The sequence below is a fragment of the Leptonychotes weddellii genome, chromosome 11 (genome assembly GCF_054177405.1).
Source record: "Leptonychotes weddellii isolate Sample4059 chromosome 11, ASM5417740v2, whole genome shotgun sequence".
In the NCBI taxonomy this organism is placed as follows: domain Eukaryota; kingdom Metazoa; phylum Chordata; class Mammalia; order Carnivora; family Phocidae; genus Leptonychotes; species Leptonychotes weddellii.
This window is the reverse complement of record NC_138379.1, coordinates 78,533,114-78,598,095: the sequence shown is the minus strand read 5'-3', so window position 1 is coordinate 78,598,095 and position 64,982 is coordinate 78,533,114. Positions and strand designations below refer to the sequence as shown.

Sequence of the window (64,982 nt, the reverse complement as noted above, 5' to 3'; positions counted from 1 at the left end):
AAAAAAAAAAAAGAATCCTATCTATTGCTTTGTCTTGGGATCAAAATGTTTTCATTGCCTTTGTTCATCTTTTCTCTTACAGACCTCACATTCCAGTCAGCAAATTAGTGGTTTCAGAATCCTATGACACTTACATTAGTAGAAGTTTCCAAGTGACAAAAGAAATAATAAGTGAGTGTAAAGGTAAAGGTAGGTGATATCATTTTGGACTCTATATTTAAATATGTGGTCATTCCTCCATCATGGTCTATAAGCTGTTCAAGATGTTTCAACTTGCTTTAGCAGACTTGCTTAGTAAGAGAGAGAAGTAATTCCCAACTTTCTTGTAGATACTTTCGTGTTAAGTTTGTAATATTCTCTCGAGTACCTAAAACGGTAGATATGCCATGGGGATATAATCCAGACTTAGTTACTACATGAAATCATTTAGAATTCTACATAACAGCTATTTATCTTGCACTCTGTGAAGGAAGTTCCCTGTTACAATTTCCAGAAGTTTTTTAGCATAACACTATTTTTGCCTCTGATTTGATCCAGGAGCGAGGACACCCACACAAAGCACACCTTCACCAACCCACTGTCACTGCTACCATTAACCAAGAGCAGTGTTCTGGAAGACTCAAGTCTGTTACTCAATTTGATAAACACTGAACTCAAATATTTAATGAAACATAAGACTATTCACTATCAATTTTTAGAGAAAAAAGGGATTACAAAAGTATATGCACATTTCTACTGCTTAAGTTATCTTCATAAAGCAAAAACTAGAATTATACACACCCAAACGTTAACAGTGGAGAGCCCTGGTCAGCAGTATTGTAGTTCATTGCCACCTCTCAGTTAACATTGAGAAACCACTCATTTCATTTACTACTCCTGTGCTCCCCACTGTAAAGATACTCATCAGCATAGGCTATCAACCAAAAAGTATCAAGTGCTCCCAGTTCTACAGTGGCAACATTGAAAACTATATTAGAAGAAGTAGCAGAGAGCGCTGTAGACATAGAATAGTTTTGTGTCTTGATTGTGGTGTTTACAAAGAGTCACACAGGTGATAGAGAAACCTGGTGGAATCTAAGTAAACTGTTGATTACACCAGCACCCATTTCCTGATTTTGCTAGGGTACCATAGCTAGGCAAGATATTCCCACTGGAGGAGGCTGGATGCCTGGTATGTGGGACGTCCCTGGTGTGCATATGTGTATATATACTATCTGCTAAACTATATACACACACAATGTGTATCTATATGTTTGTGTATATACGTATTACACAATATGTCATACATATATGATATATAATTTTACACATTGTATATATTTACATATTATATATATAATTATAACCTCCTATGCATCTATAATTATTTTAAGATTAAAAGGGTTTTTTTAATGATATTAGGCTGCCTTAACAATACAAAGCATTTCAAAATATTGTTTGGCCAAATTGTCTCATTCTTGAGAATGTCTGTCCCTCCCTGGAACATTTGACCTCCAGTATTTACAAAGTTTATATAGGTCTTTATAGAAATGGTCTTCCCAGGGGTGCCTGGGTGGCTCAGTCTGTTAAGAGTCCCACGTTGGGCTCCACACTCAGTGGGGAATCTGAAGACTCTCTCCCTCTGCCCCTCTCCACTCTCTCTCTCTCTCTCTCTGAAATAAATAAATAAATCTTAAAAAAGAAAGAAAGAAAGAAAGAAAGAAAAGAAATGGTCTTCCCAGTCCTTGCTTTTCTTCCCTCAGGAAATAACATCCTGATTGTGGCTCATGCATCTTCCCTGGAAGCGTGTACTTGCCAACTTCAGGGTCTGTCCCCTCAGAACTCCAAGGACTTTGTACAAATGGTCCGAAAGGTAATTCATACCTATATCTCAGAGGCCTGTGGTGCCAAACAGTTTTACAACAGTTCCCTGACTGGCTGATGGCTAAGGTGTTTGAAGCCTGTGTTCCCTGTGAGCTGGAAAGATGCATGTATTGATTAACTCAACCAAGATGTACTGAGCGGTGCTCTGTGTAAGGTGCTTTATTAGGCCTTGTGTAAGAGACAAAAGATGCGTTTGAGCGAGTTTTAGCTTCTGAGAGCGCAAATTTAGGAAGTAGCTAAGAAGTCTAAGCAAATTGTCTGGATTTCCCTGAGGGGCCATGGATTGGATGAAGAGGGGTGAGTGGACCCAAACAGAGCATCTGACAGCTCAGCTAGAAGAGAGGGCCTGGGTGGTAGGCCAAAGGAAGCAGTGATTTAAGACGATCGGGCTGCAAGGCAAACCAGGAACAAGGCCATGAGACAAAACCCATGAGAATGACCCACACATCTGGATTCTTCCTTCTCATGCCCGTGAAAGAGGCTTTCCCATCAGCTGCCCTCCCACACACTTCCCTCCAGGCTGACTTACATGCTTCCTGTATCTGCCCCCAGAGAACCTGATTCAAACTCAATTGCAGTGCTTTTCTCTTTTATTTTTTTAAGTTTACTTATGCATCTGTGTCTACCCATTACTCTGTAAGCTGCTTGAGGGCAGAGATTTTTGTCTTGTTTATAACTGCAGCTATGGGCCCATGCACAAAAATACGTTTAGAGATGAGATGCCATGGCTCCTGACATTAGGAAGGGTACAGCTTCAGCTTTGAATATTACAGATACCCATGTCAAGAAGGAAAAAAAAATAAGACAAAACTGGGTGAAATATTTTTAAAAATAGCATAATCTCTGTCATGGTCCAAATATAATTTCTGAAATGTCTGAGCTGCAATTTTAGCTTGATTCACAATTAGGAATTAACTCTGAGCACCTTAGCTTTCTGTGTGATTGTCCTCTTTCCTCCCACACTATTACGCAGCAGTCTAGAAACAATTACTTAATTACACCAGGGGAGCTCACCATTTAATGAATCTTTCTGATGAATCCCCTTGCAATGTAAATACCCTTCCCTCTAGTTTGTCACTTTTATCCATTTCATTTTTCTTTATTGATTTTTGGAAGAGATGCAGGGTCTACAAAGCCCCTATCAATTCCTGTGACTATTCCTGATTCCCAAGGGCCACCTGAAGATCTTTATGTGTAGGTCAAAGCAAAAGCATTAAACCTCTGTTTTCTATTTCCCCTTCCTTTACTACTCTGACTTCAGATTCCATACTTGGGGTTTTGTTCCTGTGAAGAACTAGGAGAAACTGGAATATGGCAGCTGACAGACCCACCTATCCTTCCTCTCACCCATGGACCAACTGGGGGCTTCAACTGGAGAGAGACCTTGCTACAAGAATAAACCATACCACTGAACAAGAAAAAAAGGCTCTAGAAAGCCTTTGGGAGAAGTGTCTTTCTGTGTGTTTAGAAACAGTGGCAAAGTCCGCACCACCTTCTAAGCGGACAGCTCAGAACAATTTAGCAGATTTCCTTTCATGCTTGAAAGCTCTGATGACGAGACTGTGGGAATGAGAAAAAGACTTGATTCCGGGATAAAATTCATTCTCTCTGGATGCTTACCTAGCTAATAAGGCTTTCGAGAATTGTCTTCCTAAATCAAGGCACCTGCTACAGCAGAGGATGTGTTCTTCCTTCCTTCTGTACACGGCTAAGGAGTCAGAATGCTCCTAAAGGGAGCGGTCAGCCTGCTCTGAGGAGGAGTGCAAGGGGAGGGAGTATGTCCAGAATCCAGCTGGAGAGACACACCGAGCTGCCAGTTTGGGGATGGGATTTTCTTTTTAACTCCCATGTTCCAGTTAGGCAAAGCCAAGCTGAGGAATTCTTTTAAGGTCATTAGAAAACGTGCCCCTGCAGAGAGTTGTTCTTATTACACATCAGATTCTACCCTCAATATGACCCACACCCCCGTGCTGCTGGCTCAAGACACCCGCTTGACCCCATCTACCCTGGTACCTACCGCCACATTTTCTCTAGAACAGCTCGCTACAGCTTTCTGCTACGGCCCCTCCCCCTCACTTCTGTCTGTGCAATGGGGAGAGCAAGCACTTTTAGATACTCAGGAGGGAGAAAAAGGTATTCAATTGTGGGAAGCAAAGAATTTGCAAAATATAAAGTGACCTGGAATTATCCGTGTTACAGCACTTCCAAATCACCATGATTTGCTTGTCTTTGCCCCTAGAGTCTAGACTGTGGTAACTGGTTAAGGATGTTGACAATTTGAAGGCATGTGTGTTCAATCCATTATTTGAGTCCACAAGAAGCTCATTCCTGTGCAATATGGATGTCTTTACAAACCATACCAAGGGTCAGGTCATTGTACACTTACAGTACCTGTCACTCATGGCAGATCATCCACCAATGCATCAATTATACCAGGGATGTATAAAGAAGTCAGGGAACTAATTTAAAGGATGACAGTCACGATTGCTGTTTGTGCTGTCATTTTTTTTATTTGTTTTTCTATAACTTAAAATATGTAGGTAGGGCTACTTAAGAAAAGATGGGAGAGCCACGTCCTGTGGTTTCTCATCACACCTGCTTCCTGAATTCAGAGGGAGTTTATTTAAAAGAAAAATAAATGACAATCAAACTAAACATCAGTTATCGACGCGTATTTAATTTTGTGACTAGCTGACTGTCGGCAGCAGACAATGGTCTGGCGCGGTGTAGTTCACTATGTAGACTATGTGTGCAACTGAGATCCCAGACATGTAAAGAAACAGTGTAAAACAAATCAATATATGTTGCAGCACTGAATAATACATATAAAACCCAGTATATCAAAATAGATAGATCTATGCTCCTATTTGAAACTGGAATTTGAGGATTCCTAAAAAGAAGAGGAAGTGAAAGGATGCTGGCTATGTATACTAATCAGCAGGAGGATTACAGTTGGGGGGCTTTTTTAGGCCACTTAGATGTGTCATGAATTTTAGATCTTAAGAAACGAACTTGATTTCTTCTAGCATCGCACAAACATTGATCCAGCTGCTGGGTATAAAAACACTCCGTGCTGATACCACTGAGTAATAGAAATGTTTTAACCTTAAAAATGGGGGAAATATTCCCATTAAAAGAGTCTAAGAGAAAAATCACATTACTGCTGATGCAATGTCACTGCTGTTCGTTCTTCTATCTGTAATGAAATGAATCTACTGTTTAATCAGATCTGTAATGTTTATTAGATTCTCCACAAATTTTCATGGGCTTCCAATGTTCGGAATAATGCGTGAACACCTTACATCTGACTTCCTTGAAAACTACAGCAGTGTGTTCTGGGCGGTGTCTGTACCTGAACAGAACAGAGTTCAGGATAGGTTATCCTCTCCCTCCCTCTCAGCTATCTTGGTCCTATGATGACCGAGAGGCCAGTTTAGCTGGGCAACAATCCATTGTCCTTAGCAAATATGGACAGAGCCTTAGGCTGTCATCTGTGTGAGCAGGAGGCAGAGATCTGAAATCATTTCCTGAATAATTTAGGTGAAAAACCCTGAATTAAGGAGTTTATTCCTCTGCTTTCATTATCCAGATTGTTTATCAAAGTGGCCTGAATGACCTGAATTCACATTAAATTCTCTTTTCACTTATTCTTATTTAAAAAACTAAGACTCCAACGGAGAAATTCTTTGAAAATCGTGTTGAATCTCTGTGTAATAAAAGGAATGCACGTGTATTACATGATTTTGTTTTCATCCAAAAATTCTAGGTTGACATCACAACCTGAACCTCAGCTTGGTTCCTTTTTGGTCTGAGGCTGATGCTTATTAAGAACAAATGTTGGGGGCAGGGAAGAGCGGGCAGGAAGGAAGGAAGGAAGGACGGACATCAAGATAAGAAGAACCAAATGTTTCTTGCAGAGGGAAATTTTTTTTTTTTTAATGTAAAAAGTTGTCTGAACCGGAGATGAAATTAACTAAAGGATTTGGTCTGGGATTGAAACTCTGAAACAGTTTGCTGCTGGTACAAGTGGGCCACATCAATCCGCTAATGCCCCAGTATTATTCATAGGTAGGACTTTGGTTTCGGTGATTTTAACATGCCACATCTATTCCTTGTGGACTGGAATAATTGGCACATTTTAATGCACAAGCTGGGGGTCTCACTTTCCCAGGCTCTCTTCTCCATCACTGCATCGGTAGCTAGGAGCTTATTGCTTTGCCCCAGTGTGGAGTTAGAATACAGTGTTTTCCATTACATTTAGATTCATAGAATCTGAATGGCTGATTAAATGGCCATCTGATGGCTGAAAGAGGGGGGTATTTTTCACCCTTTAGTGAATGGCTTGGAGGAGTTTCTACCTTTTATTTGAATTATACTTTAACCAAAGAATTATTTTAAAATAACCTTATATTTAAAAGATGATTTTGCAGAAAATAAAAAATTTAAAAAAAATAATAATATCTCCTGGAGTGATCTCAGTTTGGTTAATCATTGTGGATAATTTTCTTGCATTTTAGGCTGACGTGGTCATTTTCCTGTCAGTGGTATTTGGATGCATATACATTGTCCTCCAACTGCACTTAGCATTACCATAAATGTATCTTTTCCACTCAACTAGCTGTGTTCATATTAAAGGAAGTCTTCTATTTCCATTACCTAGTGTCACTGGGAACTAACTGAAGAGCTGCAGTAAGAGAAGTTCCTATCTCATTGTAGAAAAGTGTCCCTCTGTAGCAAAAAGGGAGGCATTCCTCCGTAACCTAGGCACTCTGCAACTCCAGTGTTTAATTTGAAAGCAGTGATGAATTGCTCTTTTGAATCTACTCTGAGTAATGCGTGTGTTCGAATACAGATGAACCTCCCTTAATTTTCACAGGCAGAGTCACAACTATACTGTCTGCATGAACTCAGATAATGAGGCATGGGGTTATTTGCATTTAAATTGTAGTCCTGCACATATATGAGAACTAAGAGGCACGAGTCTAGTCGGGCTGCCTTGCAGGGGGGACGAGACTGGCCTTGGAGGGTAGGGAAAAGAGCATTTTAACATCTACTTAGGTTAATAGTCACTTTACAAAGGTGATGGGGGGATATTTTGTTCAGTGATGGCAGATGCTTTTCATGTTTAAACATAGGATTCAAATTGGATTTGCTTCTCTTTAACACTTCAACATAATGAATTTTTCCTAGGAAAGTAACTAGCTATAATGAAAATTCGAGGGAAGGAAAAAAAATGCCGCTAAAGACAGAGGAAATAACTTGATCTTTAAATACGTATAATATTATGTTCGGCGTATGTAAGTTTAAAATTATACTGAGGAGTCGTCAAACTTAATACACAATCAGCTCTTACAAATGTCTTACACAGTACCACTTAGCTGCCATTGCCCACACAAAAATCAGGATTTTGCAGCTGTTTAACTATTCTTGGACTCTGTACAGGGTACATATGTATAACGGGAAACGTGTGCTGGTTCTCTGATGGGAACGCCATCCTGAGGCATTTTGGTTATGCATTGACCATTCTCAACCTGATGTCTTTAGAGGTATATCGGTTTCCTTTTCACTTATAAGGCTATTGTATCTTTTTTATTATTATTCTATGTGATTCAGGTGTATTTATTTGAAGAAAAAGGTATGTCATTATAAGAAGGAAAACCACACGGAACTGTATTACCAGATCCTTTGTAAACTACCTGTGTTATCTGCTCTTTCCTGGCTGTGTGCTCTTCCTCTGGATGCAGCTCCCACACTGTTGTAATTAGATCATTCCATTCCATGAGCATCTCCGTTTAAGTGGTTCACAGACGATTTAATAAAGAGAAACTGTGTCCTCAGTCGGTCCAGAGCAATCTCATGTTAAGTTCTGAGTGGTCTCTATTCCTGTCATGTTTTTAGATGTTACTGTGGTCATTATTATTTCATAAATGTCCATTAGGAGTGCGATTCTTTGAAGCTCAGAGAGCCAGAGGGGTGTTTGCTGCTGACGGAAATGGAAGGATGCTCCGGCAGCATTGTGGGTCTCTGGTCCCCTCTGGGGAGGCTTCTCTCTGAGTCAACCAGGTTGGAGAGGTGACACTCGCCCAGGAGTGAGAAAACATGCTCCAAAATGCTCTCATTGCCCATGTGCGAGCCTTCATCCCTCAACTGTGCTCACCTTGAGGAGGTAGGTGCACCAGGGGCCATCCATAGATTAAGAATTTGGGTAAGAGAGAGGGGAAATCCAGCACAAGCTAGGTTCCACACTACCAAAAGCCATAATAGTCCGCCCCCCACCTTTTTTTGAGAGAGTGAGTGAGCAGGACAGGAGGAGGGGCACAGGGAGAGACTCAAGCAGACTCTCTGCTGACTGCAGAGCCCGACACAGGGCTCGATCTCACAACCCTAAGATCATGACCTGAGCTGAAATCAAGAGTCAGAGGCTCAACCCACTGAGCCACACAGACACCCCAACCCCATTTTTGAAGTAAGGATATGTTAAACTAATAGAAGTTAGAATAAGCCATGTATGCAAATTTATACTCAGGACGCAAATGCAGGTTTTCATTGACAGAGCCAGCCATGAGCCAGAGGAAACATAACAGCTAATGCTCACATCTGACAAAAGACCAAGCTACGTTTAGCCTTGTGGCTGGTTCTCTCGGTTGTTCTCTGCTTGACAGATTCCCAAACTCATTTTGCCCACTTGTGATGTATGTAAAAGCTGCCTGCACATCCAGAGAAAATGAATCCACATGCTTTGGATTTGTTTAAGCTGAAATCAGCAAAATGTCTTTTTTTTTTTTTTAATAAGTTGAGGACCAAAAAACAGTCTTCCTTCTGAAGAAACAGAATACTTCATTTTGCCAGAAATAAATACATAAAACCCAGATGACTTGCTCCTGACCATGAAAAGCTGCAGGTTTAGATAGCTACTGGGTGCCACTGTGTTGGTGGGGCAATCCAGAAGGTCTGCGTTATCACTGGAGAAGAACCTCATGCTGTACCAGGGAAGCAGCTCTAATTCTGGCGTCGGACAGAGCTGGGTTCTTATCCTGGCTTAGCTGCTTACTAGATCCCTTAAATTGTTTTCACCCGTAAAATGGGCACATGAATTTTTACAGCATGGTTGTAGGATATGGGATAATGACTATAAAATGCCTACTGGGGGCACCTGGTTGGCTCAGTTGGTTAAACGTCTGACTCTTGGTTTCGGTTCAGGTCATGATCTCAGGGTCCTGGGATCGAGTCCAGTGTCAGGCTCTGTGCTCAGCATGGGAGTCTCCTTGTCCCTCGCCCTCTGTGCCTCCCCCTACTTGTGAGCACTCTGTCTCTAAAGTGAATAAATAAAATCTTTTAAAAAAAGATTTTCTTTTTCTCCCTCTCTCTGCGTACCACGCCCCCCCCCCCACTCTCTCTCATTCCCTCTCTTAAAAAAATAAAATGCCTAATAGGACATGCTAGTAAGATACTATCTGCTAGTAAATAAACAATTGCTTTTGCTAAGGCCAAAGGAAAATCACACGTAGCCATTTTCTTATCTATGGAAAATATCAGGGACAAGGAACAAAGTAGCCTCGTTCATACTGGTATTACTTTACTACTATCCCCAGAAGTTATCTTCTGCAATAAGAGAATGTGTTGGTTGAATTCTGGGGTTTGCCTAAGAAGCTGCCTTAATGATTTACCACCTTCCTCTTAAAAGCACATTTTCGTTTGATTCTCATAATTTTACCAGGCAAGGAGAGCAGGTGTTGTGAACTTGCTGTATGAAAGAAACAAAGACAGGGCACCTGGGTGGCTCAGATGGTTAAGCGTCTGCCTTCGGCTCAGGTCATGATCCTGGAGTCCCGGGATCGAATCCCACATCGGGCTCCTGGCTCAGCGGGGAGCCTGCTTCTCCCTCTGACCCTCTCCCCTCTCATGCTGTTTCTCGCTTGCTTGCTCTCTAAAAAATAAATAAAATCTTTAAAAAAAAAAAAAAGAAAGAAACAAAGACACGGAGGGCGTGGATTCATTCATCATTCTACAATACTGACTGAACACGATGTTCCTGGCAGGCTGGCAAGCTGGTGCTGCAGTGGTAATTAAAGCAAGGTCCCCCCCGCCACCCCCTTATGGAGAAGAAAGAGAGAGACACTGAATACATAAACAAGATAATTACAGAGGTTGATCAATGTTGTCTAGGAAGAAAACTGGGTTATCCAATCGTAACTCTGGGAGGGATGTGGGGCAGGGCGTACTTTACACAAGGTCGTGTGCAGTGTCCCTGAGCAGCTGACAAGGAAGCCACCAGCCAAGGCTGAACAGAAGCTGGGCATGGTGCAGAGCTAAATGAGGTTTCAGGAAGACAAGGAATGCAGATGTCCCCCAGTGATAAGGAGTTCGCTGGGTTAGAACACCAGGGGTCAGGGAGCTAAAGCTTAGTAAGCACGGCGGAAAGTGGGGAGAAACAAGGTTGGAGAGGTAGGTGGACCTAGACATGGGTCCCTGTACCCCATGGCTTCGTGAAATACCAGCCTAGAAGCAGAATCTGGCCCACAGCCTGTGTTTAAATGGCCCACAAGCTAAGAATGTGTTTACAATTTCAAATGGTTAAAGAACACCAAAAGAGGAACACTATTTCACGGCACATGGTAATTATGTAAAATCCAAATTCCAGGGCCTATCAATAAAGTTTTATTGGTACACAGCCATGCTCATTCACTTACATATTGTGCAAGGCTGCTTCCAGCCTACAAGGGCAGAGGCTAGCAGTGGGCGGTGTATGGCCCACAAAGCCTAAAATATTTACTACTTGGTGCTCGATAGAAAAAGTTCACCAGCCTCTGTTGTAGACCATGGTGAAGCATTTGTATTTTATTCGAAGCCCAAAGAATCCAGCACAGACACTAGTTTACCTGGCATAAAAATTAATAGATTGGTGGGTTCAGAGGCTGGCAAAGTGATAGCCAACATCCGTTGAGTGCTGATGTGTATCAGACTCTAAGTACTTAACAGGTGTAAACTTCTCTATTTTCTTGACAACCCTATTCAGTAGATACTCTTATTATTCCAAGTTTACAGAAGAGGAAGCAGAGCCTTACAAAGATCCAGTAACCCGCCCAAAGTCACATGGCAAGTACATGCTAGGGCGGAGATTTGAGCCGTGTTGGCCTGGCGCCAAAGCCTGGACTAATCGTTTAAGATATTTTTGTAAAGAAATCTTAAGGCAAATATTGCCCAACCCTGAGGCACCTGGGGGGATACTTGGTTTCTTCAGAATGCAGTTTGGAAACCACTGGTCTCATTTAATCCCCTCATTTGCACATGAAGACCCCTTGGGAAGTCATTTGTCCTGGGAGAGATGTGTGAGCTGGGACCTGAAGCTGGCACCTGCCTGTCTGGGGGACATTTCCCCCAAACCACCGTCATCAACTCCTACTTGGGTTCTTTGTTCAGCATGATCTATTTGATTCGATTCTAGGCAGAAGTCTTTAGAATAAAAGCTGAGTGGACTTTCTCCTTTTGCAGGCACATCTAACCTACCGTGGTTCCTGGGGGCATGAGATAGAGCCCCAGCCACCTGCGGTCTTCAGACTGATGGAGGATCTTCTAAGTGCCACCGTGCCGGGCACTTGGGATACCAGGTTTAATTCATACCTCCCAGTCATACCTCCCATGCTGTAATTAGTCTCCCCATTTTACAGATGGGGAAACTGACACCAAGAGGCGAGGGTATTATTGAGGGCTACAAGGTCACTAGTGACAGGGCCCAGGTGACAAGTCCAGGTCGGTCTGCCTCCTACCCCCCACCTTATACTCATCCCACTAGGCTTCACTGCTGCTAAAAAACCTTTTCTCAATAACTACGACGGCTACTGCTCTAGTTTAGAAACCCCGCAGCCCTGCTGTGTGTCTACAACAGAGCTCAAAGACTCCCAGCACCAGCTACGGACTAGCCACCCAAGGCATCTGCTGTGAAATGCAGCCCTTCTTGCCCTGGCCTTGGGAAAGGCCACAGATTCTGCACACCAGCCAAGAAATGTCAAGAAGAAAGTTTAGGCCCCTCTTGTAATTGCAGTAAAAACCCCAGTGGCTTCTACACATGGGGAAATCCCATCTTTTCTGACCCTTAAAACAGTCCAACTTTCACCCTACTTAATAAATGTCTTTTTCAGTTTTTCTTTTTCCCCAAGGTGATGGTGGGAGAGAGAGGATATTTGTTTATTTCTCTAAAATCTGTCCCTACACCACCACTCCATGAAATGTTACTTCCAATTAGTACTGGAACATAGGAGGACGATTCATTCAGTGAAGATCAAAATGACAACCGGCTGTCAGTGGCGAGGCCTCCCACGTACAAGGTGGTCACCCTTCCACTAGAAAACAGGTAGAAGGTCACTCCCTGACCACCGCACTCCAACTTCATCTTTTCCTTCCATGTGACAAGCAGCCACAACAGCTGCCTTCCTCTGCTGAACCCCTTCAGGACCGCAGGCTGGAGTGGGGGCGGTGAGGGGGTAGGAAGAACCGTGCAAACCACAATCGCATGTCATTCACAGTCACAAGCCTGCCTTGCAGCTCTGCCCCCACAGACCATTTTAAACTTTAGTCCAGTGGACGATCATGACGTTTGTCAAGGTCTGTGACCAGTTGACTATCACACCCGTGGGTGAAAAAGATACACTCATCACTGCCCACGGTGCAATCTAAAGTAAGGTCTTCTTTAATGCTCGGGAAGAATTAGAGGTCAAACATCCTTTTAGGCTTCAGAGCAAAAAGAACATCTCATTTGGAGAGCCCATTCTTTCGTTTGCTCACTCATTTGATAATTTATTTCATGTGCTGTTGTGGGTCAGGTGGCCCAGATCAGATGTTGAGAGAGAGACTTGTGTGCACAAGTTTATGGGAGCGTGCTCTTGGGGACGAGACTTGTGAAGGATGCGAGATACTGAAGTGAGACCCAGTGGCCACAAAGGCCTCCCCTGATCCTGATCCCGCAGAGGGCTCTGGAGCTAGAATGTTTCCCTTCAGAGTCGCTCCACCTTAAGATAGAGGACAGAACTGCTATGTCTCCTCCTGGGTGCCCCATGGAGGAGGGAGGATGTTGGGTGAGACGGGTCTCTTCCACTAACAGCAATTCCCAGAGAGGGACCCAGCTGGCATGTCCCAACCTTCCAGCCCCTAGGGGGTCAGGGGAGAATCTGGGTGGCATGTCAGAGTGTACCCCCCAAGTGCCAACTAAGGACCAGCATTTAATTTAACTAACCTGAACTTTTTTCTCTGAATTAGATTATCATGAAAAACAAATGTGGGAACATACCAGGTTCTCTTTAAATTCACCCTACAACTGATTCAATGTAATAAACAATTATTAAAAACTGTCCTATACCTTAGCATTTTTGAAGCTTACTATTGTAAATATATGTACAATTACAGCATTTTTAATTTGTTTTTCCTGGAAAAAAAAATTTTAATTAACAATGTGTCTTAGAATCCAGGAAATTGGTGCTTATTGATTTGTCTCTGGATATTTCTCTCAGTGTAGACATCATAGACTTCAGACTCAGTATCCTCATTATGTTCCTAGTATATGATTGAACTATTTCATAATGACAGGCTTTGGTATAGCAAAACACAAACAAATTACGGAAAATAACAATCATTCTTTTTTTTACTCAGACTAAATATCTTTGTTTTTGAAATGCCTCATTTATAGTACCACCACATAATATTGTGTTAATAGTTTTTCTATTGTAACTAATTGTAATCATTGAATTTTGAATAAAAAATGATATATTTCATTGCAAAAAAAAAAAAACTGTCCTATAACGGGGCGCCTGGGTGGTTCAGTCGGTTAAGCCTCTGCCTTCGGCTCAGGTCATGATCCCGGGGTCCTGGGATCGAGCCCATCATCGGGCTCCCTGCTCAGCGGGAAGCCTGCTTCTCCCACTCCCGCTCCCCCTGCTTGTGTTCCCTCTCTCGCTGTGTCTCTCTCTGTCAAATAAATAAATAAAATCTTTTAAATAAATAAATAAAAAATAAACTAACAAACTATCCTATGGTAAATGACCCGGAAATCCAGCTACAGGTAAACAAACTGCGGTATATTTATAGAATGAGCCACTACTCAGCACTAGAAATGAATGAACCTTGAACACATGCTCCATCACAGAGGAGCCTCAAAATAATTATCCGAGTGAAAGAAGCCAGACAAAAGAAAGTACATACTGTATGATTCCATTTATATAAACTTCTAGGAAATGAAAACCTAATCGATAGAGACAGAAAGCAGATCAGTGGTGGCTTCAAGACGGGAGGTAGAGAGGGACGGGAGGAAACATGTACACTATCTTGATGGTGATGAAGCTGTTCACCGGTGTATGCATGTGTCTAAATGTATCAAACTGTACACTTCTGATAGGCAGAGTTCATTATATCAGTTACCTCAGTAAAGCTATTTGAAAAACAACTACACCGTGGAAGGATGGGTGCCGGGAACACCAAGGTTCCCAATGAAGCAAACTCTGTGTTCAGGAAGCTGGGGGACTAGCAAGGGAGACAGATGCATACTCAATGAAATAGAATGCAGATCAGAATAAAAACCAGTATGAGAAAAAGAAAAACTAATTACGGGGCAAAGAGAAGTAGAGAGGTCATTTTTTTCTAGAAGTACAGAGGACAGTAATGGCTAACTATGCGCATTAACTTCTTTCATTCTTATAACAACCATATGAGTGGGCACTGTCATTATACCCATTTCACAGGTGAGGAAATAGGCTTTGGCTCCAGAATCCATGTTCTGAATCACTAGTCCCTACTCCTGAGAAATGCCACATTATATCTGGGCCTTAAAAGAGGACTAGAATCTCCTGAGAGAGAAGGCCATTTTGGGCAGAGAGAGAGCAGTATGAACTATGACCCAGTAAGACTGTGACTAACAAAATTTACTATATGCTTGAAATATAGCAAGAATTTTCTGTGAGCATATTTTGAGTCGGGGTAGAGAAGGGGGGCTGAAAAGTAGATTGATGTCAGGGTGTGTGAATGGCTTTTGATGATTTGCTGGAGTTTGGACTACAATCTTCAGGCAAAAAGAAACCACTGGAAGTTTTTGAGCAGAAGAATATTTGTGTTTTAGAAAGGGAATGGGAAGAAAACAGAAAATCTACCTGTCTGCAGTTAAATGAACACCTGGAACGTTTCACGGAAACCCATTCACAGGTATTGCACTAAAATCACATTAAATCAATAGATCTGGGCTGGACTACACTATAATTTTAACTTCAATCTCAGGATATTTTATTCTTTCATCCCCTAAGTCCTATATTCATTCTGTTTTCACTTATGTTTCCATACATTTTTACCCAACAGAGAAAATTACAGAAAACCACCACTGGAAAAGAGAGAAGCAAGGGCACCTGGGTGGCTCAGTCAGTTAGGTGTCCAACTCTTGATTTTGGCTAAGGTCATGATCTTAGGGTTCTGGGATGGAGCCCTGCATTGGTCTCCATGCTCAGTGGGGAGTGTGCTTAAGGATTCTCTCTCTCTCTTCCTCTCCCTCTGCCCCTCCCCCGGCACTGACTCACTCATTCACTCTCTCTCTCTCAAATAAATAAATGTTTAAAAAAAAAAAGGAGGGGGGAGAGAGAGAAAAGCAAAGTGATCCTTCTCCAGGCCCCCATCTGAATTTAATTCACAGCTGGACAAAGACTTTTTTCCACTGGCTAAAATGAAGAGTCCCATGATGATATTTTTACTTCTGTTTCCTGTAAAAGTGGTTTTTGACCTCTTCATACATTCGAGTTAGAGGATAAATTCACAAGTTGGAAAATCAGTATTTAGGTCCAGACAAGATGTTGGCTCCACAATGGCCCATGTTATATTACCAGAAGTAAACTCCTTTCCCTCTGTGCCTTGACAGGACACGTTAGGAGATCCTATAAGGAATAGCACTCTTCCAGGTGAAAAATGTGAGAAATTATCAACTACCCATGAGAAATTCACATCTGCCATGGGAGGCCCAAAGAGACACCTTATACCCGGTTCCTTGGACTTTCTTAAGGAGGTAGGAGACAGGGTACAAAAACAATGCATCACCCTAAAGCAAGGACATGGAAGTACCAGGAAAATCAAATGCTTAGACACCATAGAGCCTTACATATGAAAACTGGAGGGAATTTCATGAAAAAAAAAAAAATCAGACCAAAGCCTGAAGTCTTGGCTTGTCTTCTCAGCTCCGCCACACTATGTCACTTCAAGCGAACTCCTTAGTTCTCTATTTAAAAAAAAAAAAAAAAATGATCGGATACAACTTACCCATTCCCTGTTTCCATAAACAAGTCAATATATGTCAATAGAGTCAACAAGCAATTTATGGAGACTCCTCTCTGACCCCAGGCACACCAGCTGGTAGCAGAGTGAGGGCTAGCTCCTACATGTCTTGATTTCTGTTCCAGAATACTGTCCGTGTTGCTCAAACTTGCCTTATGATCCCCCAGAGAGCTTGTTAAATACACAGGTGGACACTCATTCAAATGAGATTCTGGTTTAATCACTCTGGGGCTGACCCTAGCAAACTGCATTTTTTTGGCTGGAAGCCCAAGGCCTTTCTATCATCATACAATTTGGGAAACATTACCTTATATCATGCTACACCCTACAAGAAAATTCTATTTTCTCTCCTCTTTTCATTCTATCTGTTAAAATAGCTAAAATATTTGAGGGGCGCCTGGGTGGTTTGGTTGGTTATGTGTCCAACTCTTGATTTTGGCTCAGGTCATGATCTCAAGGTCATGGGATTGAGCCCCACATCAGGCTCCATGCTCAGCAGAGTCTGCTTGAGGATTCTCTCTCTCCCTCTCCCTTTGCCCCTCCCTCTGCTTATACACTCTCTTGCTTGCTCTCTCTCTCTCTCTCAAATAAAATCCATTAAAAAAAATAAGAAAAAAGGTAAAATATTTGAGAGACATTTTTGATGGATAAAATTTTCTCCACCCAAAGTATCAATACATTTACAGAGTAACAACAGTCATTTTTGCTTTTAAATTTTATTATATTATTTTTTAAAGTAATCTCTACACCCAAGTGAGGCTTGAGCTCACCACCCCAAGATCAAGAGTCACATGCTCTGCCAAATGAGCCAGCCAGGTGCCCCATCATTTTAATTAGAACCAGTGACTATTATTTCCTTTATAATTTTCCTAACATTGCAGTCTAGACTATTTTTTAACCATGCATCTATTAGTATTTTTGCTGTATGGCCTAGAAAAAATGAAATATATCTCAATTTGCCCAATTAATGACAATTAAAAACCAAAATGGTTCATTTGCCTATTGTCACCCCCAACTATGTCATATTCTCCTTAAAAACAAGGAATTTATCTTTTATATAGGATGTCTTAGAACAATCCATACTAGATGGCTGGATAGATGTAGATGGATGGGTAAACGAATGAATGGATAGGTGGGTAGGGTAGATTGATACAGATTTTTTAAATCAAATAACGTGAATGAATGAATTCTGCCCCTGAAAACCATTATAAATAATTGTCAGAAATGAAATATTCACAAAGGTTCAGCCAAAATTGTCCTGTTATCATGGTCTAATACTCTAGAAAAGTGACAACCAGTTTACATCACCACACAGGGAAATTTTAGTCTCTCTCCCACCCCTCCTCCCCACAAAAGCCTCACAACCTAGTTGATTTACCAGTACTACCCACATGTGGCAGAATGATTTGAGCCACCAACACATCACTCACATCTCTCCACCGTCGACATGACACATGCAGTCCCCTAAACGTTCCACCCGGAGGTATTTTGGGGGCAGCGAGCCAAGAGGGGGCTTCCAGAGCCAAGGGAGGCGTTGAGACACATGAGGTCACGGAGCTGCTACCTCTCCCCCTTCAAAAGAAACCACTCTGCTCCCTTCATTTCAGAATCTAGAGGAAGTTGACAAAGTGTGGCAACAGCCCAGCACAGTATGTGGTGGAGACTTTGCAGCTTGCTGGCCTGGTTCCCCTTACAAGGTAAGGACTTGGAGCTCATTTCTGATGATACTCACTTGACCTGGTATTTTACCAAATCTACCTATCAGTCACCTGCATTCACAGAGGACCTACGGCGAGAAGACAACCCAGGTAAGTATGTGATTACTTTCCGAGCTACACCACCATCACACATGCAGGATGTTACTGCTTTATTTAATCTCTTGTTCAATTGCTAATAATTATAGGAAGAGCCACCATAGACTGTGCTCTGTGGCGTATATGTTAGGGCAAAGTGCAACGAGCTCAGTAGGCTCTGTCTCTTAAGTGCATACCAGGTAGAAGAGCATCAGTGTGGGAATTTAAAAGCTTCCTTGCTGTATAAGCCTTAGCCAGATAATTTAAGCTCTCTAAAAACTCAGTGTCTGCATCCTGAAATGAAGAGATGATTAATAATGTTCGACGGCCAAACTCCCTGGATTTTTAAAGGGATCAAATTTCAAAATGTGAAAGCACTTTGAAGATGGCCAAGTGCTCTACAACTCTTCATTAGTTCAGAGATAATAGTGAGCCCCATGGAAGATTCCTGCTTATTTTTTTCAGTCAGTTATACTTTACATTGTATTATAATTTTCAAATTTGATCTTTGATGCTTACTGAATTCTAATGGAGCATGATGAAAATTTAAGACACTGTTACCTTTTTAACACAGGTCAAATTATTCCTGATCAAAAGAGGGGCAGGGTGTAGGGAATCTCTAGATCTCTGATTGCAACTTGTACCGAAGTCTTAAAAAAGAAGCCATGCCTAAATGTATTGCTTGCTTGTTGTGTGTGTTTCCAAATATTGAACTGAATTATAGTTATGTTTCAAGTAATGCACCCATCCTTCTAAATCTGCATTCACCAGAGAACTGTATCTGAATGACACTATTTTAAAAAACTAGATTTCCTATTTTATGTAGTATTTCAATTTCCTATTTTATACAATTATTAAGTGCTTTCTTTTTTCATCCCTATACTCTGAGGCACTTAATATGAATTCAATATTTGGTAATAAATAATACTAGTTTCTTCAATAAGTGGCTTAAAGAAACAGCTCATACATTCAGGAAAAGTACATTTAGACAGCTAAAATTAGAATGTTTTCAATTATTCCAAAGTTTAAAGCCCTTAACTGACTTTCACTTTTTGAGCCAAGTTGGCATCCTATTACACTGTTTATTACTGAATATATAGATGTCCACGTTTTTAGCCATTAATTCAATACTTAAAATCTTTTTTTAAAAGATTTTATTTATTTGGGAGAGAGAGAGAGCATGAGAAAAAAAAGTACAAGCAGGAGGGGAAGGGAGAGGGAGAAGCATACCCCCTGCTGAGCAGGGAGCCTGACACGGGGCTCGATCCCAGGACCCTGAGATCATGACCTGAGTCAAAGGCAGACACCCAGCCAACTGAGCCACCCAGGCGCCCAATACTTAAAATCTTATTTTGAAAAAAATTAAATTAAATCTTACTTTGTGTTAGGTCCTGGGACTGTAAAATGAATGAATGGCAAACAACTTCTCTATGAGAAGTTTGCAATCTCCATGCAGAGAGATACTTGTAACCAGATATAAAGCAAGGTGCTAAGTGCTGTAATCGAAGTCCATTCAAAACCTTTAGGGATCTGGAGGAGACGGCAGGTCATTGTGGGGAAGGAGGAAGCTAAAGACTGGTTAGGCAGGTTTGACAAAAGTGGTATAATATGAGTTGAGTCTTGGAGGAGATAAGAAAGGTATCCAGGCTGGTGGTGCCTGGTTGGCTCAGTCAGTTAAGTATCTGACTCTTGATTTCAGCTCAGGTCATGATCTCAGGGTCATGAGATGGAGCCCTGCATCGAGCCCTGCATTAAGCCCTGCTTCGGGCTCCTCGCTGGACATGGAGCCTGCCTAAGATTCTCTTGCTCTCCTTCTCCCTCTGCCCCCTCCCCCACTCTAAAAAAAAAAAAAAGTATCCAGGTCAATAGAACAGCATGAACAAAGGCAAAGTGTCTTCTTGAGCCCGGACCCGGCCGTGGCTGGTGACCACATTAGATACAAGCAAACAGTGGAACGGAGCAGGTGGTCTATCTGTGCTAGGTGTGGTGGAGCCTAGGGGGACACACTAGAAATGATGAATTCCAATGGAAAATGACAAGTTTGGGGTCCCTGCAGAATAGACTCGTTGTGTTCTGGAGTTTTTAAATTTATTGCATGCAATCATGGGCTACTAAGGTAAGGGGAAAAAAAGAACATTTTACTCTTTCTTCAGTCTACCATGCTAACCTCTAGTAGAGGGGAGATCAGACACTGCAACTCCCAAAATCTTGGGGAAAACCAGAAGGAATCTTAAGAACTGCACAGGTTTCATCTGTGTGTGCTTTGGTAGGTGGTTGTGACTGCTCCTTGGCCTTTTGCTTGAGGGTCAGTCACATGTGCTTTGGGGTGAAGCCACTGCACTGATAAGACCATTAGTTCATAAAGTTGGGGGTGGAGATGATGAAGGGCACAGGTTCTATTTCCATATATAAACCAGTCACAATCTATAACCCCAGAGTCAACCAGCAGCCTCATAACACGTGGCTTTGCATGGATGGATGAATCTGGTCAGAAGTCAATAATCCACTCAGTAAACATGACCCGCCAGCAGTAAAGGGGGACCTCCCAGGAGAAACTCCCTAGCTATTCACTGCCACACTTTGCATGCTTAGTATCTCTGGAGCCACGTAGGGCTAACAAACAGACTGGAACTCTGAAGCCCAGCCGGGGAGCCCAGGAAGTAGGCACACAGCACTCAGGATCTACATGAGAAAGGCTAAGGGTGCATAAGGATATCTGTGTTTTTAGAGCCTACAGTGGAGGAAGTGGTGAGCAAAGAAGGTAACCCACACCCCTCCTTCTGACAAAGAAGGTGAAAGTTTGACTCCAAACTTAGACGAAAAAATATTTATATATAAAAAATGAGTTCCAGTTTAGTTTGCAACGGCAATGAGAGAATCCTGGGGAACTTGCCCTTAGAAGACGTACCATCAAAATGCAGGTACAGGGATCTTCCTCTCCTAAACTTTAGCAGAGCTGGACACACCAAACAATATTTGGAAGCACTCACAGCTGAAGCACTGTGTGTCTGTGGCTTCTCTTTGGGGCTGTTCTTCCTTTCTACAATGATCTCCTGTCTCTAAATCAAACATGGGGCCTACATGATAACACTGAAAGAGAAATCAGCCTGAAAGCTAAAGGCAAGGCTTGGAGCAGAGAAGAGGAAACAGCAATTATTATATGCCTCAAACACAGCCCTTTCCATGTGAAACCCAGGCATTTATAGTTGTGGTCAGTAGACTGATACTAAATTCTCAACAAGAGCAAACACTAATCTTAGGAGATACAATTCTTTAGCATGTGCTAAAAAACCACCCTATATTTCATTACAATTTTTTAAACATTGTAAGAATCAAATAACACATCCCAAGAAAAAGACATCTTTAAAATGGAAGACAATTTATTCATAAACAGGCTACAGATAAATCTCACCACTCCCATTTCCCCAAACGCAGGCTTCCTGTCTAGACAATCGCTTTGCCAAAGGTAAGAACATGGGCAAAACTTTTTAGTATCAACTTCTGGCCTGAAGGATGAAATTAGGGCATGCTTCTTTAACAGTGGTCTTTATTCTATCATGGATTCAACATAGTAACTTCCCTCCTGTCTCTCAGTATTCTTATTAACAACAGGAGACCAAAGATATCTGTCCATCACCTGCTTTATGCTGCCATCATGAAAGCTGGTATTAAACCATTTTTTTCAAGCTCACACTGTGATACTTTCTATAAGGAATGAATTTTAGAGAAATATAAAATAGTCACTGCCCTCTAGAAACTTCAATCTGTGGGAAGCAGGATAACGCACAGGAACTAGAAAGTAAAGCAAGAATCAAGATGGGAATGATTATGGAAGCAATGGAAGGTAGACAGTTCTAGATTTAATTTCTTGGCTCAGAAGCTCCTTAACCTTAGAAGAAATTCCACTGTCATTTCAAAGCATCTCTACTAATATTATCTTTATTACTCGGTTATGGATTGATTTTATAGACGAAAATATTTCCAAATGACCCAACCTAAGCAGAATTCTGGGCTTATGCTTCAATGCTCTTATGAAAACACAGTATCTTTTTATGGGCTCTTCATTGTTCATTACAGTATTGGCTGATGATATGGGTATTTTTCCATTAGAACTCAAGCAAACTTTTTTCCCATGAAAGTCAATACGAATACAATACAACAATTCTGGGTTATTACTGCCAGAGGCTAGATTGAAATTAATGACCTAAAAATGGAACAAACTAAAAAGTCTACACCAATTAATTCCCAGGGCTCTCCAAAGCACTTTTCCTAATACTTGAAATTTATCACAAGGAAATAAACTCCTTGTTTCTTTCTCTTTTTTTTAAGGTTTAAGATGATGCAGTAAAACTCATTACATTTGCAATTCATAATTTATAACCCCACAACATTCTTCTGTTTATGGAAATGTTTTGTACTTTCATTGATAAGACTTGTCTAGTCCTCAGAAAAAAAAGATTTTTTTTAATTTAAAACTTGAAGAAATAACATGGCAATAAATGTGCCAAATCAGCAGTAAAGCCAATTTATTTTATTTTTTATCAATTTCCTTTTTGGGAGATTGCATTTGCAGCTGCTTACAACCGATTGTTTATCATTCTCTGGGGGTTGTGATTTGGGGAAATTAGACTCTCATGTTTGCCTGGAGAAAGTGTTTCTGTAGACAATTGAATTGGAAGAGATCTTAGAACATTCTTCCTCTGGCATAGAAGCTCTTTTGCTGGTGGGGCTTACCTACTCCCTGTGAACACCACTTGGAATCCTAGACACATAGCTTTTTTTTTTTTTTTTAAAGATTTTATTTATTTATTTGACAGAGACAGAGACAGCGAGAGCAGGAACACAAGCAGGGGGAGTGGGAGAAGGAGAAGCAGGCTTCCCGCTGAGCAGGGAGCCCAATGTGGGACTCGATCCCAGGACTCGGGGATCATGACCTGAGCTGAAGGCAGCCGCTTAACGACTGAGCCACCCAGGCGCCCCAGCTTATTTTTTTTTTAAGATTTTATTTATTTATTTGACAGAGAGAGAGAGATCACAAGTAGGCAGACAGGCAGGCAGAGGGAGAGGGAGAAGCAGGCTCCCTGATGAGCAGAGACCGATGTGGGGCTCGATCCCGGGACACTGGGATCATGACCTGAGCCGAAGGCAGACGCTTAACCGACTGAGCCACCCAGGCGCCCCTAGACACATAGCTTATACTTAAAGCCACAAGTCACTTGTTTCACAAATTGAGACCAGAAAGCCTGACTCTTCTGGGGTCTCATTATTTAAATAATCTGACCTAGTTATATGACCATGGGCTCTGAAGCCCACAGACATGGGTACAGTTCCCAGCCCCAGGACCTGTGTGACCTTCAGCCTCTATTCCTTCATCTAGAAAGCCAGCAAAATAATTCTTTCTTCATAGGGTTAGTTCAAAAAGTTAAATTAAATATAAGTTAACGTGGGCTGGCAGAGTTCCTGGCATATGAGAGAGCAAGTGCCCAATAGATACTGCTCAAGATTTTCCTTCTTTCCTATCAAAATCCCACCCCTTCATTCAGACCTCCTTCAGGAGACATCTTACTGCTCCTACGTACGGTGCTTGCTCCTTTGTATTGATTTGGGCTTTGTTTCTTAAGAACGATGTAATGAGGAGCACCTGAGTGGCTCAGTCGGTTAAGCACCTGACCCTTGATTTTGGCTCAGGTCATGATCTCAGGGTCGTGAGATCGAGCCTCACATTGGGCTCCATGCAGAGCATGGAGCCTGCTTAAGATTCTATCTCCCTCTCCCTCTGCTTCTGCCCCTCTGCCGCTGTGTGCTCTCTCTCTCTCACAAAAAAAAAAAAAAAAAAAAAGTATGTAATGAATGACTGAATAAATGAATGAGGTTGTGTTAAGAATAAGTCCCTGCCTTGGCTTGGGAGTGTGTCTTGGCCCATGCCAGCCTGACTGTCCCCAATTCTCTTCCTCTGCAGAAGCCTTTCTGACTAACCACCCAGAAACAGTCACCGTGGAGGAAGGCCAGACACTCATCCTAAAGTGTGTCGTTTCTCAGGGGAAGACCACCTCCCTGCAGTGGCTAGCCCCATCAGGGTTCACCATTTTTTTAAATGAGCATCCTGGTAAGTGAAATTAAAAAAAAAAAAAAAAATCACCACCAGACCTTAACCTGCAGGATTTTCCAGACAGACAAGTTGGTGGGATAGAAACCAACATGAGTCACCCAAACGGTGGGCTTGGCCCACCTTCTATTACATGGGGATCACACCCAGAGGCCTATTACTTTACACAAGGCTGCTTTTTCTGACAGGAAGTCTGAAATGGAAATCCCACCAGAATGGTTGGTAAAGGGGGCTCAATTACAAAGCACCTTTCCACGCCCACACCTCACCCCCACATCACTGTTTTACTCTCAGCACCCATGAAACTGCCAATAGCACCAACGAAAGGCCGCAGACGGACTTGAGGCCCTTTGTCCTCCTGCAGCTAACACCATCGCCCCACATCTGGAGCCGGCTGCTTCGTTTTCCCTCTGAGCAATTCATAGTCACCTCACACAGCTCCCTTCTAGAGATCTCCTTTTCTCCTGTTGGTCTCAACACAAAAGCAAGATTGCTGAGCAGCTGAGCAACGGACAGGGCCCACTGCTTTGGAAGGGAGGGCAGTCATTCCTATTTTCACAAACACACATTGCGTCCCAGATGCCCCAGATGGAAAGGCACTCTTCCCCCCACCCCCTTCATTCCCCACCAGTTGTACTGAGATATAATAAACACATAACACCTTATTAGTATGAGGTGTAAAATGATCGAATATTATGTATTTACTGCAAAATAACCAGCACAGGAAGCCTAGTTAACATCCATCACCTCACACACTCACAATGGTTTGGTTTGGTTTTTTTCTTAAGGAAAGGGATTCTTTTTTTTTTTTTTAAGATTTTATTTATTTATTTGAGAGAGAGAGAATGAGAGAGAGATCACGAGACAGGGGAGGGTCAGAGGAAGTCCCTGCTGAGCAGGGAGCCTGATGTGGGACTCGATCCCGGGACTCCAGGATCATGACCTGAGTGGAAGGCCGACACCTAACTGACTGAGCCACTCAGGCACCTAAGGAAAGGATTCTTAAAAGTCTATTTAGTTCATCTCTTTGGGCAGGATTTTACTAATCCCTCCCCTTCATAATGAGACCATTGTAGATCTCCATTTAATATTCTGAACTGCCAAATACTTAGAAAAGTCTCCAAACAGTCTGGTAAAAGCAGAGCCTCTAAAAAACTTGATATGCTAGGGAACATTTTTTTAAAATTTATTTATTTTAGAGAGGGAGAGAGAGCACATGAGTAGCAGGAGCAGAGAGAGAGGTTGGGAATCTCAAGCAGACTCTGCACTGAGTGTGGAGCCCAACTTGGGGCTTGATCCCAGGATCCTGAGATCACGACCTGAGTAGAAAGCAAGAGCCAGAAGCTTAACCAACTGAGCCACCCAGGCACCCCTATGCTATGAAACATTACCAAATATCGCTACGTTCAGTGTAAACTAACCGTATATTTCAAGCTAAATAAACCATTAACAGTAGAACCAATAAAGTAAGTAGATGTTAACTGTTAAAAGTTCTCAGAGAAAAACTGTGAGTAGAGATCATTCCTGTTAAATAATGCTTTCTCTTGTTTTGGTCTGGTTTTTAGTAAACTGGGAGAAGATGGGCACTCTCAAATTTCTACAGCAGAGTACCTTAATTGAACTTGGTGATGCTCAACCAAGGGTTGAGGGTCAAGGGTCATTCTTGCCTTCCAGGGGACATACGGCAATGTCTGGAGAGAGTTTGGGTTGTTATAACTGGAGAAGGGCAGGGGGAGTCTAGCATCTGATGAGCAGCAAGGCCAGGATTGACCTGGCTCTAAAGTCAATACTGTTGAGGTTGAGATGCCTGAATTCTAGTTCAGGTACCATCAGTGTCCCAGGACACACAGCCATGATTTCAGAGGACAAACAACCTTTCTTGGTCAGCCATTCAAGGGTTAACTATTTTAGGTTTGTTTATGTTACAAATCCAGAGAGAGAGGGAGACAAAACCACTCATTTCAAGAAACTCTGATTTGCTAAGGGACCTATGACCTAAGATAGAAATCCCAGGTCAATATAGAATCAAAAAACAAAACAACAACAACAACAAAAAAAAACCAAACACTTGCTATATAACTATAATAATAGTTATTATAATACATATATAAAATATGTATAAAATATAATATAATAAACTAAAAAATTAATTATATATTATATATATAAAATATATATAATAAACTTCTAAAAATTAATTATATATATTATATATATAAAATATATATAAAAATATAATAATAATAAACTTCTAAAAAATTAAAAATAAAAGGAGCACCTGGCTGGCTCAGTCGGTAGAGCATGCAACTCTTGATCTCAGGGTTATGAGTTCAAGCTCCACACTGTGTGTAGAGATTAACTTAAAAATGAAATCTTTAAAAATAAAAACACCCAAATGGAGTAATGGAGAGCCATGCATTTATCTTCCATTCTTCACATCCATTGTGACAGGACAACCTCAAATCAATCAGATTTCAAAGAGGTAAATCTACTGGGGCATTTTTCATAATGTAAAAAAATGAAAAAAAAAATTAATCATCCTGCAACCCGAACCCTTCACCAGCATAGTGTTAATTTCCTACGTGCACAAGAAAAGCAAACGGTTTATTTCACAGATCCCAGTATCAAAATATTTCATTTCCTAAATGAATGTAGAGCTATTGAGAGGCATCCAGCTGGGAACACTAGAATTTGGAAGGCAGCTCAATCGAAGATGTGACATTTGTTCCGTCAAAGTGTGAAATTCAAAAGCCATTCCTGCGAATAATCAATCCACTGAGAGACTGTATTCATCTGATCGCTTTCTTCCTAACAGCTCTTTTTCCCTCTTGTCCAGCTTTAAAAAATTCCAAATACCAGCTGCTTCATCACTCCACCAATCAGCTCTCCATCAGCGTGCTTAATGTCACCCAGCAAGATGAAGGCGTGTACAAGTGTTTACATTACAGCAACTCGGTGAGAACAAAGGAAGTAAAAGTGATCGTGCTAGGTAGGTGCCTGACAGCCAGCAAACCCAGCACGGGAGCGACAGACTTAGGAACAGGACAGATCATTCTGAAACTTCACATTTTAGCTAGGAATATTGCCCGAGCAAAGCATTTTCTCGGGCACCTCTACCATCTTTTGTTGAAAGGAAAACAGAAAGGAGCATTTTGACCGGTGAGCCCTAGATGAAAATGTGACTTTGTGAAATTTGTCTTTGGCATCAGTGAAGTTTCCTGTCTAAGGAACTAAGAGAAAGGAGAATTAATACTTGATAAGCTGCTGCTATGCGCCAGGCTCTGTGCTAAGCTCCAAGGAATCAAAGAGGAATCAGGCATGATCCCCACGCACAAGGAGTTGGCACCCTAGTCTAAGCAGCTAAACATGTATGTAAATAAAGTAGAACCTAACAACAGCATATCCCAAGGTAGAATGAATTCAGATGTAACTGCACCGGACAATTGGCTCACATCCTCTGCCAAAACCAGGTCCTCTCCTCCGGTGGGAGGTGGGGTTGGGAGGTGTGGATAGGAAGTGATAGCCTCCTGGGACTCACTCAGTTCTGTGGGTGGTCCACTGTATTCAGTGTAAGCCTTGCTGTCTTTACTTTTCTGCTTTTTGTGACAGAACCGATCAATTATAAACATCACTTTTTATTGATCTCTAATTCAGATCAATTATACACACCACTATTTATTGACCTCTAAGTGACATGATTCCACATATCACAAATGAATGTCTTAGGCTTCTTCTGTTGAATTAAAATAGCATAGTGCCTGCCATAAAGTAAAGGCACGGGGACAAAGTACCTGGGAAGGAATGGCTCCCTAGGGGCGTTGAGAACCGATGAGACTCAGCCCACCTTACTGGTCACGGCTCAGAGCCGTGTGCCCTTGTAGGCTCTTCTCACACTCCCCGCACACGTCTGACAGTACACTTAACGCATGATCTTTTAACTAACAGCTTAGCGGCTGAGTCTATCACCAGACTGCTAGCCCCTCAAAGGGCTTTATCTTTTCCATGTTTCTACTGCCAGCATCTAACACATCCCATGCATACTTGGAGCTGACTTTGCAATGTCTCAATGGCAGATAAATGAGCAAATCAACGTGAAAGTGTGCTGAACCAAAGTGTGAAGTAGAATGGGAAAGAGGAAGAAGTTAGCCTACTTAAAAAGTACACTTGACCCGTGAACCACACAGGTTTGAATTGTATAGGTCCACTTATATGCAAAATTTTAAAATAAATGCAGTCTGGTACTATGTTTTCTCTTCCTTATGATTTTCTTAATAACATTTTCTTTTCTCTAGCTGACTTTATTGTAAGAATCCAGTGTAGAATACATACCACATACAAAATAGGTGTTAATCAGCTGTTCGTGTTATCAGTAAGGTTTTCCATCAACAGTAGGCTGTTGGTTAAGTTTGGGGGGAGCCAAAAGTCATACATGGATTTTCAACTGTGTGGTGGTCAGGGGAGGTGTCAGCGCCCCTAATCCCCACATTGTTCAAGGGTCAACTCTATTTCCAGGACAGCAGTAGGAAAAAAAGGACAAATGGGCCCTTGGTAAGAGAAATGCATCTTTGATATTAGGAGGGGACAGAACTAACTCACTTTGAGTCATACACTCATGCAAGTCTAGAACTGAAACAGCCAACTCATAAAACAATTCCTTCATGTCACAGACAAGGAAACTGATCCACCAAAACATGGAGGGACATACAATGGTGCTTTCAATAACTGGTGACAGATGGAACTAGACTTCAGGTCTGTACTCTTCACCTAGTGCTCTACCAATCAAATACAGTCAGATAGCAAGTGTAAAAACTGTTGTTGTACCATTGGGAATTTCCAGGGGCTAATCATACACTGAGTAACAAGCAATGTGGACTACAGCCAAGGTAGCTTTACAAGTATCTAAAAGCCCTGTAACTGTATTCTGGGAAAGATCAAGTTAAAAAAAAAAAAATGCCCCTTATTTAGACCATACACTACAATGATCCCTATAGATTATCAGACTCCGTGCTTTACTGGGATATGTAGACCTGCTCACTGAGCAAAGAAAAATCAATTCTCTTCCAGCAACACCTTCCATGCCGACTCTGGAAGCTTCAGTTATCAGAATGCAAAATGGAAAAGCACACATTACACTTAAATGCTCCACCGTGAGAAGTAAACCCCCTCCGCAGATAACCTGGATTTTAGGCAATGGCATAGAGCTCTCTGGTAAGTAGGGACATGGTTCTCTTTCCTCCTTTGTTTTCCTTCCTACTTAAACTTCCAAGGAATTTTTAAATCCTCTGGCACCCTCTGGTGGTATCAGGTGCCAGCAAATAACATTCAATAATTTGTCAGTTTTTTCCAGACAAATTAACTTTATAACCTATCAATACTGTGCCTTCATCTTGAAAACTTATCACAAATAATCTGATTACATGTTTATACTTAAAACAAAGTAGAAACCTAAAATGGGATATTATGGTTTCTTAAAATTCAACATAATTTCATATATAGGTATGATATAGCTATTCCCTCAGCATGAACTTTTTAGCAGCCATAAATTTGAAAATACATTTAACATAATGCTTGTATATTGGAACAGGTAAGCTCCTCCTTATAAAGTACACTGCGATGTCATACCCTCAATAAAAATATTATGGTACCGAGCGCCTGGGTGGCTCAGTCCGTTAGGCGTCTGCCTTCGGCTCGGGTCGTGATCCCAGGGTCCTGGGATCGAGTCCTGTGTCGGGCTCCCTGCTCAGTGGGGAGTCTGCTTCTCCCTCTCCCTCTGCCTGCCACTCCGCCTACTTGTGTTCTCTCTCTGTCAAATAAATAAATAAAATCTTAAAAAAATATATTATGGTACCAAAGAATTTAACTTTGATTAGATTAAAGCAGGGTTCAACTGACTGAAGCAAGATAACTAATGGTCATGCTTGAGAACTGTTTATAGTTTGTTTACATTGTAATGTATGTTCCATTGGATTTTACATAATCAGAGAGAGATCCAGTCCAATGCCAATTCGACATCATTATAAGACCTCTCCTTTCATTTGCCTTATTCATTCACCCTGAGTAAGGTCTTGGGTCTTTGTGTTTGACTACATCAGGCTGTCCTTGTGTAACCATGATAAGCTTTGGATTTTTTTTCCAGTAGTGAAGGTTTACAGAAACCTAACCACTGTTATTCAGCTGCTTCCCCCTGTGACTGGGCCAGGCATGTACAAGGCAGCTGACCGAATCTAGAATGACTTAGAAGTCTAACAGTTTTGCCAAGATGTCAAGACCATCGGTCCCCGAGAACCAAACCCACCCAAGGGTATTAAGTAGCCACAACCTCTTGCACTTCTTTAATCCGCTCCATAGGTGAAACCCACCATGAATTTGAAACTGATGGGAAGAAATGTAACAGCAGCAGCATCCTCAGAATCCACACACTGGGCAAAAGTTCAACAGTGGACTGTGTCATCCGACACAAAGGCCTACAAGGAAGAAAACTGGTAGCACCTTTCCGATCTGAAGACTTGGGTAAGAAGAACTAATGATTGTCTTTTGCATTTAATTTACCTTAATATTACACTGTCAAACAAAATTAAATGGAATGGGAAGAGTCCTTCAGAGCGAGATCACTGTCCACAAAGCTCTCCTTAACAGCAAATTCCTTTAATGATTGAAATTTCTCCAGCTGAGGCATCATATTGTACCTGTTCCAACATTCGGACCCCGGTTGTGCAGAAAGCCTGGCAGGGCACCATATGCAAATAGCATCATGCTTGCTTTTTGATAATGCCAGCCAGCATAACTTGGCCAGTTTATTGCAGTCATGCTTTCAGAAAGGTCATCTGAAGCATACTTTATCTTTGTAGTTGACCCAAAAGGAGATAATAGCAACTGAAATAAATCTAAACTTGTCAACATTATTTTATGTTAACATAAAACACTCAGTCAAATCAAGCCATGATTCCTCTTTAGATTTATTTGGTTATAACTGTTTTGCAGGTTCTAGTTTAACCATGTTAATATTCTGGGCAGAACAAATACTAGTAAATAAAATGCCAAATAGTAAATGTGAAGAGGCGTTGCCTCCATTTTCAGGATGTGTTCTCCGATTCCTTCATCAAAAGCAAAAAATAATAATTTTTAAACCCTAGAAAACTTTCTTTTTTTGAGAGAGAGAGTAACCATGAGTTGAGAGGGAGAGAGAATCTCAAGCAGGCTTTATGCCCAGCACAGAGCCCAAAGCAGGACTCGATCCCATGACCCTCAGATCATGACCTGAGTCGAAATCAAGAGTTGGATGCTTAACCGAATGAGCCACCCAGGTGCCCCTAGAAAACTTTTTGAGCCAACATGTATCTAATAAGAAGTACCATGAATCACACATCTATAATTAATAAGACTCTGACCTTCGTTATTTTATAAGGTACTTCCCAGTGTACAAGGAATTCCTCAAGTGCAAGGATTCACTCACACTAGCGAAGGAGGGGGCTGCTGGATGAGGATACATTTGTCGAGAAAGCTGCTCATGAAATAACTGCTAAATGCAAGGCACTGGTTAAGGAGAACACCATCATGGGGAAAGCGCTCTGCAGCCCTGTGGGGGCTGCTGCTGTGGCTAACGGCAGCCCCTCCCTCCCTACGACACGCTTTCCACCAGTCGCTTTCTCAACAAACCAAAACTAGCAAGTCTTGAGGAAGCCGCATCTAGAAGACTGGGGCCCCACAGATTGGGCAGGCTCCTGTAATCTGACACAAAGTCCTGCCTCTCCATGACTCATCCCCTCCAGCCTCTACAGTCAGCGGAGCATAGCACATGGGGGGGGGGGTGCTCCTGAAAGATACTCAGGTTTTTTTTTAAGATTATTTATTTGAGAGAGAGAGTGCACGGGGCAAAGGGTAAAAGGAGAGAGAGAATCTCAAGCAGATTCCCCGCTGAGTGTGGAGTCCAATGCAGGTCCGGGTGCCCCAGACATTCAGATTCTTAAACAAAAGAACCAATGATATTGAAAAAATGCATATTTTTACTCTTCAGCTATTGTTCAGGCCATCTACAAAAATTACTCCGGAGGGGAAATCACAGATTCTTCTCCATTATGGCCATAGTTCTATAGGACTCAAAATGATAGCCGTAAGACTTCATAATAATAGGATAAGACTTAACTTTTATTTCTGATCTAACTATCGATTATTATTTAGCACTCACTGCCAGATCTCCATTAAGTATTCAAAGAGCAACTCCAATATCGGCTGTTGGTGGCTTCCATACGTTTAATGGCTTTTTTTCCCTTCGTCAAGTGACTACGCGGACATACAGATATTACACATGGGTTTTTTTTTTCTTTTTATTAACACATAATGTATTATTTGTTTCAGAGGTACAGGTTCATCAGTCTTACACAATTCACAGCGCTCACCATAGCACATACCCTCCCCAATGTCCATCACCCAGCTACCCCATCCCTCCCACCCCCTACCACTCCAGCAACCCTCAGTTTGTTTCCTGAGATTAAGAGTCTCTTATGGTTTGTTTCCCTCTCTAGTTTTGTCTTGTTTCATTTTTCCCTCCCTTCCCCTATGATCCTCTGCCTTGTTTCTCAAATTCCACATATCAGTGAGATCATATGATAATTGTCTTTCTCTGATTGACTTATTTCCCCTAGCATAATACCCTCTAGTTCCATCCATGCCGTTGTAAATGGGAAGATTTCATTTTTTGATGGCTGCATAATATTCCATTGTATATATATACACCACATCTTCTTTATCCATTCATCTGTTGATGGACATCTTGGCTCTTTGCACAGTTTGGCTATTGTGGACATTGCTGCTATAAACATCGGGGTGCACGTACCCCTTCGGATCCCTACATTTGTATCTTTGGGGTAAATACCCAGTAGTGCAATTGCTGGATCATATGGTAGCTCTATTTTCAACTTTTTGAGGAATCTCCATACTGTTTTCCAGAGTGACTGCACCAGCATTACACATGTTTTGTTCATCCAATAAGTTTAAAAAGTTTGATTAACTGAGGATGCTTTAAAACACATTTACAAGTAAGGATTCTGACCCCTTTCATTCCCACACTCTGCATGGAAGGACCTGGGAAAATAAAGATCAGACAAGCACCATATCTGGGGATGTGAGTAGTGTCTTCCTTTGAAAAATCCACACTTAGATGCTTGTGGAAGTGTGATGCTTGGAGAAGGAGAACAGAGCAGGAATAGATCAGACCCTCTTCAAAATGATTTACTTCATTTATTTAGTATTCCAAATGAAGAATCTTGATTTCCTATTACTTAACTGGAGGTGGGATTAAAAAACAAAACAAAACAAAACAAAAAACTTGAGCAACAGTTCTCAAACTTATGGATTTTGAGACCCCCCTATACTTCTACAAATAACTGAGGACCCCAAAGAATTTTTACTTAATGAATTGTATCTGTCAATATTTACATATTAGAAATTAAAACTGAAAAATGTTTAAATACTTATTTATTTAAAAAATAATTAACCACTACATAGAAACAGAAATGGTATATTTGTGTGGAAAAATAACTGTACTTTGCAAGACCAAAATGTTAGCGAGAAAAATGGCACTGGTTTTCATTCTGAAATCTCTTTGGTATCTGGTTTAATAGAAAACAATTAGGTTCGGGGCCCCTGGGTGGCACAGTCAGTTGAGCGTCTGACTCTTGGTTTTGGCTCAGGTCGTGATCGCAGGGTCTTGAGGTTGAGCCCCGCGTTGGGCTCTGTGCTCAGTGCAGATTCTGCTTGAGATTCTCTTTCCCTTTCTTTGATTAAATAAAAAGCTCAGGGCTTCTGGCTGGCTCAGTTGGTTAATGTCTGCCTTCGGCTCACGTTATGATCTCAGGGTCCTGGAATCGAACCCCGCATTGGGCTCCCTGCTCAGCGGGAGCCTGCTTCTCCCTCTCCCACTCCCCCTGCTTGTGTTCCCTCTCTCGCTGTGTCTCTCTCTGTCAAATAAATAAATAAAATCTTTAAAAAAAATAAAAAGCTGAGAAGCACTCACAGATTCCATAAAGACATTACCTACCTGTCACATATCAGTATCAATATTTATAAAATTTCAGACACCTTTTCTATACACTCCCTGGTTGCAGGCCTGTTCATTGGTCAAATCTGTGCTAAGCTGAATGTCTGGAAACATCCCCAAACATTATTTTGTTTGTTTTGTTTTGTTTTTTATAGAGAGAGAAGGGAGGAGGGACAGAGGGAGAGAGCAAATCTTAAGCAGGCTCCACACCCAGCATGGAGTCCAATGCAGGGCTTGATCTCATGACCCTGAGATCATGACCTGAGCCAAAATCAAGAGTTGGACACTTAACCGACTGAGCCACCCAGGCACCCCAAACATCGTTTTACATTATACAATATTACATTTGTAAGCATTGTGCTTAATACATAGCAAAGCACTGTGCTAAGCATGTTGTATGAATAAAATTAATTCTTGCAAAAAAAACTCCAAGGGTGAATGCCATTAGTAGTTCCATTTTACAGGTAAGGAAAAACTGAGCATTCAAGAGACTGGACATCTTGCTCAAACTCACTGGGCAGCAAGCAAGTTAACAGCATCAGAATTCAACCTGTGACGGACTCCAAGGCCACCTAATGAATAAATAAGGACGGAGATAGGTGACTGGGCAGACAGAAGGACTAACAGGTAGATGGAGGTAGAGAGAGACAGCAAATAGCCTTTGCATACTATTGCGAAACACAGCACTCTGGACGCAGCCTGCTGTCCTTCTCAGCCAGGCAGCCTAGCAGATGGGCTAGCAGCAGGAGAGAGATTCAAAAACCAGAGCAAAAGCTGTAGAACACGAGTGCTTAGGTTTCCGCAGAACCTCACAAGCAGGTAGCAGCTAAGTACATTCTCCAACCTATTGTCCCGAGCACCATGTGGGTGAGACTGCTCTCTGTAGTTGCAGATTTCTGTTTTTCCCCTTTCCTAGTTACGGATCGAGAGTCGGCTTCAGACGCCCTGGAGAAAAGCTCCCTGTCCTCTCAAGACCCTCAGCAGCCCACTAGTACTGGTAAGTGTCAACCCATTAAGATTTAAAAAAAAAAAAAAAATCATGCCTCCTTGGAAAGGGCCATTTTTCCAATTCTCATTTCTAAGATTTTTTTTTTTAATTTTAACCTTTTTTTTTTTTTTTAAGTGAGGGAGAGAGAGAGGTAGGGAGTGGAGGGCAGAAGGAGAGGTAGAGAGAGAGAATCTCAAGCAGGCTCCTCACCCACCATGGAGGCTGACGCAGGGCTCCATCCCAGGACCCTGAGATCATGACCTGAGCTGAAACCAAGAGTTGGACGCTTAACTGACTGAGCCACTGAAATTTTAACTTTTAATAAGACAATGCAGGATGCCCTGCACGGGCTCTAGCTTACTGCTGTCCTGGAGGAGCTCCATACCAGCCATGTTCCCTTAGTGGGATAGGCTTCGGGGTAACTAATACCTTGTAAGTTCAGCGCTATTTTGCTTGATACACACACGTGCACACACGACTGTGACATTTGAATTTCCTCTGCAGTAAAGGGCAAGGTTGAATTCATTTATGGAGAGACTCGTTTCTTTGTTTTCTCACCCGGAACAGACCAAACACAAAATAAAGACTTGGTTTCAGCAAAGGGCAAAGAAGCAGGATCTGGAGATGTGGGGATTTTTGCCATTGAATAACAAAATCACCTTTGAAAGCACATCAGTTACTTGGCTGTCAAGAACTCAGATAGTTTTTGATGACAGGATTGAACTCTAAATGCAGAATTACAAAGCCTGGATTATAATTCCAGTTTTTCAGACAGTGAACCCACTGGATGATTAGCTCTGGGCAATGCTCATGTATTTATCTTTGTATTTTACCTGGCATAGTATCTGACACTAGTAGGTACTCAGAAAATGCAGTATAGGGGCGCCGGGGTGGCTCAGTTGGTTAAGCAACTGCCTTCAGCTCGGGTCATGATCCCAGAGTGCCGGGATCGAGTCCTGGGATCGAGTCCCACATCAGGCTCCCTGCTCAGCAGGGAGTCTGCTTCTCCCTCTGACCCTCCTCCACTCTTGTGCTCTCTCTCTCTCTCAAATAAATAAAAAATAAAACCTTAAAAAAAATGCAGTATAAATGAATAAATACACGTATGAATACTTTCATTTGTTATGGTGTTTCGAGCAAGAGAGCTTCATCCAAAAAGGGCATAAACTCCTATAGGTCCTCTTTTTTTGTTTCAAATAGTGTGTCTACAGGAATTTCCTTGAGTAGAATAAGAGCTTTCATACCATTATCATGTTCATAGCTCTGAGTATCAGATCACGTTCTTAAAATTTTTTTTTATCTGGAATAACACTTAAAAGTAAATGTTTGGGGCTTTTAAACACCGATAAAAACAATTTGTACCATCCAGTTTTTTGAAGGGCAATGGAAACTGAAAATGATCTGAAGGGGCACAGCCGTATCACTTGCTTTAATAATTCAATATTTTTAAGCGTGTTTAGAATCTACTTGTCTTTAAATTGGCTTACAGCTCCACTAAACAACCCAATTTTCTGCTCTGCTTTTTCATAGATAAGATTTAATACGGTTTCTAAATTTCCTTTCAGCTTTCAATTTCTACGATTTTATTACTGTTAATAATACCCATTTCCAGCAGAACGGGTGGTTTCATTCCCTGCGGGATCCACACAGTGGCGCTGTGTAATGGGCTAAAAAGCAAGAGACGGGGGGGGGGGGGGGGGGCGGACAGGAATAGGGAGGATGAGCAACGGAATCAGAAAACGCGATCTTTCATTTTTACGACTTCTCGCACCTAGCAAAAGCATCACAGTATATGCCCGTTCTAAGGGGGAGAGGCAAGCAGAGGTTTGAATGACAAGGGAGCCTATTTTTCAACATAAAAATCATTGCTTCTCAGGCTGTTAGGTTTTCTTTCCACAAGGCTTGGGATGCCAATCTTCCATGCCCTGGTGTTATCTTGCACCATTCTGAAGACCTTCTAATAGGCCTGATTCAGGAAGCAAGTATAAAATAGTGGTGTACACTTTGCATTCTGAATTTCAGCATTGGCTCTGTCACGTATTAGGTCTGTGACTTCAGACAACATACCTAGCTTCTAGAAGCCTCTATTCAGAACTGCAGTGAGAAACCTACCGAATGCTCTGTTTGGGGCTGAGCCCAGAGCTGGTGTTCCGTAAACATCTACCTTTTAAAAATAAGGCGAAATGAGCCTGGTGAAATGAGCCATTTGCAACTATTTCCGGAAGAAGTCAGTGGTTCAAAAATGGTCTTTTTTTTTTTTTTTTTTTTTTTTTTTAAGGAGGACAACGTAGTTTGGTTTCCAAAGCTACTTTGCTGCTTTGAGATAGCTGTGTATATATACACACTATTCATATACAGTCATATGTATATATCATGTCTTAATTTCTTTCAACTTAGTTGCAGTAATGGAAGATTCTAGTACAACCAAGAGTGACAAGGAAGAGAAAGAACAAACCACTCAAGACCCTGACTTGGCCACTGGTAAGCATCCCCCTCAGCATTGAGAATAAACACTTGACATTTTAACCTCTTAATCAATAAATCCAATGGTCTTTTTCAGTCCCCATTTTTCTTGACCTTTCTATTGGTTAATCATTCCCTTGTTCCTTGACTTAGTTGTCTCCCTGGCTTCCTTGAAATACTCTGCCTGGTTCTGTGACTTTTTGCCAACCACTCTTTCTCTGTGTCCATCAGAGAACTTCCCTTCTTCCTCTGGATTCTTATATGTGGATACATTTCTGACTTTACTTCTCCATCCTTGATTCTTCCCTTAATTCTTGAAGAGTTTACCCATTCCCAGGGTTGTTCCTATTGCCACTAGGCAGAAGATTTCCATACTTACACTTCCAGAACATGCCTGAGAATTAATTGCTGTTTCATTCCATCTCCTACATCCCTGTTGCTGGATTTTCTGCCATCTCCTTGAACTCAACATCACTAAAAACCAAACAGCACCTTTTCCCACAAAATCACCTCATCCAAATGATCACACAGGCCCCAAATTTTGGCGTCATCCTTCATTCCTGTGTATGTGTGTACACACAAACACATAGAAAATCAGTCCATCTCCAAAGACTTTTGAGTCTCCTCTTCCAGAATTTTGTCGACTATCACTGCAATCCCTGGTCCAGACCCTCATCATCTCTTGCACAAGTCCTGTGACTTCAGTTTCTCCTCTGTGGTCCATTTTTAGGACTATGATCAAAACACCCCTTTGCATTCTTCACACCTGTGTTCAGAAAACATCCGTGACTCCCCGCATCTACCACGCGGAGCAGGAGCCTCAAAGCCTCCAACAAGGGCCCTCCATCCCCTGCCTCTGCAGTCCTCTCTAAAGTCCCAGGAAGAACACACATTTTTCTCTGACATCATCATCCCATTTTGACTGCCCTTCCCTCAACAACCTGAACTGCCCCTGAAGAAAGGAAAGGCCTCATCTTCCCTCTCCTTACCCTTCTTTCAAGGCCAAGGTCTTCACTGAGAACTTCCTGACTAACTCAGGGACCACTCCTGCCTCTGAATCTCTGAGCACATTATGGTGTTAACACATATGGATCTAGAATTTTGCATCGATTTCTGACTTCTGTTGATTCATGTATTTATTTCCATAGAGAGAGAACTACCCCTTAAAGCACAGGGACCATGCCTTATGCAGCTCCAAGCACAATGTTCTACACAAAGCTGGTGCTCCTTAACTGCTTGTTGGTTGAGAGGGGGCCAGGATGTCTGGGCAAAACTAGAGCCCACAGAATCAGAATGTGAGGTTTAGAAAGATCTTAAAGACCTCACCTAGTTTATGTCCAATGGCCTTCACGTAGGACCACATTTAACCTAGCCAACATTCGTGGATTTCATTTTATTTGCATAGTTTTTCACACTCCTTAACAACCTCTTGCTGCTTAACTACACCTTGCTAAAAAATCAGTCCTTACAGCTCATTTAAGTCCCCTGACTATAATTTAAGTCAATATTCTTGCATGTTTTCTCTGCAAATGAAACCTCACAGCTTCCATATCTATGTAACTTCAGAGCATTTTTCAAATCACCTCACAGAATTGCTTTGTTTGTGTGCCTGTTGGCTTGTTTTCAGAGAATAAATAATATGAATCTCTTTCCCTTCAGGGTAAAGCTCTCTGTCTTTTTATCCGAGTTGCCTATCAGTCGAACTACATTTTGAAAGCATTGTGCAAATTCCTCAGTGACAAAAACAAACCAACCTTGAACTGTCTAAATTCATTTCATTTTCCGTACAGAAGCCAGTCTTCAGTATGTGGGGGTGGTAAGGAGGAAAAATGGCATTCTACTGCTCACCCTTGTGTCCTTCCTCATCTTCATACTCTTCATCATCGTCCAGCTCTTCATAATGAAGCTTCGGAAAGCGCACGTGGTGTGGAAAAGAGGTGAGAGGCAGAGGACCCGATGGGGCACTCCAAGGCGTCACACCACGGGGCTAGGACAAAGGAAATTCTGCCAACTAAAGCCTTTCTGTTAGATGCTGCACAGTCTGTTGGATAAGTGTTGTCATTCAAATAAGCAATTGTTGGTTTTGCAGTAAATACAGAATGTGAATCTCCAGGAGCTATAATCAAAGAGTGCGGAACCAAGAGAAATTAGAGTAGCTCTGGGAATTGACATTAAATTATAAAAGCTTCTAGTCACAAAAGGATCCCGAGTGGAAAACTCATTCATTCATTCAGAAAGCATTCATTGAGCACCTCTTGTATGCCAGACACTGTTTCAGTCACAGGGGATACCTCTGTCAACAAGAGAGACCAGGTCCCCACTCTCAAGGAGTTCACATTCTAGGGACAGCCAATCAAAGGTTGAATATAGACTGTTTGGGTTCTGTTCTTACTCTGAAAGAATGTATTCAGCTTCGCTCACCCATAATATGTGAGTAATGTTTCCTAAGCATTCTGATTAAAAAGTTATCATTGGAGGGCTCCTGGGTGGCTCAGTTGGTTAAGCGACTGCTTTCGGCTCAGGTCATGATCCTGGAGTCCCTGGATCGAGTCCTGCATCGGGCTCCCTGCTCGGCAGGGAGCCTGCGTCTGCCTCTGACCCTCTCCCCTCTCATGTGCTCTCTCTCTCTCATTCTCTCTGTCTCAAATAAATAAATAAAAAAAAAATCTTTAAAAAAAAAGTTATCATTGGAAACTATATATATGTATATATACCATATATACGTATATAATTTATCTACCATGGAAGGTACCTATTAAAATGCATAGATTCAACACATATCAGGGCTGGAAGGGACCTTAGAAGTTATCCAGAATAACAATCTACTCAGTTCATTCCATCTGTGTGTACTAGGATAAATCTCCTCCTTAATTCTGAGTGATTATTTAGACCTATGCTGTCCAATACAGTGGCCACAATATGGCTACTGAGCACTTGAAATGTGGCTAGTCACTTCTGAGAGGTGCTGGAAGGATAAAATAGACACCCAACTTTGAAAGCTCAATACACACACACACACGAATGTAGTATGTCTAATAATAATATATTGGATCTACTAGGTAAATAATTATTAAATTAATTGCACCTGCTTCTCTTTGCTTTTTGAGCATGACACCTAGAAAACTTAGAATTACGCATGTGGTTCGCATTCTAGTGGTGCTGGACATCGTTGATTAAGCCACATATGACTCCAACACCTCCAGTAGCTGAGAACTCATTATGTCCCAAAGCAAAATACTTCCCCTTTGAATGGCTCTCACCCTATTGAAAATACAACTTCTTCTAGTTTGATGTCAATCTCTCTATATATTCAGCTGGACTAACTTTCATCATAAACAGACCTAGAGACAGGGTCTGGCTTTTCAGCTGTACCTGTGCAATAGGCAAATGCCACAGTATTGTTTCAAAATCTCCCATTAATGCTTCACCCCCATAGTTCTTTAAGGGCTACTGGAATTGTCCCATCTAATACTTGATTCTAATCCACGGTCATTTGATTTCCGCAACTCTTACGCTGCCTAGCGCAGTGCCTGTAGGAATCAGAGCAAAAAACAAACACACTTCTCAGAATGAATGAGGACATGAGGTATGGGAGGGCGAGTGGTAAGTCCACTATTGTGTAGACAGAGGGATCATCTTATTTGAACATACATTTGTACATATAGGTGATGTCTGGGGCACTCGAAATTAATAACATAGTTTTCTTTTCTTGCAGAAAACGAAACCTCAGAACACACTCTAGAAAGTTACAAATCGAGGTCAAATAATGAAGAAACATCATCCCAAGAGAAAAAGGGCCAAAGTAAGTCAATTACATGACCTCAAATTTGAAAAATGAGGTTAATTTGTTGCCTTTAAGGAGGAGGGTAAAAATCAAAGTCTGATTTTTAGCACTAGAAAGTCAATCAACCTAAATCATCTTGTAGAACATAAGTAAATCTTCCAAAAATGAAAACTAGTGACCATTAAGTTCCTATGGCTGCAGATATGCCCCCGTGGGAAGCCATCCCTGAGTTCTTGCTGTCACATGCAGGCACATCCTGAGACCGTATGTCCCTCTTGTGCTCCGGGTATCTTACATACATCTTAACAATCCAGCACTTTCCACACCCCATACCATCTGCTCATTTCTGATGTGTTGCTTTAGCTACCACAGTCCTCCTTCAGGTGGTGAGTAGCTGGGTTTATCTATGTTGTGTCCTCAGATTCTAACACAGGGCCTGATGCCAATGGAGTGTCTGATGCATTTGTGTTGAATAAATGAACACAAGGCTTAACTGATTCAAGCAGACATGTTTTGGGTCTTTTGATGACTCCATTGTAGCTTCTCAAGCAAAATATGTAAAGAAAGTAGAAGGAAGAGTTTCTAAAAGGAGCTTGTGTGTGTGTGCGCGCACCTACGCTCATGTGTGTGTTCTTGACAAAAATCTAGTAGAGAACATCTGGTACTACAGGAAAGCAAGAATCTTCTACCTTTCTTTCAACCATTTTGGTTCCTCCATTGCAAATTAACTCATTCCATCTGCTGAGAGTTGCAAGCTAGGCAGAAAAGCTTAGCTGCTAGTTTCTATTGGTTTCATTGAGGTTTTTGTAGGAAGCTGGCCTTTCACAACACCTCTGCCTTTTTTTTTTTTTTTTTTGCTTTGACCTAGTAAGGTGTGAAGTGGAAAGAATCACTGTACTAGCTGGGACAGGAGAACAAGAGGGCAAACCGTGAGAACTGGGGGTGGGACAGGGAAGTGTGTGCAAGGCGCAGAGAGTCTGTTGTATTGCCCATGTTTCTAGAATGTCAGTGTTCTTGTCCTCGACTGGCAAGTAGGAGAATTTTGTCAGTATGACGTGTTAGTTGGATTGTTTCCTATGCCAACTTTCTTAAGCAAGGGGAACCAAAACAGTGGGTGTAGAATGATAACTTTCAGCAAGAAAAGCCCTCAGCTCAGCTGTTGAACAAGCAGAAAGCCTTTGCGTCTCAACTTTAAGAAAGTTGAAAAGGACTACCTTTGCTCAAGGCTCCCTTCCCAGAAAGGTCCATCCCTAGGGGCTGGCCACGGATTGTGAGAGGGTGTACTTTCAACTGAGCTCCAACCTGCACTTCCAGCCTCCTTGCCCGGGCTCCCTCCAACCCAGCATTTCAACTTCACTGTTTTTGCTCACTTAAAAGTCATCCTCTGGAGCTATCTCCAGCCTCTGTATATAGAGTTACATGGGCTTTGAGTGATCTGCCCCAACCCTATGTTTTCCATAAGCCCTGTTACTTTTAGTAAGAAATTTGCTAAATACAATGTGGGTGGGTTTTTTTCAGGTTTTTTTAATAGCAGAAACGTCTATATATTTTATTTCAGGTTTATTTGTATATTTACATAAAAAAAGACTTTTTAAAAAAAATCAGCCCATAACAATGCATTCAGACCATTTACGATATGCATCAATTTCAGATTTGATTTTTTAAGCCATTAACATATGAACCTAAAAATACCATGTGCAATCAAAGTGTCTCAAATAAATGGGTGCAGTATTGTTCAAAATAAATGGTCATCTTTGACATATTTTTCTTTCAGCTTTCCACTCTAAGAGCTACGTGAACTACATCACACAGTTGTACTCAGAAGCAAAAACAAAGAGGAAGGAAAATGCACAAAATTCAAAATTAAAAGAAGAACCCACTCATATACCAGAGAGCATTGTGTAGTGCTCTGTGCAGTAGAAAATATGATTTGGGGGGCAGCCGCATCATCACAGTGGGGCAGCCTATGGGAAGAAGCATAATAACTGTCACATGAAAAATAGACTTTGAGTGCAATGCAAGATGGTGTGTCCTCCCATGGCAATCTGCTCTGGATTCAGAGTCATGAAATGAGGACTGGACCATGGACACAAAAGCTTCATAGTTTAAAAAAGAAAAGAAAAGAAAAGAACCTATTATGTCTCACACTACTTCAGAGCAGGAAGATTCTCCCAAGCCTTGGAGATCAGGGTTGATTTGGCCAGCAAACATCTTACCCTGAAGGGAAAAGGAGGTCCAGTTGTCCCAGAGGATCCAGTTGAGAATCACGTTTAATTTTAGTCTCATTCAGTTTGGAACAGTTCCTTAATCTTTCCTGTACATTCATGACATTTGGGATAGTTTTGAAGATTGCAGCCTAGTGATTTTGTAAACTGTCCCACAGTTTGCCTTTGATTGTTTCTTCGTGATTAGATTCGGGTTACAAAACTCTGACGGGACTGTCACAGAAGTGATGTTTTGGTTATGTCACTGTGTTTTAGTTACCCCTTTCTTGATCACTTGATGAGGGTGCTGTCTGCCAGCTTTCCCCACTGCAAAGTTCCTCTTTCCTCCTTTGTGAGCTGATACTTTGTGCAGAGATGCTTTAAAAATATGTAGATATCCTGTTCCTTGTCAAACTTCCAAGTCACTCATTTATTTATTTATGGACTCACGGTTTCCTGTTATTCAATGAGTTACAATCTGTTACTATCCTGTCTCACTCACTGGGTTATAATCTGTTACCATCAAACTAATCTCTTGCTAATTGGGTGATCAATTGTGGAAACAGGCTTCTGTGTCCTTCTTATCCTCAGCCTTTGAGCACTTTCTTCCTTTTTGGTATGAAATATTCCAGGCTCATCTTCAACTCTTGCTACCCCAGCCCTGTAATGAGCCATTTCTCCAAGGATCCCTGATTCCTTTTAGTGGAAAATGATATTTAGAAGCCAAAACCCAGGGGCTATGTGTGCACACTGCCTTTGGGATATCATTGTCCTCAAGTCATCTCAGTAGACAGAGCTAGGGAATATATGAAAAAGTGGGCATATAGTTGACCCTTGAACAACATATGTTTGAACTGCCGAGGTGCCCCTCGAGTTGACCACAAAAGCCACAGGGCATTTATTTACCACTGCCTGCCCCAGTCTCCAAATTGAAGGCAACTGGTGTTATGGTCGCACCTGCTGCCCTGTGACTACCCCAGGAGACCTACAGAGGCCATCAGCAGCCCCCAGAAACCCTGGATCCCTCCCCTCCAAGTCCTCCATGGTCTGGGTTCCCTGCTGGTGCTAGGGTGGCTGCAGGCCTCGGGCCCCTCCCAGGCAGGGCACGAACCCCTCCCCGTGCAGCACCCTGGCTCCACCGCCATCAGGAGGCTGGCGGGCTCAGAAGTGGTCACAGCTGCCTATCCCCACGGGCAGTGGTGCATCTCCAGGCAGAGGGGGCAGCTGTCTTGCACTCCCAGGTTGCTATCACTGCCCACAGCCCACCAGGGAGCTGCTGCGACTGACCTGAGGCCACCAGGCTGCAAAACAGCACCATCCAGAGGCCAGGTTTGTCACTGTCACCACCTCTGTCCTGGCCCAACCACCCTGCAGGTGGATTGTTTTTTCAATAAATATATGTACAATACTGTAAATGTATTTTCTCTTCCTTATGATTATCTTAATAACATTGTCTTTTCTCTAGCTTACTTTATTCTAAGAATACAGTGTATAATACATAGAACATACATAATATGTGTTGACTGACTGTTTTGTATTTTCAGCAAGGCTTCCGGGCCATAGTAGGCTATTAGTAATTAAGTTTTGGGGGAGTCAAAAAGTCCTACAGTAAAAAGAAGAAGAAGAAGAAGGTAGCAGGAGGGGAAGAATGAAAGGGGGGAAATCGGAGGGGTAGACGAACCATGAGAGACGATGGACTCTGAAAAACAAACTGAGGGTTCTAGAGGGGAGGGGGTGGGAGGATGGGTTAGCCTGGTGGTGGGTATTGAGGAGAGCACATTCTGCATGGAGCACTGGGTGTTATGCACAAACAATGAATCATGGAACACTACATCTAAAACTAATGATGTAATGTATGGGGATAATATAAGAATAAAAAAATTAAAAAAAAAAAAAGTCCTACAGCAATTTTTGACTGGGGGGGCCACTTCCCTAACCTCTTGGTGTTCAAGAGTTAACTGTATATATGGATATATGTGTCTTTGTGTGTATATATATTTAAATCTATTTAAAATCATGGGTTTTTTTTTTAAGGTTTTATGTATTTATTTGAGAGAGAGAGAGCATGAGAGAGAGAGTGAGATCAGGAGCAGGGGGGGAAGGGCAGAAGGAGAAGCATGAGATCATGACTCCAGCCTAAGGCAGACACTCAACTGACTGAGCCACCCAAGTGCCCCAAAACCATGGGTTTATTCTAGTTTTCTCCCTTACTCTATTTGTAACTACCTTTTCTGAGAAACCCAGTTTCGTTACCCTTAACCTATTTACTTATTTGCTCAATCCCATGTATACATGCGGTCTCCCAGCTCTGCTACCATTCCATTCTCCTGGAGCATGTCCTCTTCCTGTGCAAATTCTGACTCCACATGCTGTGGCCCCATCCCACCAGGTGGATGCTTTCCTCACCAAGCTTGGGCTCTGACCCCACACACCAGGTCACCCCATATATGGAAGTCCTAGCCACACACATAGCTACATGGCCACCCTCCCCACCCACTCAGGCTCAGACACACATGCCGGGCAGCCTTCCTAGGGGCACCGCCTGTTCACCAGGCTCAGACATCCCTCTCTCAGCCTCCACAGCTTCCCCACCAGCACCACCATGGACTCCTACTTGGCTATACCCTACCCAACGGCTTTAGGACTGAATTGTTCCAGAAGAGAGGAAAGTGAGGAGTTATGAGAAGAGGAGTTAGCTGGAGGTCCTGATTTCTAAGAGGGTTTTAATCTGACATCAAGATCAGGCATGCCGGGCGCCTGGGTGGCTCAGTTGGTTAAGCGACTGCCTTCGGCTCAGGTCATGATTCTGGAGTCCCTGGATCGAGTCCCGCATCGGGCTCCCTGCTCGGCGGGGAGTCTGCTTCTCCCTCTGACCCTCCCCCCCTCATGCTCTCTCTCTCATTCTCTCTCTCTCTCAAATAAATAAATAAAATCTTTAAAAAGAAAAAAAGATCAGGCATGCCATTTATATAGTTTTGTAACAGCTCTGGAGCAGAAATTGTATTCTGAAAACAGTCCAGAGAGAACAGAGATGGTGCTCGTCATGTCTGGTTAAATCTTGCTACTGTATCGTGCTCCTCTAAGTCTGCGTTTGCAGATAATCCTCCCCAAGTGTGCTCACCGCAAATGTTTCCATTGCTCTGGTGCCTTTTATGCAAGAAGCCAAACTAAGGTGCCAATGTTACAGCAACATGCAAAGCAGAATGCAGACTCAGCTAATCGTCAGAATCACCTGAGAAGGTTTCATAAAACTGGGATTCCCAAGTTTGTCCTCAAAAATAGGCCTCAGCAGACCTGAAGATGGAGTTTCGGGATCGGCAAATTTTTCTAAAGCCCCCTGAGAGATTCCAGTAGGTGAGGGTGCCTTGCTATAGCATAAGCCAGAATTTTTTAGCTGAAACAGATATACTATCATTAAAGCTGAATTAGGAATAATATTTCTCAATTTAAATTTGGCAAAGAGCAGAGGAAAGACAGGAAAATGAAAGATTTCTGGGCTCAGATAAGCTTGAAAAGTGCTCAACATTATATCGCGCCCATAGAGGTGATGCACATTAGCATAGCAAAGGCTCTCCCGAGTCTTCTTATAAAGGAATCTCTTGTTTCATTTAACCCAGCAAAGCTCAAACTTAACCATCTAGAGCAATTCATGATGTTGGCCCACCCAGTAACCATTTGCCCATGTCTTCCTCCTTACTAAATGGATCTATGATTTTGTTCCAGTATCCATCCCACACTATGTAGTCCTGTGCTTTAGGGTAGGTGAACCTCATCCGAACCGAAAAGAGAAATCACGATTGGTCTGAACCAGTTATGGTCCCATTCCCCTTGTTAGTGGTCAGTTTATGCTGTATACATCAAACACTGGGACGTGAGTGGAAGTTCCCAGAGGGCTTCTGGGAAAGATGTTTCTTCTTTTCTTTCTCTCCTTTTTTTTTTTTTTTTAGAGAGAAAGAAAGCACGCAAGCAAGTAAGAGAGGGAGGGGGGCCAAGGGAGACAAAGGAAGAGAATCTTAGCAGGCTGCACCAGCAGCCCCAGCCTGGGGCTCCATCTCAGGACTCTCGAGATCATGACCGGGGCCGAAATCAAGAGTCAGAAACTTAACCAACTGAACCACCCAAGTGCCCCATAAAGATGTTTCTTAATGATAAAAAGAGATACTCAGAATGAAAGCATCTTCCTTCCCCTAAAATGTTTTCATAACTGTGAGTGATGCTTGGAATTGCTACAGCCATTGTAAGCCCATCAAGGAAATCTGAGCCAACACAGAGAGAAGGGCATAGAAAAGGAACAAAATGACATGGAATCTTTGATGATTTGTTAAGCTGCTAAATATTTCAGAACTTCTTGTTAAGTGAGATGAAGAGCCCCATATTGTTATTTAAACCAGGCGAACAGAATTTTACATGACAGCTCCAAAACGGATCATCTTGTGAACTACGAAACAGTTGTTTTATGAAACATTAGTGTCCTCACAAACACAGTCTGGGAACCACTGACTTAGAGCAATTCTTTTGTATGACAGATGAGGGAACTGAGACCCAGAAAGGTTTCCTCAGCCCATCAAAGGCCACACAACTAATTAGTAAGACAGTTGGGATTAGAAACTTGATATATTGGCTCCTAAAAAGACCAAAATGGGATCCTGCTTCCTGCCTTACAATATAACTTAAATCCCCGAGAGACCATTTCATGCTCACATCTTCTTATTCATCAGATGACAGGGCTAAGGAAAAACTGAGAAATTTCCATTTAATGATCCTTCTTAATCTTACTTTTGGGGAACTAAGTCAAAAGGATGCTTATGTTACTTTCTCAGAAATGATTAAAAAACAAAACCAAAAACCAACCCAAACCAAATTTTCTGGCATCATTTTTACCATCTACCATTAGATGAACATAACAGAGAGCAAAAATTATACTACCCAACAGACTGAGCACACATCAAGTAGTGAGGCTCCCTGCAGATGAAAAAGATGGTTTGAACTGCCAATCATTCGTGAGTCCACTAATTTAGCCTAACAACATAATGTCCTGTTACTTCCCCTGGTTGAGGTCATGGTAATTTGCTATATTTATAATGGGGTTTTGATCTAGATGAGATGTAGTTCTATTTTTACAACGTTACACCTTCTAAGAGAGAGCCCTCTTCCTTCCTGTGATGCATTCATTACTCTAGACCTGGTGAATATGTTAATTTTTTCCTACATTTTCTGCTCTACATCTGATTTTCAGAGAGAAGCAAACTAAAAGTAAGGCAGTAAAAGCTTATGTTCTCCCCCAAATGTCTCACAGTTGATCTAAAAAGGGGAGCGGGGGAAAGATCTTGCCTAAATGTAGAGGGCTAACTTTGTGAGAGCATCCTGTATAGACATTTTAAAAAAAGAAAATAATTCTGCATCTTCTGCAAACCCATGAAACAATGGGTCACAATTTTTCATGAAGACAGGACACCTCGGGGCTCCTGTGTGGCTTAGTTGGTTAAGCGTCTGCCTTCGGTTGATGTAGTGATCTTGGGGTCCTGGGATCGAGCCCTGCATCGAGCTCCCTGCTCAATGGGAAGTCTGCTTCTCCTTCTCCCTCTGCCCCTACTCCCCCACTTGTACATACTCTCTATCTTTCAAATAAATTGAATCTTAAAAAAAGGATACCTCTTTTGAATTAGGTGCCAATTTGTAAAATAAAAATTATGTCTTAGAATAATACTAAACCCTGTGACTTCCAATGTGGTTTGAGGGAGACTAAGCCTCAGTTATCCAGACCAAACTTTTAAATTGAATTACCCCCTTTACGGGAGACAAACATAGAACAAATATTTCTCTTTAAAATGAGAGAATGCTCTCTCTTTTTTGCTTCCCCCAATTCCTTATTCCCAAACTGTCGTCGCTTGGTTTTGGTCATGATTAACCTCTTGTATCTTCAATTTCCTTATCTGTAAAGTGAGGATAACAATTCTCCTCACACAGAATTACCATAAGGATTAAATGAGAAGATATAATGCAGGCGAAGTCTAGCCCAATATTAGATACATAATAAGTATATAACAAATGTTAGCATTTTTCTCCTCTACCTGAGTTGTCTTCTCTTTGTACTAGTTTGAGACAATGGTATGGAGACCACAGAGTCTGGGTTTCTTTCCTGAGAACACCCCCATAACTGAACATGCAGAATTTTAACTTTAAAGCTAACAGAGCACAAAGGGACTGCTATTGCAGACAGACACAGAAAGACCCAGTGGCACTGAGGACTTTTGATGAACATGGCCACCTCATCTCATAAATCAGTAGCAATGGCAGGAATAGGTTTGAATATTGACTATCAAATAAAAATGTTACACATGATAAAGATAGTATCTCATATCAGTAGGAAAAGATAAACATTTTACTAACTGGACATCCATACAGAAAAAGGTAAAATCAGAAGTATTGCTCACATCATAAACCAGAAATAAAATCCAAATGGATGCAAGACAGAAATGTACAAAATGAAACCATAGAGATACTAGAAGAAACCATGGGTTGATTGTTCTATAACCTACAAGTGGGAGAAATTTCCCTCAAAATGACTCAAAATCCAGAAGTAAGGAGGGCAAAAGATTGATAAATTTGACTACATAAGTTTGACTACATAATGCCTTTTTATAGCGGAAAAAAAAGGTAAACAACAAATGACAAACCGGGAAAAAAATATTTGCAAATTATACCACAAAGGGTTATAATTAGGGAAATATTAAAGAAAATTGTGGAATCACTATACTGTATGCCTGAAACTGATAGAATACTGTATGTTAACTATACTTCAATTAAAAAAAATTTTAAGAAAAAAAATACCACTCCACAAAAAAAAAAGTCAGAAAAAAAGGCAAACTATTCTTTTTTTTTTTTTTTTTTGAGACGGAGAGAATGAGAGAGAGAGAGCACATGAGAGGGGGGAGGGTCAGAGGCAGAAGCAGGCTCCCTGCCGAGCAGGGAGCCCGATGTGGGACTCGATCCAGGGACTCCAGGATCATGACCTGAGCCGAAGGCAGTCGCTTAACCAACTGAGCCACCAAGGCGCCCGGCAAATTATTCTTAAACATATAAAATGACACTTACATAAGGGAAATGCAAAATTAAAACAACACTGAAATACTATTTCTTATCTATTATACTGGCAAAAATTCAAGCATTTCACAGCATGCTTTGTTGGCCAGGTTGTAGGGAAGAAATTGTTCTCATATGTTGCTAGTGGGCACGTAAAATAATACAGCCTCTATGAATGGGAACTTAGCAAAATCTAGCAAAATTACATGAGTACTTCCTTTTTGACCCAACAATTCCACTTTTAGAAATCAAACCCAAAGGTAAACAGCAAAATAACAATTTGACATATGTACAAGATTCTTATGGACTCTTTTTTACTCACAAGACTTCAAACAACAAATGTGTGGCTTTTTCCTCCACATCAACCAATTTTCCAACTCTCTGGACGCTAACTGGGTGTCCGACAATTCAATTCTGACCCTAACTACCTGGAGGTAGTTAAGTTAAGGGCTCAGTCCCATAATTCTGTCCCCACTTCAGATGCCAATCACAAGGCTGACCAGCTATAAGCCATGGATTCCCAGGGCCCCCGCCTCAGGTTCGATAATTCTCTACAACAGCCTACAGAATGCAGAGAAACACTTTACTTACTATTACTAGTTTATTGTAAAGGATACTGTAAATGATACAAATGACTAGCCAGATGAAGAGGCACACAGGGGGAGCACTGAAAGTGTCCCAAGCACAGAAGCTTCAATCCCCGTGGAGTTGGGTTGCATTACTCTTCTAGCTCATGGCTGAATTCACCAATCCAGAAGCTCCCTGAGCACCATTATTTAGGGGTTTTTATCGAGGTTCCATTAAGTAGGCATGACTAAGTCATTGGCCACTGGTGATTAACTCAATCTCCAGCCCCTCTCCCGAGTTTGGGAGGCGGAGCAGAAAGTTCCAACCCTCTAATCTCATGGTTGGTTCCTCTGACAAACAGCCACCATCCTGAAGCTATCGAAGGGCCAAGAGTCACCTCACTAGCGTAAACTCAGATGTGGTTGAAAGGGGTTCATTATGAATAACAAAAGATACTCCTCTCACCCCTATCACTCAGAATCTTCCAAGGGTTTTAGCAGCTCTTGTTTCAGGAACCTGGGACAAAGACCAAATATTAGAATAAAAGATGCTCCCAGCAGCCTTATTGGTCAGGAAATTACAAGTGTTTTAGGAGTTCTGTGCCAGGTATCAGGATGAAGACCAAATATATATTTCTTATTATATCACAACATCACAGCTATTCATTGCAGCACCATCTATAATAACTCAAGTATGTATCAATAGGGAACTGATTGGGCACACAGTAGAGTATTATATAACTATGCAAAGGAATGATAAGGTAGTTCCCTGTATATGTCTGTAGACTCATCTCCAGGATTTATTATTGAATGAAAAAAGAGCAAAGTACAGAAGAGAGTACATATATTCCTTTAATCTGAGAAAGGGGTTAGGTTAGAAATATATACATATTGGATTAGATTTTTTTAAATACAACTAATCTAAAAACTAACAAAAATCATCACCTATATGAGCTAAGAGGGGACTGAGTGAAGGGATGGGGCTAGAAGTTAGACTTCCCTAAATATCTGGCTTGGAACTATGCAAATGACTTATATAATCATGTTAAAGACTAAATCAAATTTAAAAACTAATTTCTTTACAAAAACTGCAGCACAGAGAATAATTAGTTCAAGTTACTTTAAAACACAGACATTTGGGTGCACCTGGGTGGCTCAGTCAGTTAGGCATCCAACTTGATTTTGGCTGTGGTCACGATCTTAGGGTCGTGCACTCTCTCTCAAATAAATACATCTTCTAAAAAAATAAAAATAAGACACAGACATTTGACTGCATACACCAGCAGGATATACCTTAATGACAAAAGAACAGCAAATAAATTTTAAATTGCTTTTAGTAGTCGTATTGTTAATCACATTATTAATATAGCCATTTTGAAAGTATAATACATATTATGGAGGATAAAGTGCCTAACTAATTATGTTAATATCATTGGATCTAAGATTTTCAGCATGAAAGAGATATAAACATAAAATCAAGTAAGTTAAGTAAAAGCCTTGTGTTCTTATGTTTAAGTTGGAAACAAAAGCATGAGCTCATATATTTCTCCTGAAAAAAGACACAAAAAGGTATTTCCTAGTTTTTTCCACTGAAAAGGTAACCATTCCAGTACCAAGAAGCATCCTTACTGCCCAGATTGTGGTCTCTAAATATTATTCCCACTAAAATGGCCCAAGACTCCTTGAAGAAATGGCTGATTTCAGGTTGGGGCAAGAAATGTATGAAGATGAGCCTGGACCATCTTATACTAGAAAGCAAGGAAGCTCTCAGAGACTCTTCTGGGGCTGTGTTGAAGGACACGGAAACCAATCTGTGCAGACCCCTCAGGGATTTCCACTTGCCCCAAATGAAACAATTCAAGCATCAAAAAGCAAAACAGCTGAAAGGTATTAAATAAATTAAAACTCATGAGTTCATAATAATACTTTAAAAATTCATTGATCGAGGCACCTGGGTGGCTCAGTCGGTTAAGCACCTGCCTTCGGCTCAGGTCATGATCTCTGGGTCCTGGGATCGATCGAGTTCTGCGTCGGGTTCCCTGCTCAGTGTGGAGTCTGCTTCTCCCTCTCCCTCTGCCTCTCTCCCCTGCTCATGCTCGCTCGCTCTCTCTCTCTGTGTCTCAAATGAATAAATAAGAAATCTTTTTTGGGGGCGCCTGGGTGGCTCAGTTGGTTGAGCAACTGCCTTCGGCTCAGGTCATGATCCTGGAGTCCCGGGATCGAGTCCCGCATCGGGCTCCCTGCTCGGCAGGGAGTCTGCTTCTCCCTCTCCCACTCCCCGTTTGTGTTCCCTCTCTCGCTGTGTCTTTCTCTGTCAAATAAATAAATAAAATCTTAAAAAAAAAGAAATCTTTTTTTAAAAAGGTTGAAATTGAATAAATGTGATATATTCATGCAGTAGAATGTTATTTGGCAATAAAAAGGAATGAAATCCTGATACATACAACATGCATGAACCTTGAAAACATTACGCAAAGTGAAAGCAGCTAGACACACATGCGCACACACATGCACACACACACAGACCATGTATTTTCGGATTCCATTTATATGAAATGTCCGGAATAAGCAAATCCATAAAGACAGAGTAGATTAGCGGTTGCCACTGGCTGAAAGATCAGGGGAATGAGGGGTGACTGCTAATGGGTGTGGGTTTTGGGGGGACAGATATTCTGGAATTAGATAGTTGTGATGGTTGCAAAACTAGTGAATTAAGTATTTTTAAAGGGTGAATTGTGTGTTATGTGAATTATATCTCAAAGCTGTTATTTTTTTTTAAAAAAGCACTTTGTAGAACTTACTTGAATCCTGATTCAAATCCACCCACTCTGAGAAGATATTTAGAAGTCGATCTAAGGCTGAACACTGACTCAGTACTAAATGATATTAAGGAGTCATTAATTTTATTTTAAATGTGATAATTCTATTGCAGTTATTTAAAAATGATCCCTATTTAAAAATGATACCTTACAGATGAAATCGTATGACAGCTGAGATTTGCCTTTAAATAATTTTGGATCATCCAAGACATCTAGTTGACAGCAGAAACAATGCTAGCTCTCTGAACATAACATTTTTTAAAGGCTTTAATTATGCATGTTTTAATGTGAATGGAATAGTCGATTGGTTATAGAAAGCTCCTTTTAAAAATTTACTCTTGGGGCACCTGGGTGGCTCAGTCAGTTAAGTGTCTGCCTTCAGCTCAGGTCGTGATCCCAGGGTTCTGGGATCAAGTCCCACATTGGGCTCCCTGCTCAGCGGGGAACCTGCTTCTCCCTCTGCCTGCCGCTCCCCCTGCTTGTGCTCTCTTTCTCTCTCACACACAAATAAATAAAATCTTTAAAAAAAAAGACAGTTCATACCTTAAAAAAAGGAACAAGACTGCTCACATGTTGGTCTTCGTTGAGGCTGGGCGAGGGCTACATGTGTGTTCATTATCCTTTTCTCTCTACTGTTGTATATGTTTTTAAATGTCCATAATAAAAAATTTAATTAAAAAATGTTTTAAAATTATTTTTAAGGGGGCGCCTGGGTGGCTCAGTCATTAGCGTCTGCCTTCAGCTTAGGTCATGATCCCAGGGTCCTGATTTCAAGCCCTGCATCGGGCTCCCTGCTCGGCAGGAAGCCTGCTTCTCTCTCTCCCACTCCCCCTGCTTGTGTTCCCTGTCTTTCTCTCTCTCTAATAAATAAATAAAATCTTTTCTAAAAAAATAAAAAATAAAATTATTCTAGAAGAAAGGCGGTCATTGATGATTTGTTGCTCTGTATTCATAAGAGCCGCCCTATAGGATCATCTCGTTCCTAAAGCCTCTGGCTCCAGCCAGGCAGAATCTCCCTCTCCCCCTCTAGGGTCCCTCAGCACTCGACTCTATCTTCTGGAACAGGGTTAGAGTTATCTACTTCTGTCTGTTGAATTGCACTATAAACACATACTTATTACAACTTCATAAAAATCTCGAATGGTCATTCTAAATAAATGCTGGGGGTGGGCGGATAATTAAGAGTTTGTCTCTTGAAATTTTAAACATTTTAATATTTGGAGGAAAAAAATCTTTGTAAAATATACTACATGATTTTTATGTTTCTACTCACATTTATTAAACTGATCTATTCTGTGTGAGTTTGTAAAAGTTAGTCAGTATGGAAAGTAATCATTGTGCTTGTTGTCATACTCTGATTCTCAGTTTTCCACTAGAGGGTTACCTGTTGCCTACGCCAAACGACTGCAAGTTGCTTTGTTTTTCTGAACATCTCTTACTTTTGTGATATTGCTGTTTCTTCACTTGATGGCAATGTCCCTTCTCTCTGTCCCCAGGGTGCCTTTCCTTATCCTCTAACTGGCTCCTAATCTAACATATATGGAAAGGAACCAAAAGATTAAACTTGTTAGAGTTACACATAGAATAACCACACTTCCTAGCTACCTATGAAAATTTCAGTTTATATCTGGTTTTTTTTTTTTAAAGATTTTATTTATTTATTTGAGACAGAGAGAATGAGAGAGACAGAGAGCACATGAGAGGGGGAAGGGTCAGAGGGAGAAGCAGGCTCCTTGCCGAGCAGGGAGCCCGATGCGGGACTCGACCCCGGGACTCCAGGATCATGACCTGAGCCGAAGGCAGTCGCTTAACCAACTGAGCCACCCAGGCGCCCTCAGTTTATATCTGTTAATAGCAATTGTTTTTTATTTTTGAGCATATCCTGGGCTTAAATAATAAATTATCTAATCATCAGAGTCATGTGCCAAATGAGAGCATATCTCTATTAAAAGACCTAATAGGGCTGCCGTTATCTATCCTCCATTCAAGGGCTAGATTATAAGGGTACCGTGGTTTTTCAACACTTACTGAGCATCTATTGAGCGGCACGCACAATGCTAGTCCCTGCTCTCCAGGAGCTGATCATAGAGTAAGGAGGTGACAGAATCGTTAACAAGTAACTCATAAATAATACAATACCACAGGTATGCTCCTGTAACAATGGAAGCATGCACTTGGGTAGCTTGGGGCCACAGCCCGAGGGCCATTAGTCTAGCATGGGGTTTGTCAACCCCAGCACTATTAACCTTTGGAACGGAGTTGGGTTGTGGTGGTGGAGACTGTCCCACTCATTTGCAGGACATTTGGCAGCATCCCTGGCCTCTCCCCAGTAGATGCCAGTAGCCCCTTCCCTAAGTCATGACACTAAAAAATGTCTCCAGATGCTGCCATCTTCCCCTGGACTCAGAACTACCCTGGGTCAAGAGTCATGAGGACAGTGTGGGGGGACTATCTGAAAATTCTTCCTGCAGGAGACGAAGCTCAGTAAGGTCATATAGACTGAGTAGCAGTCTGGGAGGTGAGAACTAGTGGAGGAAAGACTGTGCTAGCAGAGCACGAGTAACAGCACAGGACAGGGAGGTAGGAAGTAGGGAGCTGCAGGGATGGATGAAGGACACTGGAGAAGGATTCAAATCAGTCCAGCATCACTAACCTATCTATGTTGATGATTTTTTTACTTGTGTTTCTCACTCTTCTTGGGTTTTGGTTAGGGTCGGGTTGCCAGCTTAATTCTGAACAGGTAATACACAGAAAAGCACTTTGCAAACCCTGGGAAGTGTTACTCATACATAGATTTAGTATAATTAGTGCCGTAACAGCTGAGAAAAATGATGCACTTTATGGCTTTGCTTGTACGCGGTAATTCTTAGGAACTGTGAAGAAGAGAATATTGCTGTGCTGCTTATTAAACCAGGGTCTCTCAGCTTCAACTACACCCACAAAGTCGGCTGTGATGGGGGCAAACCCTCCTCACCGCCTTTCTCCCGCCGGCTCCTTGTCAAGCCTGCCAATAGGGGGCACTAGAGGGAGACCGCAAGGCTGGAAACGGGAAAAGGGAAAAGGGACTGCTCCGTCTTCGCTCCCTCTTTGTTTCAGTAACAGCAGTTGATTTCTAGTTTTCCCAAGTCCCCAGAACCAGCCTCATCACCCCTTTTCAGACACCAGCACTCATCAGCTTTATATTTCCTCCTTGGAGGCCTGGATCCCCGCTCTGGCCCCTTCCTCCAAGCTTGTCAAGTTTAATAATTCCAAACTCTTCCTAGGGTTCTCCTAGAAACAGGGCAGGTGGTGGCTTCCTTCCAGGCGATACTCCTGTTCTCCTTTCAATGTTTCAGTTCATAAATCTTCACATGAGATCATTTCTGTTAAAATAACTTGGTGTGGCTTCTGTCTCCTGACTGGACCCCAACTGCCAATCGTGACTATTCTTTCAGCCCTTAGTTGCTTTAAATCAGAATAATCAGGAGAGCCGTTACAGAGGAGGAAGGAGGAAAATCAGGCTCAGGGTGTCCCATGTTCTGGGTGTGACTAGTCTCTGAAAGTAGCTGCTGGATTGGTAGATTCCTGAATCTCATAGGAAATATCATTTGCAGAAAAGCAGCATAAAATCTTTTCTAGATAGTGCAGAAAGCACCTCACGGGTCTGAAGAACCACAGCATCTGTTTCCACAGACCAGCAGATGAGGAGGCAGACAAGGGAATGACTCAGCAACAACTCCATAACATATTCCAGAAGCTGCTGTGGGGAACAAATCCTTCTGCCTGGGCTTGGTTTGCACACTTGCAGTAGCTCTAATGTTAATCTGTATAATATGCTGGGCAGAACAGCACCAATGGTTTTGGCTACCCTGCTTTCATTTCTTTTTTTTTTTTTTTTAAAGATTTTATTTATTTATTTGAGAGAGAGAATGAGATAGAGAGAGAGCATGAGAGGGGGGAGGGTCAGAAGGAGAAGCAGACTCCCTGCTGAGCAGGGAGCCTGATGCGGACTCGATCCCGGGACTACAGGATCATGACCTGAGCCGAAGGCAGTCGCTTAACCAACTGAGCCACCCAGGCGCCCCTTGCTTTCATTTCTTAACATTGAGGTTCTGTTGTATACTCATAAGACAAGGTACCTGCTGTCAAAAAAAAGAAGTTTTTAAAAAAATATCTAACTCGAATAAAAAACAAAATAAAAAATAGTAAAATTGAGTAGTAAAGATATTTTCCAATTCTCAGTTTCCTATCATGAATGAGGCAACTGGAATCATCCTTCCCTCTTTGCAGCTAGTTATTCAAATCTACTTGTGGTTTTAATGCTCTTTTAATGTGAATATTAATTCCCAACACTTTTTTTTTTTACTCTTCTTTAAAGGCTTTTTAATAGTGAAATATTCTATATAGATATACATGAATGTAAATAAAGCTTAATGAACTGTTATAAAATGAGTTATCTATGTAACCAGCATTAAAAGTCAGGAAATACAATCGCACACTCTGCCAACGCCGCCCCCCATGCAGGCCAGAGCTAATCACAATCCTAACTTTATGACAATCACTACTTTGCTTCTTTTCATAGTTCTCTCCATTAACTGTACATCCATAGATAGTACAGTTTAAATTTTTCTGTTTATAATTTTTATATATAAAATCATACAATATGTATTTTTGAGGGATTTTTTCCTCAACACTTTTTTTAAAAGATTTACTTATTTGAGAGAGAGAGAGAGAGCCTGAGCAGGGAAGAGGGGCAAAGGGAGAAGGGAAGAGCAACATAAACAGACTCCTCACTGAGCACAGAGCCCGACGCAGGCTCCATCTCACAACTCTGAGATCAGGACCTAAGCTGAAACCAGGAGGCGGAGGCGTTAAGATCTCTCTGTGTTGTTGCTGTATTTCATTCATTGACCTTATTGTATAGTAGGCCAGGGTATGGAATATCACATTTTAATGAACTGTTCTATTGTTGATGGACGTTTCAGTTATTTTCAGTTGGGTGCATAAGTTTGGGGGCTAGACACCTAAAAGTGAAATTGCTGAGTCATAGGATATATATATATTCCAGCTAACCTCGAACGATTCGCCAAAGTGGCTGCGCCACTTCACATTCCCCTCTGTAGCACATGAGGGTTCTTTGCCTTGCATCCTCCCCTACCCCGGGCGCAGTCAGATATTTTGACTTATGCCCATCTGGTGAGTACGGAGTCACAGATATCCACTATGGTTTTAATTTGCCCTCTTCTGATTATTAATGAATTAAGCACCTTTTCAATCAAAAACAAATATTTATCCGCCATTTGGATTTCTTTTGTAATATTCCTATCCAAGTCATTTACCCGTTCTTTCACTGGATTTTCTCTCTTGATTTGTAGGAGTCCTTTGCCTGCCCTAGCAGTATTTGTCGCAAGTATCTCCTCCCACTCAGTGGCCTGCCTTTCCTTGCTTTCCAAAGATGGGAAGTCAGGGTGGCCCTACAGCAGCCTGGCCCAGAGTTCCCCGACCTCGAACGCTGTCATCACAACCAGTCCCACCCCCTCTGCCGGGGCAGGAAACGCCTCCGCGCTGGCCCCGCCCCCTGAGCGGAGCCCCGCCCCCTGAGCGGAGCCCCGCCCCCTGAGCGGAGCCCAGGGCGCGCTCTGTTGGCCACGGTCTCCAAGGCAGCACCAGCCACGCGGGCGGGGCGGGGCAGTAGGAAGGGAGGTCGGGTGGTGGCGGCTCAGGAGGATGCAGGCTGCAGGGGTCGCGGTCGCCGAGGAGCACTGGGCAGGTGACAGGCGGTTGCCTCCTGAACGAGGGTGCGCGCGCCGGGGGAGGGAAATGGGAAGGACTGGGACTGGGGGTGGGGACAGGAGGAAACTGGATCAGGACCAGGAGAACCCCAACGAGCCCGCGCCGGACAGCATTTGGGGCCCGGGCAGGAAGTGGGGGACCGTGGCAAGGCAGGGACGAGGGCCCAGGAACTGGCACCTGGAGAGGCTTTGGTGTCCAGACTCCCAGAGCAGCCCTGTCCTCTGTTGATAAAGAACTGCCCAGGGCAACAGACTCCCTCCCCGCCCCCGCCCCCAGGGACCTGTCACCTCCTTGACCTTAAGATGCCTTTGCTGCCGGGTCTTGTCCATCAGAAAAGAGGCAAAGAGAGAAAACAAACCGATCGTCCCTTGTGGGCAGCTTCCGGGCTGTTCCACAACAGGGCAACTTTTTCTCTTTCATCTTGGCCAGAGCAAGGAGGGTGCCTTTTCACCTACAGACGGAAATTCGTTCCTCCCAGTACTAGAGGAGGAGACCCAAGGTCTTGAAGGGAACCCTAGGGAACTGCCGCGTCTCAGTGCCTGGATACCATTGGCAATATCCCAGTCTGCCTTGTTTACTTTTGTAACGAGGTTGTCAGCCTCTCTCGGTCCGAAATTTCAGTGAAAAACAATTGTGCCACTAGGGAGCCACATTCATGACATTTAAAATGCCTACTTGCTAATTTATTCGAGATACCAGCTTTTCCTTCTTTAATCTCATGCCTTTATAAGATCAGGCCTCCACCAAAGCCCCAGCTTTGCTGGTGTTTGGCTTTCTATTCTCTGCACTATTCCAGATTTCATTAATTACACCAAAATAATCTTCTTCTATGGACTTTTTTTTATTCATTAACTCTAGGAAACCTTAGTCCATCTCACTTAAGAACAACAATTGAGGGTACTGAATGATTTCATGAGCAATTCCAAATTGAGATAGAATGATTATTTTAAGCTTTGTCTTTAACAATCCCATGCACAGTGACTTAAACTCCCCCAGTAAAACTCTTACAGATGTTTATACAAACTGTTTCTGTTAAAATGTTAGTTAGTACTTGGTGGATTTGCTGCTTTCTAAAAACTCCATAAAAAGCAAGAGTTAATCTACTTGTCAATATTAAAATAAGATAGGACACACTATGTATTTTTAAAATAAGATGATATAGCAGTCTGTACAGTTAAACAATAATATATTATTTATATTTATAATACCAGCTTGGGGAATTTTGAATTAAAAAGAAAACCACTTCATATGCATTTAAATCTGAATGCTACCTTTCATCTATTTTGTTTGTTAAGGTACTTTCCTCTGAGGTGTTGATGGTGTTAGCAACGAGGTCAACATTATTAGCAGTGCAAGGAATAGGAATAAGTTTGTGTTATTTAATTAAAGCTAGCATTTGCCAAAAGAACAAGAGCAAGCCCTGGAATCTCTGATGGTAAAAGTTTCTGTTGTCTGACCTACAGAAAAAAAAAAAAAATAGCATAAAGGCAGTGAGATAGAAGACTGAGCAAAATAGAAATGCTAGGGAGAGATGAAAGGAAGCACAATCCAAAATCATCATCTCCTTTCAATGTGATACGAACTTAGAGCACCCTTTCCATAAACCATCTCATGGGTCTTTATGGCAGCCCTCTGAGACAAGGAAGGCTCACTTGGAATCACACACTTAAGCGAGTTAGAAGGGACCCTAGCTGTTACTCAGGCCAATCTCCCACCCACGCAATATTCTCAAGGCCAGCATCCCTTTCAAGAAGGTAGACATCCAGCCTCTGCCATGAATCACTCAGTGGCAGTATGCACAAAGCCTCCAAATTTTGCGTTAAACAGTTTTAATCATTGTTCTTTTTTTTATATACTGAGCTGAGATTGATCTCCACGTAATGTCCACCTAAATTACTTATTCCTACCTAGTGGCAACCGGGGGGCCAAAATGCCTTCTAAATGATGAAACCAGCCGATATAGACCCAGGTACAAAACAGCTTCCCTCTTTACAGTTCCAGCTATGGAGACCACGTTCTTCCCTGCTCTCTCCTTTACTTTTCAAACGGTAGACCCTGAACCTGTTTTACTCTATTCATGAATACTCCTGAACATGGCATATTTATATTGGTGCCCTGGGTATTTGAAATAAAGCCATCAATGTACCGTCCATAATTAACCATTTAGCTTTGTCCAGGCTTGTAATAGGCCCTTGGAAGGTAGAAAAAGGAATCCAGCCATTTGATTTCCTCAATAAAGCTGTATTTGATTACTCAGGCTGTTTATGAACTCTACATCAGATGTGTTTCTGTAGAGAGAACACAATAGTTTTTCCAATAGACCTTCCCCATACAAAAGGGTACATACAAAAGGCTGCAGATAATGTAACAGGGTTCTGCTCACTTAAATGTTTGATTAACGTTGAAATTAAAGAGAATTCTGTAGTCACAAAGTGACACGAATACAATTTTTTTTTTTAGGTAATGCTTTTGTGAACCACAACTTTAAATACTCAAGCCAACTGCTCCTATCATCAAGAATATTTGTATTCATATTCATATTTGTATGTTTTCAAGATGAGTCATAGTAAATTAATTCCCAAGCTCTCAATTCAATCTCCTGTTCATCATACCAACTTAAAGGTCCGGTCCACAGAGCCACCTTTCAAGAAGGACTTACATCTGATTTCAAAAGACTCCTTGGAATCTGATTCAGGAAGCTTCACTCAAGAGAGTAAGTCCCAGTTTGAAGACCAAATCCGGGGGGACAACAGTATGGAGCCAGACAGCTTAGAGGAGGAAAGCCTTCAACAGGAAAGCCTGAGTGAGACAGAAGAGGAAGCAAGCAGAAAAGTAGCTCAGAAGGATGGCAGAGAAAACCTCCATACCCAGAACAATGGCATGGACAACAGGTAAGGAATTGGCTTGTGTACAACAACAGTGGGTTCTGAAATGTAAGTTAAGTCATCACTGGTAGATCACAAGCAACAGTAAGGACAGGCTATGGTAATGAACACCTTGTGATGTGTGTGAGACAGCTCCCAAGCGCCTAAGGACAGCTTAAAGCCAGGCTTTTTGCCACGCCCTTTTTTTAAATAAAAAATACGCAAAAGACAAGGATAGGTATTAATAAGGGTGTATGCACTCCTCCTGCTCCTTATTTCCTGTCCGTATTCCAAGTGTCTCCACTGCTATGACCTGACCTCGGAGAGATTCCAGAAAGCCTGCTATAAAAAAGTGCCATGACTTAGAATCAGGTGGTGTTGATTTGGTCCAGGCACTGCTGTTTAGTGTATAATTCGGAATAAGTCACTTAACTCTTTTGTGGCTCACTCTTCTCACCTGTCAAATTGATCTGGCCTGTCCATCTCCCAGGACTGCTATCAGTGTCAGTAAATACATTCTGGGAATACAGTCCTACCTGAGCTTATGAAGGTCTACCTCCCACAGCTTACATAATCATATAAAGATTTAATTTCTAATAATCAGTATTTATGGGGTGTTAACATTATGCTATGAGCTACCAAATAATATAAGAGAATATAAATTAGTGCATTACTCAATTTTAATGAAAAAATTATATGACACAGTATGGAAGAAGTTAAAAGCTATTGATTAGAAAGAGGTTTTCATGGGCTGACAAAGTGTGTAGTCCAAAGCAGACCATCGGGGTTCAAGTTCTGCCACTTACTGGCTGTGTGAGTTGGCCAAGTCCATTTAATCCCTCTGTGCCTCAGTTCCCTCATCATTAAAATGGGATAATAACAGTTACTTCACAGAGTTTTGAGGCGAAAATAAATGAATATATACACAATGTATGTAGAACAGTGACTAGCTTTTTGTAAGTTATAGATGTGTTAGGTTTTTTTTTTTTTTAATGGGTAAAATATATTGAGGAAAGTTTCTTAGAAGGCTTAGAACTTGGGCAGGCAGGGTTTTGGAGAGAAGGTAAAAATTTGGAAACAAGAACCGAATTAGAGTGAACATGTGACACGTTCAAGCCCCACTTGGTGGCAGAGGATTTGTTCTGAGCGTAGGGAAAGAGGACTGCGTAAGGGGCCTGATTATAGGGGCCGTCGAGCATGCAACCAGCCCACACCCCAGATAGGGCATTGAACACAGAACGCTACAACTCGTCCCAGCAAGGCAGTCATAGGAAGGGCGCCTGCAGGAGCCAGAATTAGAGCCCAGCCCTGAGTCTTTTTCTTCCTTTCTGCTTTCCCTCCTTATTTCTTCCACTGCAAATATTATCGGGCAGAATCAAGCACATTTGCTTCTTAGGGATCTCAAAGTACAGTGCAGGTGGTAGGCGCCATGAGCAAGGTGCAGCCCCAGTGCTGGGGGAGGAAGAGGAGGGGCTCAGGGAAGGCGTCAGCCAGACAGTCACCCCTGCTTGGCCTGGACACCAGGGGGAGAGAATACAGGTTCTTAGGAAGACCATGAGAGGAAGCCTTGTTTGAGGAAGATTATCCTGCAAGCCGGTGCATTCTGAATTAGAGGGTAAACTCATGATAGACAAAGAAACTACCAGATGGTAATCATAATTAAAATGACAACAGTATCTCTTTTTAAAGGGCCATCCATAATTTCATTTAATTCTTCATTGTCATCCTGCCAGAAAAATGCTGCTCTTCCCATTTACAGATAAGGAAAATGAGGCGAACAGAGATCAAATAACTTGTTGAACATCATAGTGCTGTGGGAGGATGTTTGTGGTTTTGTTGTTGTTGTTGGTGTAAATGATGACAAAATTCTAACCTAAAGAAAAGTACAGAGAAAAACACCATATAACCCTTATTGCCGTATTTGTTTCAGATATATATTTTTTAATTAATTTATTTTAGAGAGAGCACACACATGAGTGGGAGGGGCAGAGGGAGAGGGAGAGAAACTCAAGCAGACTCTGCACGGATCACAGAGCCCGATGTGGGCCTCGATCCCAGGACCCTGAGATCATGACCTGAGCCTAAACCAAGAGCCAGACGCTTAACCGACTGCACCACCCAGGCACCCCTCAGATGTATTTTTTATAGACATAAAATATTACAGACAAAACTTCCTTGTTCCCCTTCTCAAACCCATTCCCCCCACCCCCATCTGCCTCCTCGGAGATAGCCAATATGTACGCTTATGTGGGTGGGCATCCTTCTTAGCAATCTTTTGTTCATTCACTGCATAGGTAATTTATAGTTGGGGAGGGAAGAGAATGAGTGTAAGAATTGACAGGGCTT

General features: G+C 41.9%; 2 protein-coding genes and 1 long non-coding RNA gene across 7 annotated transcripts in view; all 3 read left to right on the top strand.

Moving 5' to 3' along the window:
- Nucleotides 1-58: 58 nt before the first annotated feature.
- Nucleotides 59-7,726, top strand: LOC145716295 (uncharacterized). Its single transcript, XR_014138877.1, has 3 exons — nucleotides 59-189; nucleotides 1,743-1,852; nucleotides 3,125-7,726. It is a non-coding gene; the product is annotated as an uncharacterized LOC145716295 (long non-coding RNA).
- A 9,817-nt stretch (nucleotides 7,727-17,543) lies between these two features.
- CRTAM (cytotoxic and regulatory T cell molecule) lies at nucleotides 17,544-44,947 on the top strand. 5 transcript variants are annotated; one of them, XM_081799256.1, is made up of 10 exons: nucleotides 17,544-17,966; nucleotides 23,911-24,057; nucleotides 26,873-27,046; nucleotides 29,122-29,265; nucleotides 30,406-30,567; nucleotides 35,010-35,090; nucleotides 37,479-37,562; nucleotides 39,338-39,481; nucleotides 41,260-41,346; nucleotides 43,103-44,947. In XM_081799256.1, exons 1-10 carry the CDS (start codon nucleotides 17,810-17,812, stop codon nucleotides 43,231-43,233), a joined length of 1,311 nt encoding a protein of 436 aa, XP_081655382.1. In that variant the 5' UTR covers nucleotides 17,544-17,809; the 3' UTR covers nucleotides 43,234-44,947. The 5 variants fall into 5 exon arrangements, with proteins under 5 accessions (XP_081655382.1, XP_081655383.1, XP_081655381.1 ...); XM_081799257.1 differs by having other exon boundaries at nucleotides 17,545-17,966; nucleotides 26,894-27,046; nucleotides 39,335-39,481; XM_081799255.1 differs by having other exon boundaries at nucleotides 17,545-17,966; nucleotides 39,335-39,481.
- A 17,381-nt stretch (nucleotides 44,948-62,328) lies between these two features.
- The window catches only part of JHY (junctional cadherin complex regulator), a 44,124-nt gene continuing 41,470 nt past the window's right edge, over nucleotides 62,329-64,982 (top strand). Inside the window, exons 1-2 of the mRNA XM_081797355.1 lie at nucleotides 62,329-62,485; nucleotides 62,581-62,663. Coding sequence (XP_081653481.1) covers nucleotides 62,329-62,485; nucleotides 62,581-62,663 — 240 coding nt within the window. The remainder of the gene's footprint in view (nucleotides 62,486-62,580; nucleotides 62,664-64,982) is intronic.

What these genes read in the sequence shown, in the direction of transcription:
- CRTAM (XM_081799255.1), top strand. Translation starts at nt 17,810, where the DNA reads ATGTGGTGGAGACTTTGCAGCTTGCTGGCCTGGTTCCCCTTACAAGGT. An exon ending in TTTTTTAAATGAGCATCCTG is followed by an intron (nt 24,058 to 26,872) that starts GTAAGTGAAATT and finishes TCTTCCTAACAG; the next exon opens with CTCTTTTTCCCTCTTGTCCA. An exon ending in TCAGCAGCCCACTAGTACTG is followed by an intron (nt 35,091 to 37,478) that starts GTAAGTGTCAAC and finishes CTTTCAACTTAG; the next exon opens with TTGCAGTAATGGAAGATTCT.